At 42.6% G+C, this 72,089-nt stretch overlaps 3 protein-coding genes across 4 annotated transcripts; 2 read left to right on the top strand and 1 right to left on the bottom strand.

The window, feature by feature from the left end:
- The first annotated feature begins 51,063 nt into the window (after window positions 1-51,063).
- Window positions 51,064-52,099, top strand: LOC135572329 (niq CART3-like). Its single transcript, XM_065020042.1, has 3 exons — window positions 51,064-51,210; window positions 51,570-51,659; window positions 51,905-52,099. Exons 1-3 carry the CDS (start codon window positions 51,064-51,066, stop codon window positions 52,010-52,012), a joined length of 345 nt encoding a protein of 114 aa, XP_064876114.1. The 3' UTR covers window positions 52,013-52,099.
- Window positions 52,100-58,279: 6,180 nt separating this feature from the next.
- si:ch211-191i18.4 (uncharacterized protein LOC799350 homolog) lies at window positions 58,280-61,085 on the top strand. Its single transcript, XM_029665464.2, has 3 exons — window positions 58,280-58,748; window positions 58,934-59,059; window positions 59,418-61,085. The coding sequence occupies exons 1-3, from the start codon at window positions 58,554-58,556 to the stop codon at window positions 59,529-59,531; spliced, it is 435 nt and encodes a 144-aa protein (XP_029521324.1). The 5' UTR covers window positions 58,280-58,553; the 3' UTR covers window positions 59,532-61,085.
- Window positions 60,895-64,938, bottom strand: LOC115131556 (protein JTB-like). 2 transcript variants are annotated; one of them, XM_029663358.2, is made up of 6 exons: window positions 64,817-64,938; window positions 63,681-63,868; window positions 63,552-63,592; window positions 63,156-63,241; window positions 62,543-62,619; window positions 60,895-62,223 (listed from the first exon to the last, which is right to left on the bottom strand). In XM_029663358.2, exons 2-6 carry the CDS (start codon window positions 63,776-63,778, stop codon window positions 62,067-62,069), a joined length of 459 nt encoding a protein of 152 aa, XP_029519218.1. In that variant the 5' UTR covers window positions 63,779-63,868; window positions 64,817-64,938; the 3' UTR covers window positions 60,895-62,066. The 2 variants fall into 2 exon arrangements, with proteins under 2 accessions (XP_029519218.1, XP_029519217.1); XM_029663357.2 differs by having other exon boundaries at window positions 62,543-62,622; window positions 64,817-64,937.
- Window positions 64,939-72,089: the final 7,151 nt, after the last annotated feature.

Here is a 72,089-nt window from a genome sequence, read left to right as displayed (position 1 = left end):
TTACCAGTCATATTTTCAGTGATGATGGCGCCGGAGGAGATGGCCGCCGTTTTACGGTCTCCAAACCAATTGTGCTATTGTTTCTGCAACCGTATCTTACGGAAGAAAAGAGCTTCTGGATATCAGGACAGCGATCACTCACCTCGGATTAGACAAAGACTTCTTCAACAACAACAACAAGCAGGACTCACACGATATTCTTCAAACACCCCACAGGGCAGACATCCCAATTATTCGCAAAAGGAAGAGACTCAGAGGACGAAGAGCCAGATGCCTCGTCCGGACCCGGCAGAAGACAACTAGGAAAGCTGCCGTTACCGTCAATTTTTATTTTATTTCACCTTTATTTAACCAGGTAAGCAAGTTGAGAACAAGTTCTCATTTACAATTGCGACCTGGCCAAGATAAAGCAAAGCAGTTCGACACATACAACGACACAGAGTTACACATGGAGTAAAACAAACATACAGTCAATAATACAGTAAAAAAAAAAAAAAAAAAACAAGTCTATGTACAATGTGAGCAAATTAGGTGAGAAGGGAGGTAAAGGCAAAAAAGGCCATGGTGGCAAAGTAAATACAATATAGCAAGTAAAACACTGGAATGGTAGTATTGCAATGGAAGAATGTGCAAAGTAGAAATAAAAATAATGGGGTGCAAAGGAGCAAAATAAATAAATAAATTAAATACAGTTGGGAAAGAGGTAGTTGTTTGGGCTAAATTATAGGTGGGCTATGTACAGGTGCAGTAATCTGTAAGATGCTCTGACAGTTGGTGCTTAAAGCTGGTGAGGGAGATAAGTATTTCCAATTTAAGAGATTTTTGTAGTTCGTTCCAGTCATTGGCAGCAGAGAACTGGAAGGAGAGGCGGCCAAATAAAGAATTGGTTTTGGGGGTGACTAGAGAGATATACCTGCTGGAGCGTGTGCTACAGGTGGGAGATGCTATGGTGACCAGCGAGCTGAGATAAGGGGGGACTTTACCTAGCAGGGTCTTGTAGATGACATGGAGCCAGTGGGTTTGGCGACGAGTATGAAGCGAGGGCCAGCCAACGAGAGCGTACAGGTCGCAATGGTGGGTAGTATATGGGGCTTTGGTGACAAAACGGATAGCACTGTGATAGACTGCATCCAATTTGTTGAGTAGGGTATTGGAGGCTATTTTGTAAATGACATCGCCAAAGTCGAGGATTGGTAGGATGGTCAATTTTACAAGGGTATGTTTGGCAGCATGAGTGAAGGATGCTTTGTTGCGAAATAGGAAGCCAATTCTAGATTTAACTTTGGATTGGAGATGTTTGATATGGGTCTGGAAGGAGAGTTTACAGTCTAACCAGACACCTAAGTATTTGTAGTTGTCCACGTATTCTAAGTCAGAGCCGTCCAGAGTAGTGATGTTGGACAGGCGGGTAGGTGCAGGTAGCGATCGGTTGAAGAGCATGCATTTAGTTTTACTTGTATTTAAGAGCAATTGGAGGCCACGGAAGGAGAGTTGTATGGCATTGAAGCTTGCCTGGAGGGTTGTTAACACAGTGTCCAAAGAAGGGCCGGAAGTATACAGAATGGTGTCGTCTGCGTAGAGGTGGATCAGAGACTCACCAGCAGCAAGAGCGACCTCATTGATGTATACAGAGAAGAGAGTCGGTCCAAGAATTGAACCCTGTGGCACCCCCATAGAGACTGCCAGAGGTCCAGACAGCAGACCCTCCGATTTGACACACTGAACTCTATCAGAGAAGTAGTTGGTGAACCAGGCGAGGCAATCATTTGAGAAACCAAGGCTGTCGAGTCTGCCGATGAGGATGTGGTGGTTGACAGAGTCGAAAGCCTTGGCCAGATCAATGAATACGGCTGCACAGTAATGTTTCTTATCAATATTACTTGCCAACGTGCAATCATTGGGCAATAAACTAGACGAGGTACGATCACGAACATCCTACCAACGGGACATCAAAAACTGTAATCTCATATGCTTCACGGAATCATGGCTGAATGACGACATGGTTATTCAGCTAGCGGGATACACGCTGCACCGACAGGATAGAACGGCACACTCCGGTAAGACGAGGGGGTGCGGTCTGTGCATATTTGTAAACAGCTGGTGCATGAAATCTAAGGAAGTCTCTAGATTTTGCTTGCCTGAAGTAGAGTATATAGTGATAAACTGCAGGCCACACTACTTGCCTAGAGAGTTCTCAGCTATACTTTTCGTGGCTGTTTATTTACCACCACAGACAGATGCTGGCACTAAGACCGCACTCAGTCAGCTGTATAAGGAAATAAGCAAACAGGAATCCACTCACCCAGAGGCGGCGCTCCTAGTGGCCGGAGACTTTAATGCAGGGAAACTAAAATCAGTTCTACCAAATCTCTATCAACATGTTAAATGTGCAACCAGAGGGAAAACAATTCTAGATCACCTGTACTCCACACACAGAGATGCGTACAAAGCTCGCCCTCCATTTGGTAAATCCGACCACAACTCTATCCTCCTGATTAAATATAAGCAGGAAGCACCAGTGACTCGGACTGCTTTGCTATCACAGACTGGAACATGTTCCGGTATTCTTCCGATGACATTGAGGAATACACCACATCAGTCACGGGCTTTATCAATAAGTGAATTGAGGACGTTGTCCCCACAGTGACTGTACGTACATACCCCAACCAGAAGCCATGGATTACAGGCAACATTCGCACTGAGCTAAAGGGTAGAGCTGCTGCTTTCAAGGTGCGGGACTCTAACCCGGAAACTTACAAGAAATCACACTATGCCCTGCGACAAACCATCAAACAGGCAAAGCCGTCAATACAGGGCTAAGATTGAATCATACTACACCGACTCTGAAGCTCATCGGATGTGGCAGGGTTTGCAAACTATTAGACTACAAAGGGAAGCCCAGCCGCGAGCCCAGTGACACGAGCCTACCAGACGAGCTAAATGACTTCTATGTTCACTTCGAGGCAAGCAACACTGAGGCATGCATGAGAGCATCAGCTGTTCCGGGCCGACTGTGTGATCACGCTCTCCGTAGCCGATGTGAGTAAGACCTTTGAACAGGTCAACATACACAAGGCTGCGGAGCCAGGCGGATTACCAAGACGTGTGCTCCGGGCATATGCTGACCAACTGGCAGGTGTCTTCACTGACATTTTCAACATGTCCCTGATTGAGTCTGTAATACCAACATGCTTCAAGCAGAACCACCATAGTCCCTGTGCCCAAGAATTGGCTCACATCAACACCATTATCCCAGAAACCTTAGACTCACTCCAATTTGCATACCGCCCAAACAGATCCACAGATGATGCAATCTCTATTGCACTCCACACTGCCCTTTCCCACCTGGACAAAAGGAACACCTGTGTGGTAATGCTGTTCATTGACTACAGCTCAGCGTTCAACACCATAATACCCTCAAAGCTCGTCACCAAGCTAAGGATCCTGGGACTAAACACCTCCCTCTGCAACTGGATCCTGGACTTCCTGACAGGCCGCACCCAGGTGGTGAGGGTAGGTAGCAACACATCTGCCACGCTGATCTGCAACACTGGAGCTCCGCAGGGGTACGTGCTCAGTCCCCCCCTGTACTCCCTGTTCACCCACGACTGCATGACCAGGCATGACTCCAACACCATCATTAAGTTTGCTGACGACACAACAGTGGTAGGCCTGATCACCGGCAACGACGAGACGGCCTATAGGGAGGAGGTCAGAGACCTGGCCGGGTGGTGCCAGAATAAAAACCTATCCCTCAACGTAACCAAGACTAAGGAGATGATTGTGAACTACAGGAAAAGGAGCACCGAGCACGTCCCCATTCTCATCGACGGGGCTGTAGTGGAGCAGGTTGAGAGCTTCAAATTCCTTGGTGTCCACATCAACAACAAACTAGAATGGTCCAAACACACACAGACAGTTGTGAAGAGGGCACGACAAAGCCTATTCCCCCTTAGGAAACTAAAAAGATTTGGCATGGGTCCTGAGATCCTCAAAAGGTTCTACAGCTGCAACAGAGAGCATCCTGATTGGTTGCATCACTGCCTGGTACGGCAATTGCTCGGCCTCCGACCGCAAGGCACTTCAGAGAGTAGTGCGTACAGCCCAGTACATCACTGGGGCAAAGCTGTCTGCCATCCAGGACCTCTACACCAGGCGGTGTCAGAGGAAGGCCCTAAAAATTGTCAAAGACCCCAGCCACCCCAGTCACAGACTGTTCTCTCTACTACCGCATGGCAAGCGGTACCAGAGTGCCAAGTCTAGGACAAAAAGGCTTCTCAACAGTTATCTCCAAGCCATAAGGCTCCTGAACAGGTGACCAAATGGTTACCTGGACTATTTGCATTGTGTGCCTCCCCCAACCCCTCTTTTACGCTGCTGCTACTCTGTTTATCTTATATGCATAGTCACTTTAACGATACCTACATGTACATACTACCTCAATAAGCCTGACTAACAGGTGTCTGGATACAGATATAGCCTTGTTACTCTTTTTACTGTTTTATTTCTTTTCTTACACACACACACACACACACACCTTTTTTCCACACCATTGGTTAGAGCCTGTAAGTAAGCATTTCAATGTAACCTGTTGTATTCGGCGCACGTGACAAACATTGATTTGATGTAGATGGGCTGAAATGACTGCTGGGCTCTTCCAAGTCCAATCAGCAGTTAGACTGGCCAGGACTATTTCAAGCTTATAAGCATTTTCTAGCCTAAATTAAGAGTTCAGCTTAACTTTTTACATGTTGAACTCTAACACACAACAATGAGTCAACATGACTTTAATTGAATTTGTCTGGATACGGTTCATGATCTGGCAATGGCCATTTACCACCAGTGTACGCGGGCCAAGGGCAACGTGCCAACGACATGCATTCACCATTACACAGATGGCATGCCCCAAAGAGGAAAACATCTTGCCAGCCAAGTGATGCCTTTGTCTATACAGGCACTCTTGCTGTGGGTGAACACTGCCATTCATTATATCATAGATAGAGAGGAAGGGGAGTAATGTCATTCATAAACACAGTCTGCCGTAGGGGCCGTTCGTCAAAATCTTTCTCACATGTCTTTGAACAGACTTATCGCCTCTGTCATATACAGTACATCTACACTATCATTCAAACGTTTGGGGTCACTTAGAAATGTCTTCCTTTTTTTTGTCCATTAAAATAACATCAAATTGATCAGAACTACAGTGTAGACATTGTTAATGTTGTAAATGACTAATATAGCTGGAAACGGCAGATTTTTATTTAAATGGAATATCTAAATGGGGCGTACAGAGGCCCATTATCAGCAACCATCACTCCTGTGTTCCAATGGCACGTTGTGTTATCTAATCCAAGTTTATCATTTTAAAAGGCTAATTGATCATTAGAAAACCCTTTTGCAGTTGTGTTAGCACAGGTGAAAACTGTTCTGATTACAGCAGCAATACAACTGGCCTTCTTTAGACTAGTTGATGATGGAAAAATATGTATAGCACAATATAACTCTACAGCACAATGTATGGGGTAACTTTATTTCATGATGTTTGTGGTGCTGCTTTTTGTGAACAACACATTGCACTCCATGCAACCACTACAGATGTAGGATCTTAATGTGATCACCCTTTTGCAGGAGAACTTTGAGGTTTAATAAGGCATCTGAAGTTTGTAATTTCCACTTAGAAATGTCAGACATTATTTTTTCCCTTCCGAATAATGTATCAACCCCTATAAAAATGTCCATGAATTATAATCAACATAATAATTCACATTTCCTGTAGCTGCACGATTATTTCCTGCTGTAGCAAACTGGCTGCAGTACTTGAAACTCACCTTGGATTATGTGCCTTCTATGTGCCTTCTCCATTTCTGAAACTATTTGGTTTGCTGCTTGATTCCTTCATAACACTGAAATTTAACAGTTGTGACTCTCACTCTTCATTGTTCCCCCTCTTCAGTTTTTTTATGTAATACTTGTATAATCTCCCTAAATTACACCCCATCCACTAGTCCTACAGATAGGGAGGGCAAGAATGTAAGCAGTTTTCATCCCATGATCCTTGTAGTGGTCACCAGAGGGAACAACCAATAATAAATAAATGAGTATGGGCACATGCCTTGTGGGTAATTGGGAATGTTCTTAATATAAGGTAAAATATAGGCTATGATGGGGGATCGCCAACTGTCATGTAGGTCTATGTGCCAATGGTGGGAAATGCATAGTTCGTGGTCCAGTGACTACTGTGTTGCTAACCACCTCCTGAGCTGAGCCGGCAGCTCATTGGAGTGCTGCACTGCTCGCCACAGAGGTCTCATCTGAAGCCCCAGTTCCAATTCCATTGATGTGGGATCAGTATGCCTGTTGGTTCTGAACCATGTCGGGCAGGGGACCCTGCGACTATATTTTGGTGGCTCAATGTCAAGTGCACCTCTGTCGTAAAACCATCTGCCAGTGGTTCACCAGGAAACCCTTCACAGTATCTGCACATTCCCCTCTTCACCGTCCCTATGAATTGATTTGTAATAAGAGCAGCTAATGTATTAATTCATAACAATAAATAGCTTGTTTGAAATCACAATAAGCCCAGAGGGACTATTGAGTCATTTTCACAGCTGGGGGATTTCATAAACATTCTCAACATGTCAGACCAAGGACTTAAAAGTCTCACTCTTAAACTATTGGTAAGACAAACATCTGGTAAATTAGTTTAACACTTCCTTTGGTTTATTGTAATACAGCTGTACACCCATGATTCAAAATTGTCCTCTCGTGTGGAAAAGGACCATTTATTGTAACAGATGCTGCACATTGCAGAATGCAATGTACAAGATACTCCTTTCTTCCTAGAGAAGCCATCAATATCTTTTTGTATTTCCTGCCATTATACTGTATTTTCCAAGTGATTTTCATGACATCCTACTCAGTGTTTGGGGAGTAGTGAACTTCATGTAGGTCAACTAGTAATTGAAATTTTTTGCCATGTAGTGGGGTAGCTAACTATTGGAACGACACACTAATCTTTTGGCAAAAATAAAATATGGGTAAAATAGGCAATAAATTAATGTCATTTTTGTGTTTTAAAGGCTAAATTGCACATTTTGTTAACATATGACCCCAAAGTGATCTGATCTTGGAATTTGTTGTCTTTGACATTTCAGATTGGCATATGGTACAAAGTTTTTTTTTTTTTTTTTTTTTTCACAAAGTAGTTCAAAGTAACTTTAGTTCAGTTAACCATATTTTTTAAAGGGTAGCTTTAGTGTAGCTTCACTTCTTCCAACAGGAAGTGATTGGTAGCTTGGTGAACTATATTTTCAGTGTTGCTTCCCCCACACTCTCCTACTCAATATGCTTTCGTCTCCTGTAATGGCATAATAGGTCTATAACTCGAGGGAGCTTCAGTCAAGCCCATTTATGATTCACTAAATGTTTTCTTTACCATAACAATGTTTACCTTCTTTAAAAATAAAAAAACACGATGTAGCCTACATATCAGAGAATCGATCACAAGTTTAGTGTCTCCTTGTGCTTGAGAGTTTATACTATGCGACACAGGCCTTGCAGGTGTCTGAGTCTGGGCCCCCATCCAACTCCCAGTCCCCCGCTTTTCTTCCACTTCATTGCCTCGGCCCTTTGCCTCCGTGGGCTGCTTTGATTAATAATGGGAACAGACATTTCAGTGCCTAACATACCCACGGGCAAAACCCTCCCATCAAATTCCATTTGAATCAGATTTGTATCTCACCTAGCTCTTCTATTAAAAATACTGTAGCAATTGAGCTTTATCTACAACATTTACATTTACATTTAAGTCATTTAGCAGACGCTCTTATCCAGAGCGACTTACAAATTGGTGCATTCACCTTATGACATCCAGTGGAACAGCCACTTTACAATAGTGCATCTAAATCTTTTAAGGGGGGGGGGGGTGAGAAGGATTACTTTATCCTAGGTATTCCTTAAAGAGGTGGGGTTTCAGGTGTCTCCGGAAGGTGGTGATTGACTCCGCTGTCCTGGCGTCGTGAGGGAGTTTGTTCCACCATTGGGGGGCCAGAGCAGCGAACAGTTTTGACTGGGCTGAGCGGGAACTGTACTTCCTCAGTGGTAGGGAGGCGAGCAGGCCAGAGGTGGATGAACGCAGTGCCCTTGTTTGGGTGTAGGGCCTGATCAGAGCCTGGAGGTACTGAGGTGCCGTTCCCCTCACAGCTCCGTAGGCAAGCACCATGGTCTTGTAGCGGATGCGAGCTTCAACTGGAAGCCAGTGGAGAGAGCGGAGGAGCGGGGTGACGTGAGAGAACTTGGGAAGGTTGAACACCAGACGGGCTGCGGCGTTCTGGATGAGTTGTAGGGGTTTAATGGCACAGGCAGGGAGCCCAGCCAACAGGGAGTTGCAGTAATCCAGACGGGAGATGACAAGTGCCTGGATTAGGACCTGCGCCGCTTCCTGTGTGATGCAGGGTCGTACTCTGCGGATGTTGTAGAGCATGAACCTACAGGAACGGGCCACCGCCTTGATGTTATTTGAGAACGACAGGGTGTTGTCCAGGATCACGCCAAGGTTCTTAGCGCTCTGGGAGGAGGACACAATGGAGTTGTCAACCGTGATGGCGAGATCATGGAACGGGCAGTCCTTCCCGGGAGGAAGAGCAGCTCCGTCTTGCCGAGGTTCAGCTTGAGGTGGTGATCCGTCATCCACACTGATATGTCTGCCAGACATGCAGAGATGCGATTCGCCACCTGGTCGTCAGAAGGGGAAAGGAGAAGATTAATTGTGTGTCGTCTGCATAGCAATGATAGGAGAGACCATGTGAGGTTATGACAGAGCCAAGTGACTTGGTGTATAGCGAGAATAGGAGAGGGCCTAGAACAGAGCCCTGGGGGACACCAGTGGTGAGAGCACGTGGTGAGGAGACAGATTCTCGCCACGCCACCTGGTAGGAGCGACCTGTCAGGTAGGACGCAATCCAAGCGTGGGCCGCGCCGGAGATGCCCAACTCGGAGAGGGTGGAGAGGAGGATCTGATGGTTCACAGTATCGAAGGCAGCCGATAGGTCTAGAAGGATGAGAGCAGAGGCGAGAGAGTTAGCTTTAGCAGTGCGGAGCGCCTCCGTGATACAGAGAAGAGCAGTCTCAGTTGAATGACTAGTCTTGAAACCTGACTGATTTGGATCAAGAAGGTCATTCTGAGAGAGATAGCGGGAGAGCTGGCCAAGGACGGCACGTTCAAGAGTTTTGGAGAGAAAAGAAAGAAGGGATACTGGTCTGTAGTTGTTGACATCGGAGGGATCGAGTGTAGGTTTTTTCAGAAGGGGGTGCAACTCTCGCTCTCTTGAAGACGGAAGGGACGTAGCCAGCGGTCAGGGATGAGTTGATGAGCGAGGTGAGGTAAGGGAGAAGGTCTCCGGAAATGGTCTGGAGAAGAGAGGAGGGGATAGGGTCAAGCGGGCAGGTTGTTGGGCGGCCGGCCGTCACAAGACGCGAGATTTCATCTGGAGAGAGAGGGGAGAAAGAGGTCAGAGCACAGGGTAGGGCAGTGTGAGCAGAACCAGCGGTGTCGTTTGACTTAGCAAACGAGGATCGGATGTCATCGACCTTCTTTTCAAAATGGTTGACGAAGTCATCTGCAGAGAGGGAGGAGGGGGGGGGGGGGAGGATTCAGGAGGGAGGAGAAGGTGGCAAAGAGCTTCCTAGGGTTAGAGGCAGATGCTTGGAATTTAGAGTGGTAGAAAGTGGCTTTAGCAGCAGAGACAGAAGAGGAAAATGTAGAGAGGAGGGAGTGAAAGGATGCCAGGTCCGCAGGGAGGCGAGTTTTCCTCCATTTCCGTTCGGCTGCCCGGAGCCCTGTACAAAAGGATTAGAGATTTGTTGAATTAGACCGCCTGTAAATGTAAGCCTGCCATGGTAATTATTGAAATAGATTGCCTCAATATTTGGAAATCATTTCCAAGTTTTAGCTTCCACCCACATCAGATGTCGGGGTTAGGCTTGGATCGGGATGGCTGAACAATAGTTCTACAGTGAAGGGAAGGAGTTGCATTCCAATCATGCATGTAGTTGTTTAAAGTGAACCCATCTGTATAGATCACAAAATAATCTGAGGGTTCAAGGGAAGGGAAATTCCAGTCTACCTATATTGAATCTTATCATTGTCTTTTTTTTTTTTACGAGACAAGTCCGTTAAGAACAAATTCTTATTTTACAATGACGGCCTACCCCAGCCAAACCCTCCCCTAACCCGGGCGATGCTGGGCCAATTGTGCGCTGCCTTATGGGACTCCCAATCATGGCCGGTTGTGATACAGCCCGGGATCAAACCAGGGTCTGTAGTGACGCCTCTAGCACTGAGACCTTAGACCGCTGCGCCACTCGGGAGTTTTACCTCCTTTGTGTTTATGCTTTGCTGGGTCTCCTAGATCATGAGTCTGATGGCTATTAGCAAGATGGCGCCGACAGATGGTCACCTCGCTTCAAGTCCTTAGGAAACTATGCAGTAATTTGTTTATTATGTATTATTTCTTACATTGTTAGCCCAGAAAATCTTAAGTGTTATTACATACACCCGGGAAGAACTATTGGATGTAAGAGCGACGTCAACTTACCAACATTACGACCAGGAATACAACTTTCCCGAAGCGGATCCTTTGTTTGGACCGCCACACTGGGCATTGGAACTAATCCCACAGGCCGACCCAAAACAAAGTTGTCACCGCAGGAGAGGCAGACGGAGTGGCCTCCTGGTCATACTTAGAAGGCGCGCACACCATCCATCGCTTCCGAGCATATTACTCACCAATGTCCAGTCTCTAGACAACAAGATGGATGATATTAGGGCATGAGTTGCCTTCTAGAGAGACATCAGAGATTGTAACATTCGGGATATGTTGTCAGTCGGTACAGCCACCGGGTTTCTTAATGTGTCGCGCCGACAGAAACAAACATCTCTCTGGTAAGAAGGGAAGGGTGTATGCCTCATGATTTAAGACTCATGGTATAATCATAACAGCATACAGGAACTCAAGTCCTTTTGATCACCTGACCTAGAATTCCTTACAATCAAATGGCGACTGCATTATTTCTCAAGAGAAGTATCTTCGATTATTCTCACAGCCGTGTATATCCCCCCAAGCAGATACCTTGATGGCCCTGAAAGAACCTTACTGGACTCTATGTAAACTGGAAACCATATATCCAGAGGCTGCATTTATTGTAGCTGGGGATTTTAACAAAGCTAATTTGAGAACAAGGCTACCTAAATTCTACCAGCACATTGATTGTAGTACCCGCTCAAGCAAAACACTGGACCACTGCTACTCTAACTTCCACGATGCATACAAGGCCCTCCCCCGCCCTCCCTTCAGCAAATCTGACCATGACTCTATCTTGTTGCTCCCCTCCCTATTTGCAGAAACTAAAACAGGAAGCGCCCGTGCTTAGGTCTATCCAACGCTGGTCTGACCAATTCCACGCTTCAAGATTGCTTCGATCACGTGGACTGGGATATGTTCTGGTAGCCTCAGACAATTACATTGATGTATACACTGACTCGATGAGTGAGTTTATTAGGAAGTGCATTGGAGATATTGTATCCACTGTGACTATTAAAACCTTCCTTAACCAGAAACCGTGGATTGATGGCAGCGTTCGCGCAAAATTGAAAGAGCGAACCACCGTATTTAATCATGGCAAGCCGACTGGAAACATGATCGACTACAGTGTAGTTATTCCCTCCAAGGCAATCAAACAAGCAAAGCGTCAGTATAGAGACAAAGTAGTCGCAATTCAACGGCTCAAACACGAGACCTATGTGGCAGGGTCTTCAGACAATCACAGATTACAAAAAGAAAACCAGCCCTGTCGCGGACATCGACGTCTTGCTTCCAGACAAATTAAACAACTTCTTTGCACGCTTTGAGGACAATACAGTGCCACCGACAGTCCGCTACCAAAGACTGTGGGCTCTCTTTCTCCGTGGCCGACGTGTGTAAAACATTTAAATGTGTTAACGCTCGCAAGGCTGCCGGCCCAGATGGCATCCCTAGCCGCATCCACAGAGCATGTGCAGACCAGCTGGCTGGTGTGTTTACGGACATATTCAATCAATCCCGATCTGCTGTTCCGACATGCTTCAAGATGGCCACCATTGTTCCTGTTCCCAAGAATGCTAAGGTAACTGAACTAAATGACTATCGCCCCGTAGCACTCACTTTTGTCATTATGAAGTGCTTTGAGAGACTAGTCAAGCATCATATCACCTCCACCCTACCTGATACCCTAGACCCACTCCAATTTGCTTACCACCCCAATAGGTCCACAGACGATGCAATCGCCATCACACTACACACTAACCTATCCCATCTGGACAAGAAGAATAGCTGTGTAAGAATGCTGTTCATTGACTACAGCTCAGCATTCAACAACCTATTACCCTCAACTCATCATTAAGCTTGAGACCCTGTGTCTCAACCATGCACTATGCAACTGGGTCCTGGACTTTCTGGCTAGCCGCCCCCTGGTGGTGAAGATAGGAAACAACATCTCCACCCCGCTGATCCTCAACACTGGGGCCCCACAAGGGTGCATTCTCAGCCCTCTCCTGTACTGTAACATAATTGCAAAAGGGTTTTCTAATGATCAATTATCCTTTTAAAATGATAAACTTGGATTAGCTAACACAACGTGCCATTGGAACACAGGAGTGATGGTTGCTGATAATGGGCCTCTGTACGCCTATGTAGATATTCCATTTTTTTTTTACCTGCCGTTTCCAGCTACAATTTTCATTTACAACATTAACAATGTCTACACTGTATTTATGATCAATTTGATGTTATTTAATGGACAAAAAGGTTGCTTTTCTTTCAAGAACTAGGACATTTCTACGTGACCCCAAACTTTTGAACGGTAGTGTATATGCTGTATTTTATACCATCTATTGCATCTTGCCTATGCCGCACGGCCATCGCGCATCCATATATTTATATGGACATATTCTTATTCCATCTCGTTCCATTGTGTGTGTGTGTATAAGGTAGTTGTTGTGAATTTGTTAGATTACTTGTTAGATATTACTGCGCTGTTGGAAATCGACGCAAACATTTCGCTACACTCTAACATCTGCTAACCATGTGTATGTGACCAATAACATTTGATTAGATTTATTCTCATCGCTAGTGAACATCCCCGTCCATCAGCTTTAGTTTTAGAGGACGTCTTGGGGATGGCAAACCGGCCCTATTATCTGTGGCGCATTTGTATTCATGGCTCTAAGAAAAGAGGCAGATATTTGTGACTTCCTCTTTATGGTAGTAGCCATAGTCTGTCTCTAATTGTGAAAAGAATTTGCAAATCTGCACTGTTTAACCCTGCAGTACGGACTTTCTAAATCACATGTTTACTTAGAAATGTAGTGCTCAGTATAGGTTTACTCTCTGATTTCAACCGTTTTAATAGTGTTTACTATGTTCAGTATCAAAAAACCTTGTAGTCTCATTTCAAAGAGCCCTGGCTATTAGTTGGGCCACTGTGGGTATACAGTGCATTCAGAAAGTATTCAGACCCCTTCCCTTTCACACATTTTATTATGTTACGGCCACACATTACCCCACACATTATGTCTACACACAACCCAATAATGACAAAGCGAAAACTGGTTTTTAGAAAACAGAAATACCTTATTTAAATAAGTGTTCAGACCCTTTGCTATGAGATTTTGGAATTGAGCTCAGGTGCATCCTGTTTCCATTGATAATCCAAGAGATGTTTCTCCATAATTCTTAAATGGAAGAAGTTTGGAACCGCCAAGACTCTTCCTAGAGCTGCTTGACTGCCAAACTGAGCAATCGGGGTTGAAGGGCCTTGGTCAGGGAGGTTACCAAGAATCCAATGATCACTCTGACAGAGCTCCAGTGGTCCTCTGTGGAGATGGGAAAACCTTCCAGAAGGACAACCATCTCTGCAGCACTCCACCAATCAGGCCTTTATGGTAGTGGCCAGACTGAAGACACTCCTCAGTAAAAGGCACATGACAGCATGCTTGGAGTTTGTCAAAAGGCACCTAAAGGACTCTGACCATGAGAAAAAAGATTCTCTGGTCTGACGGAAACCAAGACTGAACTCTTTGGCTTGAATGCCAAGCGTCACATCATGAGGAAACCTGGCACCATCCCTACAGTGGAGCATGGGGGTGGCAACATCATGCTGTGAGGATGTTTTTCAGTGGCAGGGACTGGGAGACTAGTCAGGATTGAGGCAAAGATGAACGGAGCAAAGTACAGAGGGATCCTTGATGACAACCTGTTCCAGAGCGGTCAGACTGGGGTGAAGGTTTACCTTCCAACAAGACAATGACCCTAAGCACACAGCCAAGATAACGCAAGAGTGACTTCAGGACAAGTCTCTGAATGTCCTTGAGTGGCCTAGCCAGAGCCTGGACTTGAACCCGATTTGAACATCTCTGGAGAGACCTGAAAATAGCTGTGCAGCGACGCTCCCAATCCAACCTGGCAGAGCTTGAGGATCTGCAGAGAAGAACGGGAGACACTATATACAGGGGTGCCAAGCTTTTAGTGTCATACCCAAAAAGACTAGAGGCTGTAATCGCTGCCAAAGGTGCTTCAACAAAGTACTGAGTAAAGGGTCTGAATACTTATGTAAATGTGATATTCCAGTTTTTGCTTTGTCATTATGGGGTATTTTGCGTAGACTGATGAGGGGGGAAAACAATTTAATCAATTTTAGAATAAGACTAACGTCACAAAATGTGGGAAAAGTCAAGGGGTCTGAATACTTTCCGAATGCACTGTATTATAGGCTCCGTGCTCTTTCATGTAGATAATGAGCGTTGGGATGATTTCTACGAGGAGATGATTGAGAAACCACGATGGATCAGTGGTGCACATACGGAAAACAGTTGCTGGAACCGTGCCCAGATTCCATTCAAATGTCCAATCGTAAACATTCACAAATGTGTTCTCCCCCTGGGTTGGACCCTCTGCAAGCACAACGGATCCAGCACAGCCCCCCACCTTAAGGGGCCCTCTGGAGCCATGAGAATTATCTTCTGGCTGCTCCCACGGACAAATCCTGTATGATTCCCTCGCATCCACACAAGTTTTTCTGTGGGAGAGAACACAGCGTTGAACGCTGACTTGGTCTTCAGGAAGCGCACTGATATTGATAGTTACACAGGGTTTTGATAATGAATGTGTGGATGTTGTGTCTAATTCATTTAAGAGTGCATATGATCCAAGTCTCTAAGAACTTTGATCGTATTGTTGAATGCCCTCTCAAATTCCATTCCTAGAGCAATGCTATGTTTGTTTTCCAGAGTGTCCATAGGACCATCTATCAACACATACAGTAGATAGTGCCGACAAGGAATCCCCAGAAAGGAAATAACATCTCAGACCTGTCTATAACACATGCCTGACCTGCTATCCAAGCACATCATTAAACTACCATTCATTGGCCTGCAGGGGTCCTCTTATCTGCCTTTCATATGTGTACGTTATTGGTGAATAGCACTGCAAACTGGGCTAGGTGACAGTGCAAACTGGGCTAGGTGACAGTGCAAACTGGGCTAGGTGACACTGCAAACTGGGCTAGATTACACTGCAAACTGGACTAGGTTACATCTGCTCAAAATAAGTACACCCTCTTGCATGATACTGACCAGCCATATGGACTAAATGAGATTCCTTGGAATTTGTGTGTCAGCCTGCAAATCTGAGACTGTGACAACCACAAAACAAGACTAAAAACAAGGCCTTGTACAGAGTTTTGTCCACTTCATTGAACACTGCCTGTGCTTGTTGGGCATCCCTGCCAACCCCCTGTCCTGACCATGGCTGTTTTCAAAACCACTCCACCCTCCCCCCACTCCTGTCACATATCTATCCGTCAGGGTGTCGAGCAGTGTGAATTGTGTACATGCCTATACGCGCCCCTTGGTTAATGCTCAGGTCAGGGATGTCACTCTCACTCTCCCCCAGCCGTCCTGAAACTGGAGACTTGGAGAATGGCACATTTTGTGCATGCTCTGTTCATACCATTTTCCCCTGGCAGCGGGCCATTCCATTAAAAGGTGTCTCTCTGTGTAGAGAAATATCAAATGGGACGGGAAAAAAACAGGCCACTTCTGGAAGGCTTTGCCAAGCTGCTGGACTCGCCCTTGACAACTAGGCGGGAAACAGACGAGACACTCAGCGTTTTGGCCGTTCGTTCACAGGAAGAATACAGGTCACAAGCGGTGAGAAAGGAGGGAGAGTTTAAGGAACTGAGAGGCCAAACCAAACTCTGATCAAGAGATGTTCTTTGGAACAGCTCTATGACTCAGTGAGAGTTGGCCTGGTTTCTCTTGTTACTATAAGCACCACCGGCTGTGAACAGGACCGTGGGACCATTTAGGTGACTGGCTTAAATATATCTTACTCCACGACCCCATGCTGACTGGGGAGGATGGGGGCGGTCGAAACCCCCCACCTCTTCTATGTAAAACGCAAAAACATCTGGCGTTTGGAAAAGAGCATTTTCTCCACAACAGATACAATAGGGAAAGAGTAGTTGATTGTGTCTTTACTGGCCGGGTCACAGCGAGATGAGCTGTCCAAACAACAATAGCTTTTTAGAGGCACAATTTGAACATATGCAAAATATGCATGAATATATGCACTGTTATCTAATCATCATGTTCAATTGGAATGTATATGAATTTATTGTGTAATATATAAGAAAGACACTTATTTCTCGCCACCCGGTAACCTTTTCACTAATTGCGAAATGCATTTTCTCATACCAAAGTTTGCGGATCCATTTCAGTGCCTTGAGCACTGTTCATTTAATGGACTCACTGTCTTTACAATTTACCCACCACTCAATGTCCTTTATAACCCAGACTTTTATAACCCAGAATCATCCCAATATAATCCCAAACCCCATCTACAGTTTGTAAAAAGTGGTCACTAGTCACTGACTGAATCAGATGAATCTACTGTAATCCCAACCTCAACCCATCAGTGTTAAAAGGCCATGATGGATCCAGAATCAGTTTACCTCACCTTAAACCAGATCACAGCCACTTTGTGTGCCATTGACATTTTTGGGGTGTGTTTGGTTTATACTCGGCAGATTGAGAAACACATTGAGACAAAGGAGAGTTCCCCTCTTCTGCCACCTCCCTCTTTTCCCTCTTCCCCCACCCCTCTCTCACACACACCACATTCATTCAGAGCCCAGTTTGGAGTCTAATCACTTCCTCACACACTCACGTTATCTCTTTCTGGAGCAACATGCACAGGCTAACCCACTACCGCCTTCTCTTTGTCTGCTTGACTGGAGTGCTGCTGTTGCCTCTCTGCTGCGGTGAGTACTGCAATAGGCAGGGTGTTTATCTGTGGGGAGATTGAGTACCACGAAAAAACGGAATGTAAGAACTGAGAACCTGTGGCATGTGTATCTGTTTTTTTTTATTGACCTCTGATAGAGACAGGCAGGTGTGTTAGTGTGTGTGTGTGAGTATTATTGGGTGATCTAGAACATTGAGGGAGTACTGAGGGGGGCAGGTGTCAGAGCTTTCCCACTGGGCACACACTGGTTGAATCACCGTTGTCTCCATATCATTTCAACTAAATTACATGGAACCAACATGGAATAGACGTTGAATTGACATCTGTGCCAAGTGGGTTGCGTATTTAGGTGAATTTTAAAACTTTCTGCAAGATCATTTTTTTAACACAAAGTGGAAAGTTTTTCCCCTGAACGTTTTGCCAGACTTGCACAAATATTTCACAATTGTAGTTATAGGGTAATGGTGGGATGAGGCATTGCCGACTATCAGATTTACAAATCCAGTTAGTTGGTCTGACTTTCCGTACAAATAACTTTTGATCTAAGTCTACTCAGCTAAAACGCTCCAAAGTGTGGGAAAGTCTGAAAACAACCAAGCCAGTGAACCAAGTCGTACGCAACCATGTTCCTCTCTCAAGCCCTGGGGGCAGAACAATCACCCAGCGACGTAATCCTGCTGCAGGTCCCAGCCAGCCTCCTCCTTCACTCCCTCTAACCCCCCCTGTCCCACCGTGGGCCACATTGGCTTTCAGGCAGTGAGTGGGAAGCTTGATTGTTCTCGGTATATGTTTGCAAAGTGCCTGTCAAAACACTCAGTCCATCAGGTAGCAGTGGTGGACGCGTTCCAATTCTGAGTGAAAGACATGTGCAACTTGTGCATTACATTAACAAACAAAAAAGGGCAATCTAATTAAATAAGGAAACATCTGAATAAATGAATGATCATGACCAGCATTACCAGATGCTACTCTTCTTAATGATGATGAATGACATGATATGTTGCTTGATTTTTTTTCTTTTCTTTACATTTCAAAAGTACACACTGTAGATCGTTTTTTCCCATTTCATTATGGTTGAAGGCTTAACATGGGATGGGCTTTTCAAAAGGGTTGGCAACTTCCACATCTGGGATTGTATCGATAGGGACTTTACATTATTTTTCTATTCGATGAATCATAATTAGAGCAAATGAGGCCACATTTTGTCACGCTAACCCTGTTTGCCTGTCTCAAATTTTGTTGGTGAGAATACTTTGCCCGTGCTTTGCAATGTTGAGGCTGTGTTCAGCCTCCTTAAAATAAATGTACCTTGACTTGGGCCACCTCCCAGATTGAGGAAATGACATTATTTTGCAAACCTTGGTGGTAATGACACATAAGCGGATGAAATATAGACCTAAAAACCAAACAAAGCTGTGATGCTGTATTGGGTGTCCTACTCATTTCACCTCATGTCATTTTCACCTTCCACCTCATTTAACACGTGATTTACACTGAACAAAAATATAAATGCAACAATTTCAAAGATTTTACTGAGTTAGTTTATATAAGGGAATCAGTCAATTGAAAATAAATCATGAGGCCCTGATCTATCGATTTCACATGACTGGGAATACAGATATGTATCTGTTGGTCACAGGTACCTTAAAAGGTAGGGGCCTGGATCAGAAAACCTGTCAGTATCTGGTGTGACCACCATTTGCCTTATGCACATCTCCTTTGCATAGAGTTGATCAGGCTGTTGATTGTGGCCTGTGGAATCTTGTCCCACTCCTCTTCAATGGCTGTGTGAAGTTGCTGGATATTGGCGGGAACTGGAACACGCTGTCATACACGTCGATCCAGAGTGTCCCAAACATGCTGAATGGGTGACACGTGAGTATTTACAGTGCCTTGCGAAAGTATTCTGCCCCCTTGAACTTTGTGACCTTTTGCCACATTTCAGGCTTCAAACATAAAGATAAAACTGTATTTTTTTGTGAAGAATCAACAACAAGTGGGTCACAATCATGAAGTGGAACGACATTTATTGGATATTTCAAACTTTAACAAATCAAAAACTGAAAAATTGGGCGTGCAAAATTATTCAGCCCCCTTAAGTTAATACTTTGTAGCGCCACCTTTTGCTGCGATTACAGCTGTAAGTCGCTTGGGGTATGTCTATCACTTTTGCACATCGAGAGACTGAAATTTTTTCCCATTCCTCCTTGCAAAACAGCTCGAGCTCAGTGAGGTTGGATGGAGAGCATTTGTGAACAGCAGTTTTCAGTTCTTTCCACAGATTCTCGATTGGATTCAGGTCTGGACTTTGACTTGGCCATTCTAACACCTGGATATGTTTATTTTTGAACCATTCCATTGTAGATTTTGCTTTATGTTTTGGATCATTGTCTTGTTGGAAGACAAATCTCCGTCCCAGTCTCAGGTCTTTTGCAGACTCCATCAGGTTTTCTTCCAGAATGGTCCTGTATTTGGCTCCATCCATTTTCCCATCAATTTAAACCATCTTCCCTGTCCCTGCTGAAGAAAAGCAGGCCCAAACCATGATGCTGCCACCACCATGTTTGACAGTGGGGATGAGGTGTTCAGGGTGATGAGCTGTGTTGCTTTTACTCCAAACATAACGTTTTGCATTGTTGCCAAAAAGTTCGATTTTGGTTTCATCTGACCAGAGCACCTTCTTCCACATGTTTGGTGTGTCTCCCAGGTGGCTTGTGGCAAACTTTAAACAACACTTTTTATGGATATCTTTAAGAAATGGCTTTCTTCTTGCCACTCTTCCATAAAGGCCAGATTTGTGCAATATACAACTGATTGTTGTCCTATGGACAGAGTGTCCCACCTCAGCTGTAGATCTCTGCAGTTCATCCAGAGTGATCATGGGCCTCTTGGCTGCATCTCTGATCAGTATTCTCCTTGTATGAGCTGAAAGTTTAGAGGGACGGCCAGGTCTTGGTGGATTTGCAGTGATCTGATACTCCTTCCATTTCAATATTATCGCTTGCACAGTGCTCCTTGGGATGTTTAAAGCTTGGGAAATCTTTTTGTATCCAAATCCGGCTTTAAACTTCTTCACAACCGTATCTCGGACCTGCCTGGTGTGTTCCTTGTTCTTCATGATGCTCTCTGTGCTTTTAACGGACCTCTGAGACTATCACAGTGCAGGTGCATTTATACGGAGACTTGATTACACACAGGTGGATTGTATTTATCATCATTAGTCATTTAGGTCAACATTGGATCATTCAGAGATCCTCACTGAACTTCTGGAGAGAGTTTGCTGCACTGAAAGTAAAGGGGCTGAATAATTTTGCACGCCCAATTTTTCAGTTTTTGATTTGTTAAAAAAGTTTGAAATATCCAATAAATGTTGTTCCACTTCATGATTGTGTCCCACTTGTTGTTGATTCTTCACAAAAAAAATACAGTTTTATATCTATGTTTGAAGCCTGAAATGTGGCAAAAGGTTGCAAAGTTCAAGGGGGCCGAATACTTTCGCAAGGCACTGTAGGCCATGGATGAACTGGGACATTTTCATGAATTGTGTACAGATCCTTACGAGATGGGGCAGTGCACTATCATGCTGAAACATGAGATGATGGTGGCTGAAAGATTAGTGGAATCTGTGTGGGTAGCTGGACAGGTAGGATGACTGACAGTGAAGGTAAACAGGTGGTCAGGTGACAGAGGAATGGATGAGATTGAGGCAGGAATTCCTTTAACCATAAAGTGGCATATTTACTGAGTAGTCTGTGCTGCATCACAAAGGAAACAAATAACATGTATCCAATCAAATTCATAATCAAAGATCATATCATTCATTATTAACATAAGTTAGGGAGTTCAACAGTTCAGTTCATTAAGTCAATAGTAATCATCCGCGAGTCATTTAGGCTCGTAACTATTTATCATGAAAGAATACAAACAGTGAATGGTGATACAATCTATAATCCCCATGATCAAAGTCAATCAGTTAGCAAACAATGACGTTTCTCATTTCACTCTTTCAATTGTCTTCATGTGTACATATAATTAATTTCAATACACATGAACCATTTCGATTGCATAATTAGCCTATGAGGATCCGTAGGGCCGTGATCATTGACAATTCACATTACACAATATGTTTGAAGCTGCGCTCCAAGCTGCGCTCCAAGCCGCGCTCCGCGGTAATAACTATAAACAATAACTGAATGGCCCGATCGCCACAGATTCAGATGAAAGGTAAGAGTCGGTCGATTTACGTGGATTCATGGACGCACAGAACTTCTGGATCAGATGGAGTTAAGGAAGAGAAAGCAGCGAGATCAGGCGATGGCAATTTCCTCCTTTTATGGAGTTGAGATCGGTCTGACATTTCCACCTGACCTAATTAAAGCGCCCCTGTCCCAGCTGAGTAAATGGCAATCAATTAAAGGATTATTCCACCAACTCCATGGGCCTTTTCTACAGTGGTGGATGATTGGCACGACAATGGGCCTTAGGATCTCGTCACGGTATCTCTGTGCATTCAAATTTCCATCAATAAAATGCAATTGTGTTCATTGTCCGTAGCTTATGCCTGCCCATAACATAACCCCGCCGTCACCATGGGGAACTCCGTTCACAACGATGACATCAGCAAACCGCTCGCCAACATAACACCATACACGGTTGGAATCGGGATTCGAAAGTGAGCATTTACCCACTGAAGTTGGTTACGAATCCGAACTTCAGTCAGGTCAAGGCCCTGGTGAGGACGACGAGCATGCAGATGAGCTTCCTTGAGACAGTTTCTGACAGTTTGTGCAGAAATTCTTCTGTTGTGCAAACCCCCAGTTTTATCAGCTATCCAGGTGGCTGGTTTTAGACAATCCCACAGGTGAAGACGCCAAATGTAGAGGTTGTGAGGCCGGTTGGATATACTGCCAAATTCTCTAAAATGACGTTGGAGGCAGCTTATGGTAGAGAAATGAATGTTTAAAAACTTCTTAGGGCTAGGGGTTCCACTAGCGGGACAACTCTCAGGGAAACTGGAGCGCGTGCAATTCAAATAAATAATCTTACATAATATGGATTTTAAACATTTCGTACATTACGTCTTATATCGTCTGAAAGCTTAAATTCTTGTTAATCTAACTGCATTGTCCTATTTACAGTAGCTATTATAGCAAAAACTGGTCCGTTTCATACATTCACAAATAACGATTAAATATTCACTTACTTTTGAAAATCTTCCTCTGAAATGTAATCCAAAGGGTCCCAGCTATAACATGTAGTGTCGTTTTGATAGATAAAATCCTTCTTTATATCCGAAAAAGTCAGTTAAGTTGGCACCATCGATTTGAGTAATCCACTCATTCAACGTGCAGAGAAAGGAATCTGAAAATCTACCCCTAAACTTTGTTTAAACATATACTGCTGACACCCTGTGGGAGCCAGAGGAATTGCATCCAGGGAGCTAATTCTCAATATGACCTTTCTCTTGCATATGTAAGAAGGTGGTCTCTCAAAAAGAAAAACTGGTTGGTTGTTCTTTGGATCTTCTCCTACCACATCTATTGTGTTATATTCTCTTACATTATTTTAACATTTCCACAAACTTAAAAGTGTTTTCTTTCCAATGGTATCAATTATATGCATATCCTGGCTTCAGGGCCTGAGCTAAAGGCAGTTTACTTTGGGCACGTCATTCAGACAGGAAGTGGAGAGAAAAGGGGCCTAGGTCTAAGAAGTTAATGAAATATCTGGCAACAGCTTTAGTAGACATTCCTGCATTCAGCATGCCAATTGCACACTGTGGCATTGTGTTGCGTGACAAACTTCCCTTTTTTTGTGGCCTTTTATTGTCTCCAGCACAAGGTGCACCTGTGTAATGATCATACTATTTAATCAGCTTCTTGATATGCCACACTTGTCAGGTAGATGGATTGTCTTGACAAAGGAGAAATGCTCACTAGTAGGTATGTAAACAAAACAAACTAGTAGGGAAGTTTACAGTTGTGTCTAAAAAGCACTATTTTGCACAAAACATATTTTTTTACCCTATAGTGAGTGTACTGTATTTTACTTTGGATATCACTTTCTAACAGGAAAAGTAAAACAATAACTGGAGAACATCTTTAAGCTGATGCCTTAATTAAAAGCTCAAACACACCACTAGCTCAAACGTTTACCTGTGGACAGTACTTAGCACCTCTGAACAGTGTTGGCAGTCAATCTCTTTCGTGTTCGCACAGCAAAGACCTTGGAAGTCGTCAGCCACTCAGCCTTGTTAAAATACTCCAAACCAGAAGCTGCAGTAGCGTTGTTTGGCAATGGATATCCGTGTGTATTGCGTATGGCGTAGATTCCAAACTATCTACGCTAATGTTGCTATTTTGTAGAAAGCCCTTGTTGATACTAGCCAGATGGCCACAGCTAGATGACAAAGAAACCATTTAATTCACTGTCCATAATCCCATACTCTGAGTGCCAGTCCATAGCCAAATGTTTAGCTAACTAGCTAACGTTAGCATAGTCACTAGCTAGCACAACATAGCTAGCTAGCGACACTACGCTAGCTAAGGACACTGCACTAACTCGGCAGCTAACACAGGCAGCTGTTTCATGGAAACGAACTAATCCGTTGTGATTTAATTATAATTTCAATACTAGCTACAGAGGTTAGCAAGCTTAGAGGAAGTATTTAGTGTTGTGTGGATTGTGTCTGTGCACTTACCTAGCTACCATCCCATAGCCTACATTGCATTTGAAGTTTGACTGGCTCATCTGTGGATGTATGGAAAAAATGCACCAAAAAAATATATATTTTTTTGTTGACTCCCAGTGTTTCATGCCAGGCAACATTTTGACAGTGTTTGGACAAGCTCGACTTCATTATGGTTCCCTGTTGGAGGTAGACAAGAAAGGGCCGCTCCTTTAATAGGGTGTTCCGAAAACAGTCATTCAACACCTACCCCCAGTTTGCTTATATGGCTGGCGTTACTGTCTTTTTGCTAATACCTTTCCCCCTACGGGCTTAGCATGTGATGTGGTCGGTATTCTGAACATGTTTGTTCAGAGCCCACTATGGGAATCAGCTGAATCTTCAGGATGCAAAGCAATGGGATTGAGATTCCCTTCCCACAGTTCCTTCCCTGGAAAGCACATACTGTGACTGTCACGAACCGGCTCAAAGCCCGTAACAAAAGGGAGACAACGTGGAGATAAGGAGTAACAAAATATATATTTATTAAATAAGTAACTAAGTACAATATACAATGGTGTGTGTAATCAGTAGTGTAAGTGAGTGTTTTGCATGCATGAATGTGATAATGCAGGGTGTTGAAAGGTGCCAAAGCAAACAACCAAAAGGCCACCAAGAAACACAACAAAATCTAGAAAGGTGTCTGCATGGAGAGAGTCTCCTCCATGAATGTGGAAGAGGTCTATTTATTCTGGGACACACTGGGCCCAGGTGTTTCCCATGTAGCTGACGACCCTCCCAACTCCGCCCACCGGCATCCTAATAAGGAATCAAGAACAAAGAGAGAATACGGCAGACAGAGTGGGAGGGTCGTCACAGTGACCACAGTGGAACCTTTTCCTCCTAAACTGGTGGGCAGTGTTAAGACAAGCAGCCTGTCTTCTCAGATGAAGAACAGATCCACTTACGCTCACTATAAAAGGTTTGTGTCATTTACTGTTGTGTATGAGAGTGTTTTTTTTTTATACTTTCATAGAGGTAGCATTCATCTTGGTCCTGAGAGGAGACTGTGACACACAAGCATTATGTGGTGATCAAGGACAGGAAGATATAGAGGACAGCAGCACACACATTGCCTCATTGCCTCATTTTTTTCTAAGCTGCCCACAGCTGCCCACACAATGCCGGATACTAGTGAATTGGTGTTTTCTTCCACATAGCACTCCATTGCCAGTCGTGGCGTGTTGACAGAGAATGGGATTGTGTATCTGAAGGCATGATGGCAGACTGCCACAAGCTACAGTTCATCTCTGGGTTCAAAAAAACAATTAAATTAAATGAGAAGCTAGCATCAAAGCCCATCTGAAAGTTCTCTGGTAGTAACATTGACCACCCATGTACCTTATCATTTTGCACTGACCCTTCCCATTAGGCATCGTAATATGTGTAGGCCATCTCTTCCACTTCAAGGCAGCCTTTATGACTCCACCAGAAACAGATGATCATGGAGCGGGGACTGGTACAGGATTTATTGGGCTCCGCTCAAGTAGACCGAACAGGAGCAGGAGGAAGTTTGGGGCAATGGTCGCATGTGAAACTGGAATGAGGAGGGAGATGGGCACAATACAATTATAAACTAGTCCACCCAGATGATCATGATGAGTCTCACTGACTTTGAGGACATTTTAACACATCTTGAAAAAAGCAGGAGGTCCCGGTTGAAATAACAGAGGCAAACACATACAATATGTTGTCCTTGGGAAATGCTCTACACTAATACATCTGTATATTCATTTAATTTATTTTTATTCAACCTTTATTTAACTAGGCAAGTCAGTTAAGAACAAATTTTCATTTACAATGACGGCCTACCCAGGCCAAACCCTAACCTGGACGACGCTGGGCCAATTGTGTGCCGCCCTGTGGGACTCCCAATCACGGCCCGGTTGTGATACATCCTGGAACTATAAATGAATCACATGCAACTGATGGATCCCTATTTATATAGGCCTTTTTGGGATAAGGAAGTGGGCTCTTGGGGGTCAGTTTAGTTCCCATTCTCTGTTCTTCAGAACTTCCGGTCCAAAGTGCAGGGTCCAGAGTTTCTGTGAGTTCTATGGACCAAAAACCCCCAGAGCCCTGTAGTGGGTAGGCAGGTTGACCCCTGTCCTGAGGTCTCCCATATCTCTCTTTTTTTTACCAGCAAATCATGTCCTCTTTTCCTGGACTCTAGCCCTGGTTCGCATGGCCTAAGTGATGTGACTTTCCAAACTATTTGATGACGATGATGTACCGTGGCTGCCATCGTCTCTCCCTGATGTCCACCCATTAGTAAGGTCTCAGGTAACTGAATGGAAGTCCTGCAGCTTGAATGCTGTTATAGAGAGGATTACTGATTCTCTTGAGTAAGTTTAGACTTAAAAGCTGATGGAAGTTAGAGTTTCATTGAAATGACTAACTGATGGATATGCTAACAAAACAAATGTCAATTACTTATATTGGGGTAGTACATAATTTCCTTGAGTGACATCAGTGCTGTCCAAATAAAATCTGACTTTTGCCACCTGTGTCCACCATCATGATTGACTGACAGAACCAGCTTTGCTGTAGCTATTGTTGTCGCTTCTTTATTTATTTACCTGACCCACCTTAATAACCCGAGTTTGTCTCAAATATTGCCTTACCAGATAAGCTGTTCTAAATGAAGTTTGAGCAACAGCTGTCAGAACTAAGTGCTGCGCTGATTTTGATTGGTTTGGAGGAGCTTACCTCTCATTTCCTGGTTTAGTGCTGTGCAACTCTGCCCATTTCAAACAGTCAGCCAAACATCTGCTGACTAACGTACAAGGTGTGTATGGGTGATATATCAGTCTCATATTACCGCTTTACCTCTGATCAAAATCTCCTCACTGTTCGATAATAAAAGGAACATTTGTTGGAAATGAAAAGGGCACTGTAGAACAATGAGGCATATTTGTTTAGGGTTCTCACTTGTTGGGGGAAAAGGGTAGAACATTTGGAAACCACTGCTTTTAACTGTAAATGATGCAGAGATGTTACGTTTTCATTTTAGTAATTTAGCAGATGCTGTTATCCAGAAATACTTACAACTCGTGAGATGGCATTCACTACCCAGTATATTTTGGCCTTATTGCGACTGAGATATATTTTCCTCACAGAAACATCTTTGTTGCAGTTGCGGTGCGTGGGTAAAATCACTGGGGAAGCCCACCCAAGAAAATTGCCATTATTAAATCCTATGTGCTGTGATAATTGCGTTGTTTGCTCTATAACCTGTTAGTTCATATGCCTTGACACTGTGATATACAGACCTACTGTGATATACAAACCTCTGTCTGGTGGAGTCCACATAGCATATTACATGTAACAAACAGTTACATGACCTACAGCATGGTCAAGCAAGTTAATGTTTCTGACATTTTCAGACCACTAAACTATTTATTTTAGAACCGTGGAGAGTTACCCCAAGTCGCAAAGAAAGCAGCCGATGCCTCCACTATTCCAGCACATTTTAACTTCAACATTTCAACATCATCTATTCACCTCTGCTTAGTCTAATACAGTGACAACTAAAAGATACCAAAAACAATTTAGTCCAATCAACATAAGCTACATTCGCTGTGTCTGTCTATGGTACTGGTTTCTGTGTGTGTGTGTGTGTGTGTGTGTGTGTGTGCGCAAGTAGAAAAAAACATGTTGACTCACCCTACTTGTAGAGAAACTCCAATGCCTCTTTCATGTTACCTGAATGGTCTATCACTTTGTCATACAGTACATACATTTGGTTTTTGTTGTCCTAGGCTACCTGGTCAAAATGCTTGCTCGCTAGCTTAACTTCCTTTCATGGGCAATGATGCGCCAGACCAACTTGTTAACATTAGCCAGCCAACTACATCTAACTGCATGTTGAACTTCCATCCAGGGGCACGATGTATGAATTTATGGTTGGATCAGAATCGCGTTATAATCATTGGCCAGTATGGAGATTTAAGTAAAGCCACAAGTCCAAATCCATTTCTCCATCCATTGCTAATTTAGTAAAGGGACGATTTAAGCTAGCTAGCTACCGGAGCACAATGACACAACGAGATGCAACAATTCTAGTTTTCTGTTTAATGTGATGTGATTGGTTTGAAGCCAAATACAAACTGGCTACACTTGATTTTTATTTTTTTGGTGCGCCAGGACCATTCACAGCTGAGCTCACTCAGTTTAGCTGAATGCTGATTTTCGGTTAAAAACAAAATATCAAGGGAGATCAAGCCAAATGCTCGCTGGCTCCCTTGCATTCAACGCTACAGGTGGTAACAATAACATACACCTTTTGACAAGACAGCATAGATGCGCTATTTCGTTTGCTTGGAAGCTCGCTCAGTAAAATACATTCAGCCTCTTGAGGATTGAACAACATTTAAGAAACACAGAGAGACAAAATATACATTTCTCTTTGTACTTTTTGGGGGGTAGCCTAGCTTCCCTTGGCCTCCATGAATACATACAACTGCTTTGTAGGCCAGGCACAATTCATGGACGCCCCCCACACACTCGCGTGCCAAAACTATGCATGATTTCCCTTGAGTAACTCCCTTGAGTTAGCACTGGACTCTACATCCATTAATCATAGTAAATTATTAAAGACTGCCATTAACATTCAACAGCCTCTGCTGGATATTTACAGACCATTAGATTATTCAGAATATAAAAGTTCATCACGTAATTTTAAGGAGTGTTAATGGGCTGTCTGTAAATACTGATAAAAAATACTTTAATAATGCTTGACAATGAAAGAGCTCAGTGAATTTAAAGAGAAGGCGAAATGGATTAACCCATTTTAAAGGTTTACTGAGATTTAGGAGATTTGGCACCATGATCTATTTCTCCTTTTTATTCAATTGTTTTATTTGGTGGGGTGGATTGAACTGTCCATATGGCCTCTTAAGTGATCATTTACTATAAAGTTCATCTTTGCGAGACATGCTCAGACCTCTGAAGTCCCAAGCTATCGGTTGTATACTGTAGATACAGCTATATGCCTCAACTCTAAATTAATATAAGATAGGCCCTGTCTAACTTCTTGATTTTTATTTGGTGTCCATCTTTCCCATTATTTTGGAATTCAGACTCCTCTTGACATTATACCACTTTTTAGGTCTGAAAATATCTGATAAACTATGCATTTTGAGTGTACCATCTCTTTAAGCTATATTGATGCTAGCTGTGTGCCAAACAGCACTTGGGAAATAAAACATTGTAAGTCAGCTTTCCCCTCATCTTTGACCTTGATTTTCGTTTTCGCTTTTTATTTGTTGTTTTTTTGGACCCAAACCCAATCTGCTATTGTCTCACTGCGTTGACATAACCTTCTGTTTCTACTCCATCCCTACAGGCCAAACTGTATATGATGACTACGGTGACACAACACAGACACCGGACTACGACTACAACGCCACCTTTGAATACATCTTTTTCAGTATGTTAAAACACCTTAATTTTGGGGGTTTTGACTGATGTTTTTATCCCCCTGTTTGTACAAAATCATTTAATCTGCTTCATTGTTTGTATTTAATTCTTTGAACTAAGTACTGGAAAGTACCTCACAAATGTGTTGTTCACTAGGCAACGCTAGTACTGAGGACCTGGACATGTTTCTAAGAGCAAGTGAAGAGGAGTTTTATGAGAGAGAAGATATGGTGGAAGAGGAAGACACAACCTTCTCGACCACTATGTCGACCACAGACAGCAGCATAGCGAAGGTATCTGTCACGTTCTGACCTTAGTTCCTTTGTTATGTCTTTGTTTTAGTTGGGTCAGGGCGTGAGTTGGGGTGGGTAGTCTGTTCTTTTTTTCTATGTTGTGTTTATGTGTTTGGCCTGGTATGGTTCTCAATCAGAGGCATGTGTCGTTCGTTGTCTCTGATTGAGAATCATACTTAGGTAGCCTGTATTCCCCATTTTAGTTGTAGGGTGATTGTTTTCTGTTTTGTGTCTGCACCAGACAGAACTGTTTCGGTTCCATTTTTCGTTCTCTTGTTGTTTTTGTATTTATTATATATCATGAACACTTACCACGCTGCGTATTGGTCCGATCTCTCATACTCCTCGTCAGAGGAGGACGAATCCCATTACAGTATCCCAACATGTTGCTGCAGTCGTTTGTGTCTGATAAGGCTCCCTTTCATCTCCCAAACACTGTAACAGTGCCTGTTCTTCTCCAGCGGTCTATTGTGTATAAAGTTCACCTTTGAGGAATATATCTTTTAAGATGGAGGCTTAAACCAAAACCACATACCTCTGCCCTGAGAACACTGTAACGCTGACCTTCTGTTCCAAGCTTGCGGAAGTTTACTTGTGTTTTGCGTGGGTGTGTGGATTACCCAGAGACAAACCAACACTGGAGAGATTTAAGACAGATGGGTTCATTTGGAACAATAAATGTACTAGGAATCAGAGCAATTTTGGAGCCACTTCTCCTGCTGCTACTTCCACTACAGTTGTAAGTGTTTTTAGTTATTTTAAAATAGGCCGCATATCTAAATTCAATTCTTAACTGACAGCAAGAACAAACTGACACTTTTGTTAAGTTAGCCTAGTCGTACTTAAAAATGAGTGGATAGCTTTACCAAAATGGTAACAGTACTTGATTATTACGATACTTTCTCTGGAAAAGACCATTCAATTTAGTAATGACATCTGATACATACTGCTTTGAGAGTGCTTATTTTAAAAGTACAAATTCAGCACATTTCAGTGGCTTAGTCAATATCTCAACAGGTGGATCCTATTATCAATATGGGTCTGTCTGAAAGCCCCATCTGCTTTTTATCTCAAACTCAAGTCCAGGAAACCATCATCAACAAACACTTTGGGATTTGTCCAAAACTTCCCAACCATGAGTCTAAACTCTAGGAGGGTTTAGTCTTCGCCAGTTAAACAAACACTTGTCATTGGAATTCATGTTTAGATAGAAGCTCTCCCTTGTCTGTGTAACAATAGAGTGCTGGATGGCCATGTGGAGTATCGTAGTGGGGGGGCTTCAAACTCACTTGCTCAAGATTCCTTCAGATCCTTTCCAGGGAATGTCAAGGAGTATATATAACACTGAGGTTAAGTAACAATGCTACACCATGTCCTTAGCTGGTATGTATCCAATTATTTGAACATTGCACATTCATATAGAGTTAATGCTGAAGATGCAGAGTATACAAGATACAGAATAGATATAGTATATATAGTAATGTATTATGCATACACACATACAGTACATGCTAACACATTCACATAACTGTCGAAATGTTAGAAGGCAGCTGTAATTATTGCCTTCTAGCCAGACAAAAGCATACAGTATTTATATGACAGACTTGAACCATACATCTCTCCCACAAGAAATTCAATTGAATCTTTCAGTTTAACCATTTTTGGGATGTCCATGGCAGTGGTGGACATTGGTGGCAGTGATCGGGTCTTACTCCGTTCTCATCTGATCACCTTGCCACTCCTCAGTGTATAACTCTGGTTATCTTTTATTTGATCCTGTGGAGGACGGTTGTTATTTTATTTTATTACGGTTGAGAAGGACTTACATTGCTGTGGTGTATTGGTTTGTACAGGGCTCCAGGACAGCTCCTCCATGTTTGCTGCTTGCCCTGGCCTTGACCGTGCACCAGCTGGGCCAACTCCTATGAGAGGTACCATCGACGTTATAGGACGCACACATACACACACTCAGGAGGTGGGTCACACACACGCGTTAAAATACATGTACTGAATACACACTTGAAACACACTAATGCATAATAATGCATACTATAGATTTAAGTGGGATACATTAGAACATATATTAAGCAGAAGATGAATATACTCTTCCAATAATTGTGTACCAGACTTCCAATAATAACACAATGACTTGTGGTATGTAGATGTAGTGATATTTATATACAGTAGATGGCGCTTTGTGCATACTAAATTATGTGGTGAATATGGCTGATTGCTACAGAGGTATTTGCAGCCTGTGTAGATTATGAGATGAACACACCATTAGTATAAAGAATATATACCTCTACATACCCTGAGTATACAAAACATACCTGCCCTTGACATAGACTGACCAGGTGAAAGCTAGGATCACTTATAGATGCCACTTGTTAAATCCACTTCAATCAGTGTAGATGAAGGGGAGGAGACGGGTTAAAGAAGGATTTTTAAGTCTTGAGACGATTGAGACATGTGTATGTGTGCAACTCAATATTAGGAATATGTTCCTAATGTTTGGCATACTCAGTGTATGTGTATTACATTGTGTGCAGTGTTATGAGTTCAATATTATTTGGTTGAGAACATGACTAAAGTTTTTCTCTAACATTTCAGATATCCATGGGTCTAAGCATGAAGGGAAGTGCAAGAAAGAATAGCGGGACAGAGCTCAACACTCACCGGCAGTGACTCTTGGGGGACTCCTGTGAACTCAAACTTTATTATGCAAAGAACCCCTTCAGTCTTTGACTGCTCCCCCTGTAGGACCTGAAGCCCAAACCAGGGACTCAAACCACTGCTCCCATTGGACATGTCACTACAACATCACCCATAGTATTCTATAGCAGTGGAGAGACGAAAACCACTGCACACTGTAGGATAAATCACCACACAATTGTGTTTTTATGCGTTACAACACACACAACCCTGCTTAGGTAGCACACGCCACCACCGCACAATATTCATAGTCATTCCGTGTTGCATCATTCAGGGAGGTAGCTGATCTGTAAGGTTGGTTCAGGCACCATTAGGCTGCTGAAAAGCGATGCCCAGTGGTGATGTATTGAAAGGCAGAAGGTCCTAAATATGAAAGTAAGCCAGGTTAATGAGATGACTTCAATTGTTTGCTCAAAAAGTAGATACAATACCACAGCAACACATGACCTGTTACATGCTTTGTCCATCGGGGTGGTCAATCTTATTCATAGTCTGTTTTGGAACTACGTTGATTCATGTGGATTTTTATTGAGAAAATTCCGGAGAAAAAAAACTGTTTTGAAAATATTGTGAACCTGTCGATGCCAATAGCACAAATATATCTGATGTTCCATTTCACACGTGTTCATTCCCAGCTCCGTTACTTCCGGTGTGTCGCATTTACCCTGGTTCCTCTCTGTGTACATCATACACAAACACCGCACAGCGCCCTTCTAATCTAAGCCATGCTGTTTATTGAGCAAATACACAGGCACTTTCCTTTGGCACTTCTGCATCACCAGTCACCTCATAAGGGCAGGTAACCCTCTGCAGCATACCAGTATTTACCATGCTGTGTTTTATACCATTTTACAAGTGTTTTATGAATATTTTATAGACGGTGTATAAATGAACTCTAGAGGGGATCATACCGACTACTCAAATGCACAGAAGGTTAATCATGTCAACTGATGAATGTTATTGTCAGTGTAGTGTATGCATTTATACATATTGTTTGTTTCATAATAAATAATTGAAATACATTTGTTCTCCTTTTTAATGATTATTAGTCTGATGAACCTTTTCATTTTCATTATATCATGCTTTTCTGTCTCATGAAAAGATTCAACTCAACGAAATTACACAAAGGTATTTGGAAAATGCATTAAGAGGACCCATATTAAAAGGTTATTTGAAATAACTTATAGGAGTTCCCCCACAGTTTCAATTTGTAGAACCCCTAAAGGACACTCCAGGAACCTTTTATTTTTAGAGTGTACATTGAATACTCCACCTGGTTTTATGTATTCAAGTAAAGCATTTGTGTACTTTCTCGTAGTTTGTGTATTTCTCAACTGATACATTCAGCACTCTGTACCTTCAGCACCTTGGCATGCTTGTGCATTCCACTCATGATAACTTAAGTGAAGAAAAGTGGGAAATAGTTGTTTACCTTAATTAACTTGAACATTGTCTTCCTTATGAATATCAGGTTGTGCAAGATTGTACAATCGTGGAACATTTTTGTTCCTTCAGGTCAATGATTGCTTACTTACTCGTCCACCAAACTATTGCACCATAAATGATGTCTGCATGGGAGGGAGACTTGGACAGGCTTTGCGGAGGAGAACGATATCTGAAGAAGAGCACACAGGGCCGATGATCGGCTAAACACAGTCAGTGGCCGAGCAATTGTCTGCCAAAAGTACTTTAATATTGACATGAATAAAAAGTCAGACTGCAGTTTAAAATATAAGGTTCCTGGAGTATCCTTTAGGGGTTCTTCAAATTGAAACTGTGAGGGAACCCCTATAAGTTCTTTGAAGAACCTTTAAAAATGGTTAGTCAAAGAACCCCTTTTAATGGATCCTCAGATAACCTTTCGGATAACCTTTTGGATAAGCGTGTGGGGTTCATTTTTGAACTACCTCCCCCGCACCTATTATTATTATTAATAATAATACGCATAACAATAAAACTATATTTGAGTTGTCTGTGTTTATTATGATTTTAGTGGCAAAGAAAAAATAAAATGTCGAAATATGAGGCAAACTCCCAGCAGAGCCCCAAGCCCAATGGATATATCATCTGGCGTGTTTACATTTACATTTACATTTAAGTCATTTAGCAGACGCTCTTATCCAGAGCGACTTACAAATTGGTGCATTCACCTTATGACCTCAGTGGAACAGCCACTTTACAATAGTGCATCTAAATCTTTTAAGGGGGGGGGGGGTGAGAAGGATTACTTTATCCTATCCTAGGTATTCCTTAAAGAGGTGGGGTTTCAGGTGTCTCCGGAAGGTGGTGATTGACTCCGCTGTCCTCTAATCTACTTTGAAACACACACACACACGTTAAATGTCCCCTTCTATTATTTGGCATTAACTCAATAAACAAATGCTATGTACAAGTCTTCTCCAAATGGTCATTGCTTATCGTATTCTGCAACATGTTTCCTAATCTACTACAAGCCTAAGGGTTTCTCCCCTCCCTGGGTGGGGAGACCTCCTTCCTGTTATTAGTTTCACAGTTGTCATACTACATTGAGTGGTTGTTTTAACTTTTAGCCCTTAACTTATATAACTTCTAAATCACTTTGAAAGTCCTCAGAGTGTTCTGTAACAAATCTAATGAGTGGAAAAATGCTAGTCAGCGTTATCACTATTAATCATCGGCATTACTAGCACCACCTGCTGTGCAAGAGTAGTCTATACAATGCAAAATATTTAAACTAGAATGTTTATCAGTTATTCTCACAGTCTAATGATACATCTAAAAACTATTTGTAATAGAGGAAAATATTTTTTGGTAGAAATGTGAGTTTGCAAATCAAACTACAAATTGATGTTATGGTATTGTAACGGGAACAGGTGGGTGCGTGTTCATCACTATCTGGCCAAGTTGCAAAGTCAGAAGCCCCGCCACCTCGGCTTCCTGAGAACCCTGCTTACCTCCTCCAAAATGCTTCGTTGGAGGGTCAGGAACCTGTCGGGCGTTTCTCTCCCAGTGCTCCCTCATCTTCGAGATGCAGCCCTCGTCCTTCCCCTCGGACCGCTCGAAGATAGCATATCTCATAGTGCTAACGTCCAGGAGGGTTCTCGCCTGGGCTATGGCAGTGTGGGAACAACAATCTGCCGTGTGTTTCAGCCTGGAGGAGTTTGTGACTGAGGTAAAAAAAGGTTTCGGTGGCTGACGGGAGTGCCTGGAACTCGGAATCCCTGTTTGACACATTCCTTCATGGATTATCGGAGGTGGTTAAGGACGGGAGCTGCCTACCGATCTCGACTACGGGAACATAAGAGGGAGAGGAGGTCTATTCTGGTCCCAATCGGGGGTATTGGGGTTTTCTTGGCTCCAGCGCCACAATCCCCTTATCAACTGGACTGCTGGTACTATCATGGGCTGGAGCCCGTTCTGCCATGGCCATTGCCTGAAGTCAGCGCAGCCTGCCCCGGGACGTCTTCCTGTGGGGCTCGGAAGAAGCCTTCGAGCTCTCTGCCATTACCACGGAATACCAGGACCTCGGGGAGGTTTGCAGCGCAGGCACAGGCCACTTCACTCCCTCCCCATCGACCGTATGACCGTGGGATCGACCTTCTCCCGGGCACTACACCACCCCGGGGAGGGCTGTATTCACTGTTGGGTCTGGAGACCAAGGCTATGTAGACATCGAGGACTCCTTGGCTGCAGTGGGTATACGTCCTTCTGCCTCCCCCGCCAGCGCAGTGTTCTTCTTTGTGGAGAAGGACAAAACCCTGCACACGTGCATCGACTACCGGGGCCTTAATGACATTGAGGCACCCGTGCACCTACTACCACTCATCGCCTCGGCTCTTCGAGACGCTCCAGGGGGCCACTATCTTCTCGAAGTTGGACCTGCGAAACGCCTATCACCTGGTATGTATACGGGAAAGTGACGAGTGGAAGACAGCCTTCAACACTACTAGCGGACACTATGAATACCTGGTGATGCCATTTGGTCTGACCAATGCTCCTGCTGTGTCCAGGCCCTGGTTAATGACGTTCTCCGGAACATGTTAAACCGGCTCGTGCTTGTCTACCTTGACGACATCCTCGTCTTTCCCCGCTCGGCTCAAGAACATGTGCTCCACGTCCGACAGGTCCACCAGCGTCTCCTGGAGAACCAGCTTTTTGTCAAAGCCGAAAAATGTGAATTCCATCGCTCCACCATCTCCTTCCTTGGATACATCATTGCTGTTGGGTATATGGAGATGGATCCCGGAAAGGTGAGAGCAGTGGTGGATTGGCCCCAGCCCATGTCCAGAGTGCAGCTGCAACGCTACCTAGGATTTGCCAATTTCTATCACCGTTTTATCCGAGGTTACAGCACCCTGGATTCCCCCTGTCAGCACTCACCTCTCCCAAGGTCCCGTTCGCGTGGCCCCCAGCTGCTGACCGGACTTTCCTGGACCTTAAGCACTGCTCCACCACAGCTTCCATATTGATCCATCTGGACCTGTTCCGTCAGTTTGTGGTGGAGGTAGATGCGTCGGATGTCGGAGTGGGGGCTGTCCTGTCCCAGCATTCTGCCCTGGACCTTATTAAGCTGCATCCCTGTGCCTTCTTCTTGGATTGTCTTAACGCCACTGAGAGAAATTATGAATTTCACATGACTGAGCAGGGGTGCAGTAATGAATGGACCCAGACAGTAAAAATCCTCAGTTTCATCAGCTGTCTGGGTGGCTGGTCTCAGATGATCCCGCAGGTGAAGAAGCCGGATGTGGATGTCCTGGGCTGGTGTGGTTACATGAGATCTACGGTTGTGAGGCCGGTTGGACTTATTGAAAAATACTCTAAAATGACGTTGGAGGCGGTAAAGAAATTAATATAAAATGATCTGGCAACAGCTCTGGTGGACATTCCTGCAGTCAGCATGCTAATTGCATGCTCCTTCAACTTGAGACATCTGTGTTGTGTGACAACTGCACATTTTAGAGTGGCCTTTTATTTTCCCCAGCACAAGGTGCCCATGTGTGATGATAATGCTGTTTAATCAGCTTCTTGATATGCTACACCTGTCAGGTGGACGGAATATCTTGACAAATGAGAAATGCTCACTAACAGGGAGGTAACATATTTGTGCACACATTTCAAGATAAATAATTTATAGAAATGTAATTTATAATACACATTTCTGGGATCTTTTATTTCAGCTCATGAAACATGGGACCAACACTTTACATGCGTTTATATTTTTGTTCAGCATCGTTACTACACAATACTAACCTAATTGACAAGAGTTAAAAGAAGGAAGCTTGTAAAGAATAACAAGTATTCCAAAACATGCATACTGTTTGCAATAAGACACTAAACTAAAACTGCAAAAATTTGACAAAGAAATTCACTTTATGTCCTGAATACAAAGCATTATGTTTTGGACATACACAACACATCACTGAGTACCACTCTCATATTTTCAAGCATGGTGGTGGCTGCATCATGTTTTGGGTGTGCTTCTCATCGGCAAGGACTAGGAAGTTTTTTTAGGATAAAAAGAAATGGCATAGATAGAGCTAAGCACAGGCAAAATCATTGAGGAAAACCTGGTTGTCTGCTTTCCAACAGACCATTTGACCTTTCAACAGGACAATAACCTAAAACACAAGGCCAAATATACACTGGAGTTGCTTATCAAGATGACATTGAATATTCCTGAGTGGCCTAGTTACAGCTTTGACTTAAATAGGCTTGAAAATCTATGGCAAGACTTGAAAATGGCTGTGTTGATGTTAATGTGTTGATGTTCTCTGTATCCATAGCCAGAATGATTTTGCAGTGCGTGGTGATTGTCAATTGATACCCATTGAATTGTGTCTATTTTCTGCTTTACAAATATTTGCACAAATATGAAAAGATAGATGGTATCATCCTAAAACAACATCAATTTAGATCATAGAAGGGACAAACATTACCTTAAATGAAGGAGATCTTTACATTTTTCAGTTAAGTGCCTGCACCTGCTGCTCTTTTAAATTCAAATCCAAATGTTTCAGTTGGGCAGTTAGGTTCCTGCAAGAACCCCCACCAACCAAGGAGGTTCCTCGAAGAACCCCACCTTCTATGGGGTTCTTGGACAAACCTTTTGGGGGCAATTTTCAGTGCCAAGAACCATAAGGTTCTTCAAAGAACTTTTAGGATCTTAGAAGAACCCTTGTTGAACCTCTAATTTTTAGAGCGTCGAGAGACAAGAGCTGAAATAACAGACATTGGCGGCTTAGAAAGTTTCCTCGATTCAGGCAACAAAGATCAATTCTAATAATTTCCTTAGCTTGGCATTTGAATCTTAACTTTGCTTGCCGCATGTTGTCGGACCTGAGCTTTCAAGCCATGGGAACACACTGTGCTACTGTGCTGTGAGGAAATGACTAATCTCATGAATGTGTAGCAGTCTCACACTGACACAAGGTTCTGCCCATATTATTCATTGCGGAATGAAGTTGCCATCTAACTATGCCTCAACTGAATTATATTATACACTAAAAGCCACCTCAAGGGCACACATTGACAATTCAGTATTCAGGAACACGCTATTTATGGGGCAGTATTTCCAAGACAAACACCTAAATGTGGTTGCATCTCATGTTTTCAGGGCATGTTCGACAAGAAGTCTACAAATCTGGCCAGTCAACGTGACCTAATTAGTCAAACTGAAGAAGCTGTTGAAATGATCTCTTTACCTGGTGGTAGGTTGTACATGTAAACAACCACTTAAAACCCCCTGGTCAAAACACTATGGCGCACCAACATGCTGCCAGAACAACGCCTCCCTTCCTGTACATGTATCCAGTTGCTGCCACTTCAGTACGATCACATAATTAACAAACAACACAAAAGTGGATTGAAAATGTCACGCTGCTTCGGGATCCTGCGCCTGCCACTTTAATCATTTGTGAGTCAGTAAGATAACTATGATGCGCGCACGGGCTGGAGAAGCGGCGTCCGTGTCAATAGGTCTGCACGGAGAGAGAAAATAGGTGTCAGAAGGCATTGAAAAAGAAACACATGGTAAGGTCAGTAGAGATGTACCTGGCCGGCTCGTTGATGAGGAGGAGAGATAAGGCGAGTCTGAACCGGTTATTAATCTGCTCTTTTCAGCTGGATTTCTCTGCAATCTGAACAGTGTGATAAAGCATCTCTGTGCATTGTATAAATAACTCATATAAACTCTATTGGGCCATTCATAAGGTTGCTACAGCACGTCCCCGGTAAGAAGGAAACCAAGCAAGACCTCTGGGTTTACAGATACATTTATTTCAGGGATGCCAACCCAAACTGAATTGTTGGGCAGAACACTGGACCCCGAAGGAAGTGGTGGTTTTCACTGTTTCCCATTACATTGTGCCACACTTTATCTCAAGTCTCTAACACTAAATATTTGGTTATCTCATCTGCGGTCTCCAATCCCACTTCTGACACCAATGTAACAAGGGGCTAGTCTTGAAACTAGCATTCTCATGAATTTCCTATTTGAGAAACAATAGTGTAACATCTTCTTTTGGTCATTTTAGTTGCCCTAAATTAATTAATGTATTCCCTAGAACATTTGAGCATGTAATAAAAAATGTATTTAAAATAACTGGCACAGAGCTGGGTGTTCTTTGGCTGTTTTCGCTTATGATAGAGAGGCTAGACCACAACAACAATCCATCCAACAATCCATTTTATTTTCACACATTCCAAAAATGCTATAATCAATCTAATTTCAGTAGATGACCTCCCAAGAGATACAAAAACATTTTTTCCACCATGTTCTGTATCTTCAGCTTTCTCACACACAAACATTGGAAAAGGTAACATGGCATGGCAGGGCATAAATTAACATTTGTGGAATACAAATGCCATGGCATTCAAACTGCCATACTGGGCCAGATAATGTCATGTCCTGTATATTCCTACATTTCCATGACATTTATAGAACGTATCTATACTCAGAACACAATTACTTAAGTTACTATCATTAGCTACTGGGTGAAAATGTGAGTACTCTCAGCTAAAACAAGGAAGGGACAGTTGTACAAGCGAGTGAACCAACAGAGAGATGGAGATAACCCTCCGATATCCCTTTGACTCTATTCACTGCTCCCAGACCAAAATCATTCCTCAGGCAAGTTTGGGCCAGACAAAACAATACCTAGGGTTTACAATAACAGGAGGACTGTGGACAAGGTTAGTAGAATTATCAATGCTGTCCGCTTCACTCTTCTAAAAGCAGATACTGAACTACTGTCATTAGAGTACGCAATAGTATAGTCTGCATAATGAGTACAATGGTTGTTTTGAACTATTTCCCAATGTTGTCTATTAGTCATAATCAAGGACCTATAATTGATCCCTGTGGCACACCTGAGTGACTGGCGTAAAATGTTTGACTCATGGCCACTTGCTGCTACACACTGATTTCAATCAATGTTGTTAGATGATAATGTGTTGTTAAATGTGTTGTTAAATGGTAATAAATGCCACCTACCAAGCACCAAGAACACATACATATAGGCCTGGTTATAACCTCAGGAGGCTAAAGAAATTTGGCTTAACACCTAAAACCCTCACAAACGTTTACAGATGCACAATTGAGAGCATCCTGTCAGGCTGTATCACCGCCTGGTACGGCAACTGCACCGCTCACAACCGCAAAGCTCTCCAGAGGGTGGTGCGGTCTGCCCAACGTATCACCAGGGTCAAACTTCCTGCCCTCCTGAACACCTACAGCACCCGATGCCACAGGAAGGCCAAAAAGACAATCAAGGACATCAACCACCCGAGCCACTGCCTGTTCACCCCGCTATCATCCAGAAGGTGAGGTCAGTACAGGTGCATCAAAGCTGGGACCGAGAGACTGAAAAACAGCTTCTATCTCAAGGCCATCAGACTTCTAAACAGCCATCACTAGCACATCAGAGGTGGCTGCCTATAGACATAGATTAGGAATCACTGGTCACTTTTAGAAATGGATCACTAGCCACTTTAATAATGTTCCGTATCTAGCATTACACATCTCATATGTGTAAACTGTACTCTATACTATTCTTCGGTATCTTAGTCACTTTAATTGTGTGTAAATATTGCATCATCCATCTCATATGTATAAACTGTACTCTATACTATGCCACTGTATCTTAGTCCAATGCCGCTCTGACATATATGTATATATAATCCATTCCTTACTTAGATGTACGTGTATTTTTGGTATATGTTGTGAAACTGTTAGATATTACTTGTTAGATATTACTGCACTGTTGGAGCTAGAAGAACAAGCATTTCGCTACACCCGCAATAACATCTGCTAAACACGTGTGTGACCAATACAATTTGATTTGATTTGATTTGGCAATAGACAGTCCTAAGATTGAGAGGAGTGATACCATCACATGCCCTTGAATTCCACACCCCAAATGGACATGTACAGTGTCTTGCGAAAGTATTCACTCCCCTTGGAATTTTTCTTATTTTGTTGCCTTACAACCTGGAATTAAAATAGATTTGGGGGGTTGTATAATTTGATTTACACAACATGTCTACCACTTTGAAGATGCAAAATATGTTTTATTGTGAAACAAACAAGAAATAAGACACAAAAAAACGGAAAACTTGAGCATGCATAACTATTCACCCTCTCAAAATCAATACTTTGTAGAGCCACCTTTTGCAGTAATTACAGCTGCAAGTCTCTTGGGGTATGTCTCCATAAGCTTGGCACATCTAACCACTGGGATTTTTGCCCATTCTTCAATGCAAAACTGCTCCAGCTCCTTCAAGTTGGATGTGTTCCGCTGGTGTACAGCAATCTTTAAATCATACCACAGATTCTCAATTGGAATGAGGTCTGGGCTTTGACTAGGCCATTCCAAGACATTTTAATGTTTCCTCTTAAACCACTCGAGTGTTGCTTTAGCAGTATGTTTAGGGTCATAGTCCTGCTGGAAGGTGAACCTCCGTCCCAGTCTCAAATCTCTGGAAGAATGAAACAGGTATCCCTCAAGAATTTCCCTGTATTTAGCGCCATCCATCATTCCTTAAATTCTGACCAGTTTCTCAGTCCCTGCTGATGAAAAACATCCCCACAGCATGATGCTGCCACCACCATTCTTCACTGTGGGGATGGTGTTCTCGGGGTGATGAGAGGTGTTGGGTTTGCGCCAGAAATATAGTATTCCTTAATGGCCAAAAAGCTAAATTTTAGTCTCATCTGACCAGAGTACCTTCTTTCATATGTTTGGGGAGTCTCCCACATGCCTTTTGGTGAACTCCAAACGTGTTTGCTTATTTTTTCTTTAAGCAAAGCCACTCTTCCGTAAAGCCCAGCTCTGTGGAGTGTACGGCTTAAAGTGGTCCTATGGACAGATACTCCAATCTTCACTGTGGAGCTTTGCAGCCCCTTCAGGGTTATCATTGGTCTCTTTGTTGCCTCTCTAATTAATGCCCTCCTTGCCTGGTCTGTGAGTTTTGGTGGACGGACCTCTCTTGGCAGGTTTGTTGTGGTACCATATTCTTTCCATTTTTTAATAACGGCTTTAATGGTGCTCCGTGGGATGTTCAAAGTTTCTGATATTTTTTATAACCCAATCTTTTCTTCTCCACAACTTTTTCTCTGATCTGTTTGGAGAGCTCCTTGGTCTTCAAGGTGTCGCTTGTTTGGTGGTACCCCTTGCTTAGTGGTGTTGCAGACTCTGGGGCCTTTCAGAACAAGTGTATATATACTAAGATCATGTGACTCTTAGATTGCACACAGGTGGACTTTATTTAACTAATTATGTCACTTCTGAAGGTAATTGGTTGCACCAGAAGTTATTTTTTTCATTTCACTTCACCAATTTGGACTATTTTGTGTATGTCCATTACATAAAATAAAAATAAAAATCCATTTAAATTAAAGGTTGTAATGCAGCAAAATAGGAAAAACACCAAGGGGGATGAATACTTTTGCAAGGCACTGTAGATGTGGCTTATCAGATCAAACAGTTCTCCTTTGAAATCACACATTTTCTTTGATAACAAATACCACTTGATACACATTTCATTAGCTACTGCTAGATTGGAGTACTGTATGCATGGAGGTCTGAAGTAAGGATACATATATTGAGACACGATTGTGCCAGCTTTCAGCAGTTTGGGAATATTTCAACTTGAATCCCCACCGGCTACAAGTTAAATTGTGGTGATGTGCAAACTAACTGGCTAGGGTAATTCTGAAGTCATGTGTAGTAAATCTCATTAATAGTCCTTGGTGAACTATTGCAGACCTGTTGAGTCAGTGAGTCCTTCATAAAGCCCGCTCTAGAGTGCAACTCCCTCCTACATGAGAGGTCCTTGGGGAGGCCTCGCACGATGCCGGTGACGCACTACCTATACATATTTCAGAGTGTTTATTCCCCTGGGAGTGTGTTTCACAAGGTTATTGGGATAATCAGGTGCAGGGTTGAAAAATGACCTAACATCTTGTAGACGGGGGACATGGCAGACCCCACACCTCTGAATAATGCAGGGCTGTCTGTCAAAGGCTCCCACTCACAACTGCACACACAGACATGTAAACAATCAAAACCGACCAATATATGTTGTCAAGTTTTTATTTATATTATGGCCTTGGTGTACCATCTAGTGTCTGTTCTTCGTGTAAATTGTTCTCTCAGTGATCTTTGCATGCAAGACATTTAGCTAATATCTTCCAAATACTTCAGTCAATTGCTTTGTGGTATGTTTTTTTCCAGTATCACATTTTGACAGGACTGCAACACTGAAACTGAGTAGTTAATTTGTAACACGGACACAACAGTTTTTGGTCACTCCAATAAAGAGAGAGAGTGAGTCATCTAGGTGTGTTGGTTCATTGACAATTCCAAGGCATACAATAATCAAGAAAGGGTGGAGGAGTGATCCTTCTCTATTCCCTGTTTGAGAGGAGGCACTGCAGGGTAAAGACCAACTGTCCATTCCTATAGCGCTAGTAAGAATGGACAAATCATTTACCTGGGAATCAGATGTGAAGTATTAGAAACTGGTCTGAACTGGCCAGCAAGGCCCTGTGCATTCCATATTCAAGGGAGGGAGAGATGGAGAGGGTATTTGTGATTGAGTGAGGTCAGGATGAACTCACATTCTCTGTCTCCTCCATAATCGCCAAGGTGTAAATGACATGTCAAGGAACATTTTCTTACCCCAGTTCTGTATTACTGATGCCCTGAATTCTTCCGCAGTGAGAGACTAATCCTAGTGACAGTGAGAGTTGTCTGTATCACAACCAAACACACAGGTAATCATTCTATGCAACATCATTGCCATTGTAAATCAGAACAGCGGTTGTCCATCATGGAGAATGGATGAAAAGAAGGGATTTAACTGCTTTCTTTGCATTGATGGCTCATTAACACTATCACCACTCACTTCCACACCACTTGTCTGCTGAAATTAAAGAGATAAATTGGGGATGGAGCCTAACCACAGCATTATATCTCTACATCAGAGACTAGGTACACACTGGTTGAATCAACCTTGTTTCAACGTAATTTGTCAACGTATTGTGACGTGGAATCAACGTGGAAAAGACATTGGATTTGAAAAAAGTAATCAACCAGTACTGTTTATATCTCATTTCAAACAGCGTTGTAAACATTGAAATTAAGGTAAAACAAACTTAACTGAATTGGCTTAGCCTGACTAACAGGTTGTTACATCAATCTAATTTCCATATAACCATAAGAACTATGTAGAGTGTGGAGAACAAGTATTTCATACACTGCCGATTTTGCAGGTTTTCCTACTTAGCATGTAGAGGTCTGTCATTTTTATCATAGGTACACTTCAACTGTGAGAGACGGAATTTAAAACAAAAATCCAATGCAAATTGGAATGCAAAAAAAAAAAAAAAAAAGCAAAATAATTACTTAAAAATCATACAATGTGATTTTCTGGATTTTTCTTTTAGATTCCGTCTCTCACAGTTGACGTGTACCCATGATAAAAATGACAGACCTCTACATGCTTTGTAAGTAGGAAACACTGCCGATTTTGCAGGTTATCAAATACTTGTTCTCCCCACTGTATGTGTAGAAATTGCATAGACAATTCCACATAGAAACCTTAAAAAAAATAATAATCCTATAATCAATTGGGTTGTTGAATTTTAGATTTGATTAGACATCAATGTCATTGTTTCAAAGTCATGCTATAAGCCTCAGCTACAATAATTTGAATAATTCAATGGATGTTTTGTGGCTGTCTATGGGCCAGGCGTCAGTTAAACTGCAGTACAGAAGCAAAACCTTAGGAGCAGTCAAAACCATGCTTCTAGACCGGAACCCTGGAACCTTGGTCCACACCCTGCCTCAAGCCTAACCCTAATTTTGGCATAACCCTAACCCATTTGATGAACCCTGGCTCAACCCTTATCTAAACCTCTCGTAGGGCTCCCCCACATCCAAATTGCCAATTTAACCCCGAATTACCACATCAATCCAAGAACCACTGTGATGAGACCAATCAGTTCACTCTGGAATCACTGAATCATTTCATTACTTACACCTTTACTTGACCTGTCAATTAGTCAATAATGGATAGCTGCAGCCTTAAGGTGGCCAAATGTGAAAGTCCACGTCACTTGCACAATAGCGTGTGCCTTTCTATTATAATTGCATATCACCTGTAGCCACTTTCCCAATGGACGTCCATCATGGCTCAACACTGCAGTCCAGTTTCCACCTTCACACATCTGTGGCTGGGGAGTGTCAGGAAAGTATGAACGTAATTACCCCCTGGTAATGGAGAGGGATCCTTGAGCTAGACCTTCTGCAGTGGATTATAATGAGACCACAGTGATGACAGCTGTCGAACATGTATCTATCAACTGTGATGTTCCGAAAACGTTTGATTCTGTATTTGAACAGTGAGGACAAGTCTGTAGACGTGTTTACAATTTATAGGTCTAATATAAGATGGACCCACGTGATGCGCGCGGGAGAAGCCTGAAGCCTCCTTGTACTTTGAGTTCCACAAAGTGCAAGCTGCATTCTAACTCATCAAAGCCATAATGCGAAGAGAGGCCAGTGCATGCATGGTCCCATTTAACGCTCCTCGGGGGTCTAATCCCAAAGCGCCTTACTAAATCTGAGAAACGCACAGCTTGCCCTCATTCTCTGAAACAAGCTGTGCACCTGACACCGGCGCTCTTCCTTCGAGATTTGCTTTGAGGAAACTTTTTCTTTTTTTAATTGATTGTAGGCATGTTGTTTACGGACCAGAAATTGCTCAGATATTGTCTAGGCCTAGAATATATCTGTCGGACACCATATATTGAGCAATTTGACATTTATGGTGGACCTATTCTCTAGGTAGCCTTGATTGCCCATAAACACTAGCAGATAATTATTGGATTCAATCACACTAGAATAACATTAAAGAAAGAGAGAAAATTCCACAGAGAGGCAATAATTCAAGCCTTAACGCCTAGAGTGATGTCCTCATCTAGCGAGGGAGCCATGCATGAAGTATCCCAGCAAATTACATATGGGAGAGTGTCACTTGCTTTTGTGCATTAGGCACTGTAGGCAGAGTCAGTCACACAACATTGAGAAACATCCATAAACCCCTCATGTGCATTTAGGCCTAAATATTGAAAAATAATATGGCATTTAATTGAATCATGTCAGTTAAGCCTATTTTAAAGATTGCTATTGGTCACAGGTGTAGGTCACTTTTTACTGACAATGAGCTGATCAGTAATCTCATATTAGACTATATTACACAATCTCGTCCTATTCGTGATGGCATTAGAAGGCAATTTATTTCCAAGTGTGCACAAGTTAATTAACATAATTCATCTAACCTGTTGCAAATTAATATGCGTTTATACTAGCCATATTGCAGGTTCCTTCATTCAGACTGATGCCTATTGAAGAAATGAGAACACCATAAATCATAAAGCATTATTCAGAATGTTGACTTCTCTTATCTGATGTAGCACCATAGCAATATGACAACTTTCAACCTGGACTCAGGGGTAGGCGTAACATAGTAAATGTAAATCGCTCTCCCTACATTTAGTATTAAGTTTTGTATGGTATGAATTAATTTGTGCATGTACATCGGCTAGCTAACATGCTAAATAGCTAAAAAGTAGTAAGTAGTTTCAAAGTTGCTAATGAGCTAAAATTATCTGTGATGTGATTTGAACACGCAACCTTTGGGTTACTAGATGTTTGTTTTATACGCCTGTCCATCTTTCCAGACAAACCTCCCTCTTTGTTATGTAATCATAACAAAGTAAAATATACTGGATTTTAGTGGCAGAGATTTACATGTACTATGTTACATTTAGTCTTTGAGGCCAGGCTGCAACTTTGGAGGCACGATATAAACCTGGTGGTCATAGTAGGGTAGTGCTGCAGCACCCCCTGAAACTCGTAATAAAAATATATATAAACTACCGTTCAAAAGTTTGGGGTCACTTAGAAATGTCCTTGTTTTTGAAAGAAAAGCACATTTCTTGTGCATTAAAATAACATCAAATTGATCCAAAATACAGTGTAGACATTGTTCATGTTGTAAATGAGCGGCAGGGTAGCCTAATGGTTAGAGTAGTAACCGGAAGGTTACTAGTCTAAAGTTTCAAATCCCAGAGCTGACAAGGTACAAATCTGTCGTTCTGCCCCTGAACAGGCAGTTAACCCACTGTTCCTAGGCCGTCATTGAAAATAAGAATTTGTTCTTAACTGACTTGCATAGTTAAATAAAGATAAAATAAAAAATGTTGTAAACGACTATTGTAGCTGGAAATACCAGATTTTTTATTGAAAATCTACATAGGCGAACAGAGGCTCATTATCAGCAGCCATCAATCCTTTGTTCCAATGGCACCTTGTGTTAGCTATTTCAAGTTGATCATTTTAAAAGGCTAATTGATCTTTAGAAAACCCTTTTGCAATTATGTTAGCACAGCTGAAAGCTGTTGTTCTGATTAAAGAAGCAATAAAACCTGTCCTTCTTTAGACAAGTTGAGTATCTGGAGCATCAGCATTTGTGGGTTTGATTACAGGCTCAAAATAACCAGAAACAAATCACTTTCTTCTGAAACTCGTCAGTCTATTCTTGTTCTGAGAAATTAAGGCTAATCCATGCGGGAAATTGCCAAGAAACTGAAGATCTCGTACAACGCTGTGTACTACTCCCTTCACAGTACAGCGCAATTTGGCCCTAACCAGAATAGAAAGAGGAGTGGGAGGCCCCGGTGCACAACTGAGCAAGAGGGCAAGTACATTAGAGTGTCTAGTTTGAGAAACAGACACTTCACAAGTCCTCAACTGGCAGCTTCATTAAATAGTACCAGCAAAAACACCAGTCTCAACATTAACAGTGAAGACTCTGGGATGATTGCCTTCTAGGCAGAGATCCTCTGTCCAGTGTCTGTGTTCTTTTGCCAATCTTAATCTTTTCTTTTTATTGGCCAGTCTGAGATATGGCTTTTCTTTGTAGCTCTGCTTAGAAGGCCAGCATCCTGGAGTCGCCTCTTCACTGTTGATGTTGAGACTGGTGTTTTGCGGGTACTATTTAATGAAGCTACCAGCTCTGGATAAGAACGTCTACTAAAATGGAAAATAAAATAATAGACCATTTTAGTTTTCACATACAAATAAGTTGCATTGGCAAAGTATTTTTTTTAAACTGGAAAACATACAGTACCAGTCAAAAGTTTTCACACCTACTCATTCAAGGGTTTTTCTATATTTTTACTATTTTCTACATTGTAGAATAATAGTGAAGACATCAAAACTAAGAAATAACACATATGGAATCATGTAGAAACGAAAACACTGTTAAACATATCAAAATATATGTTATATTTTAGATTATTCAAAGTAGACACCCTTTGCCTTGATGACAGCTTTGTACACTCTTGGCATTCTCTCAACCAGCTTTACCTGGAATAGTTTTCCAACTGTCTTGATGGAGTTCCCAAATATGTTGAGCACTTGTTGGCTGCTTTTCCTTCACTCTGCAGTCCAACTCATCCCAAACCATCTACATTGGGTTGAGGTTGGGTGATTGTGGAGTCCAAGTCATCTGATGCATCACTCCATCACTCTCCTTCTTGGTCAAATAGCCCTTACACAGCCTGAAGGTGTTGGTCATTGTCCTGTTGAAAAACAAATGAAAGTGCAAACCAGATGGGATGGTGTATCGCTGCAGAATGCTTGTGGTAGCCATCATGATTAAGTGTGCCTTGAATTCTTAATAAATCACCAACAGTGTCACCAGCAAAGCACCCCCACACCATCACACCTCCTCCTCCATGCTTCACGGTGGGAACAACACATGCAGAGATCATCCGTTCAACTACTTTGCATCTCACAAAGACACAGTGGTTGGAACCAAAAATCTGAAATTTGGACTCCAGACCAAAGGACAGATTTCAACCAGTCTAATGCCTGTCAATTGCGACCTGGCCAAGATAAAGCAAAGCAGTTCAACACATACAACAACACAGAGTTACACATGGAGTAAAACAAACATACAGTCAATAATAAAGTAGAAAAATAAGTATATACAGTATATGATGTGAGCAAATGAGGTGACATAAGGGAGGTAAAGGCAAAAAAAAGGCCATGGTGGCGAAGTAAATAAAATATAGCAAGTAAAACTCTGGAATGATAGATTTGCAGTGGAAGAATGTGCGAAGTAGAAATAGAAATAATGGGGTGCAAAGGAGCAAAATAAATTAATAAATACAGTAGGGGAAGAGGTAGTTGTTTGGGCTAAATTATAGATGGTTAAAATTATAGGTGCTGAAAGTTAGTGAGGGAGATAAGTGTTACCAGTTTCAGAGATTTTTGTAGTTCGTTCCAGTCATTGGCAGCAGAGAACTGGAAGGAGAGGCGGCCAAAGGAAGAATTGGTTTTGGCGGTGACCAGAGAGATATACCTGCTGGAGGACGTGCTATAGGTGGGTGCTGCTATGGTGACTAGCGAGCTGAGATAAGGGGGGGCTTTACCTAGCAGGGTCTTGTAGATGACCTGGAGCCAGTGGGTTTGGCAATGAGTATGAAGCGAGGGCCAGCCAACGAGAGTGTACAGGTGGTATGCTGGTAAATGCTGGTAAACACTCAAATACATTAAGTTAAACAATCATGAAAAGTAGTCCAATGTGCCTGCTGTTCTTACCTGCATCCCTACCACCCAACCTGAAAAATCGCAGCACCCCCAAACTACATCCCACTACTATAGATCGGCTCCTAAAGTTTCACCCTGGTGGTTGAATTCCTTGGAGTGGTGGGAATGTTTAATATCATTGACCGAGATACCCATCTCACCCAATCCGTGCAAAACACGGTCTGAGGAGACCAAGGTGATGACGTTCGAGCGAAATGGGAGCAGCACCGGGCTGGTTCTATATAAATAGAGAAAGTTTCCAAGCAACAACAGAAGCAAGTGCAGCACTCATGAGCAGACGAGTGAGGACCTGAACTGCAAAATAGAGAGGGAGAGAATAATACCAAAGTCACGGATAGTTGCCAGGAGAACTTTGCTGAAGTACGACTTGTTTCTCATCCTCTCAGTTCAAGCGGAAGATTTTCAGCACCATGGACAGCATCAGGGTCCCCGCAGTCTTCTACCTGGGCGTCTGTCTGTCTGTCTTCAGTGTTGATTGCCAGGAGCAGATGTCACCCGATAACATACTCTCTTCACAAGAGGAACAATTTCCACTGGGATATGTCACCAGAAATTTGGTGTGTGAAATTTACTCATTTACTTATTTTTCTGTCCTTTTTGAGGATTTTAGGAAAAAACAGTTTGTTTCGACTCAAACCAATCCAGAACTTATTTATTTATGTTGTACCATCAACTGATGTGTAACTATTCTGTGATGGAGATTGAGGACAGTCTACTTTTACCTTATGTGTTCAAATTAGCTATGTAAGATATCTATTATGTACATTATGCATTTGCGCCCATTCTTGCCCAATGTCAAGTAGCCGATTATATCGTTCCGCCTTCAAGCTAATGTCGAGAAATAGATGCCATGCAATATTTATTTGGGTTGATAGTGAAGATGGTTCTAAATATCTTTATTGGCGACTTTTTTCAGGCTGATGTGCTCGAGGGGCTTCTAGAAGGCGGGCAGCAAGACAACATGATAGGTCTATCAGTGGAGAAGAAAGCAAGTCTCATTCCACGGGTAAGTCAAGAATAATCTAAGTTCTTTTACATCTACCTTACATATCTCAGTTCCAAAACGCACCTAACGCAAAACTGAATGAGCGCAAAAGGTCGTCCGAGAGTCATATATTTGGAGTGCCAGCAGAGCCTACTGTGCTGTCGGAAGTTGTCTGTTACATTGAATGTGCTTTTATTTGGGAACAGAAATGTGCAAGAAGGACCTAACGAATTTTGCTAACACTCTCTCTCCTCTCATATTTACAGTGTGATGTTGGAGAGCGGTGCGCTATGAAGCACGGGCCGCGCATCGGAAGGCTTTGTGACTGTCTGCGAGGCACCGCGTGCAACACATTCTTCCTGCGTTGTTACTGACCCCGGTCACAGACCTTTCCCCTCAGGCGCACAACATTTCCGAGACCCAGGCTTGTGATACGCCCATGCACCTGTACCGTTACCAATGTAAATGTCAGTCTGCATGTATGACTGTCTTGAATTCCTTTGTCTTCTGGAAGTATAAACAAATGTATTTATTTTCGTTTAATAAAACATCTCCATAAAGCTCCACGCATCCTCTTGCATTGTAGACGGGCCCTTTTTGATGTGTCATTAAATCAAAAGTTCACTTCTTATTTTCCTATTGCATTTGTAGCCCTACAGCTGCAATTAAATCCGTTTATTTAGGTTAATCTCCAAATGTGTTGCTTATAATGACATTGAAAGTCTAAAAATTAGATGAAGTTGCACACATCAGAAATGCTATCTAAAAAGACGTTTTCATTCAAACGCGTTGTCTGAAAATGTCTCACATTTTAGTTCGTTGATAAAAGACCAAGGTGATAAACTTTACGTTTGGAAGTAATTTTACATTAATGCAATAGGCCTTAATCTTGCCGAGTGATCCAGTCAATGCTGTCTTGCTGCAGATGTCTTCACTCCATAATGACTATGCATATGACTAATTGTGCAGCCATCATTAAGACTTTCCAACCAAATATTAATCAATCTCTCAAGGTTTGAGTTGACCTGGATGGACAAGTGGTGATCTTTAATACCAGACGGATTTGGAGCCTGACTCCGTAAATGGTTAAGGAGGCGGGTGTACATAAAACAACATCTATGACGCACTTTTCTATCACATCTTAGATCACCCTGTCTGACCTTTTCGCTGAGATCATACGAATAATGCGTGCGATATGAAGATGAGATATGGCTTTTTTTAAATACAGATTTCAGATATTAAAGGACCAGGGCAGTCAAAAGCGTGATTGACCTGTATTTTATATATATTTCCATACTACAAGGTTGGAATAATACTGTGACATTTTTATGATGATGATAATGCCCTTTTAGTCTAAGAGCTGTTTGAAAATACCACCTGTTTTGGGTTCACCAGGTGGTAAATCAGTGGACAGTCCTAAACCTCTCTGCCAATGACAGCTAGTTTCCCCCGTCCCCACTCAGACCACTCCCACACAGTCCTAGCGAAATTCTTGCTCTTTGCTAAGCTTTTTTTGTTTCTTTTCGGCCATTGTAATTGAAAACAATCACAGAAACCAGGTTTCCATCCAACCTTTTTATGCGAGTAAAGTACTGTGCCTTCAGAAAGTATTCATCCCCTTTGACTTATTCAACGTGTTGTTTTACAGCCTTCAAAATGGATTCAATTGATTGATTTCCTCAACCATCTACACACAATACGCCACAATGACAACATTAACACGTGTTTTTAGGCATTGTTGCAAATGTATTGAAAATTAAATACAGAAACACCTCATTTACATCAAGTACCAGTAAAAAGTTTGCACACACCTACTCAGTCAAGGATTTTTCTTTATTTTGACTGTTTTCTACATCGTAGAATAATAGTGAAGACATCAAAGCTATGAAATAACACACATAGAATCATGTAGTAAACAAAAAAAAGTGTTCAACAAGCCTAAATATATTTTATATTTGAGATTCTTCAAAGTAGCCACCCTTTGTCTTGAGGACAGCCCTTTGCTATGACACTCCAAATTAGAGCTCAGGTGCATCCAATTCCCTTTGATCATCCTTGAGACGTCACTACAACTTTATTAGAGTTCTCCTGTGGCCAATTCAATTGTTTGGACATGATTTAGAAAGAAACACACTGGTCTATATAAGGTCCCACAGTTGACAGTGTACAGTATGTCAGAGCAGAAACTATACCCTGAAGTCCCAAGGAACTGTCCATAGAGCTACGTTTGTGATGAGGCATACTGTATATCTGGGGAAGGGTATAAAAGTAATATGATCACATTTTTTTGGTATTTCATTTTCAAGAAATCTGCAAAACTTTCTAAAAACATGTTTTCACTTTGTCTTTATGGAGTATTGTGTGTAGGTTGGTGAGAAAAACATTTTTCATTCAGGCTGAAACACAACAAAATGTGGAATAAGTTAAGGGGTATGACTACTTTCTGAAGGCTTGTCTGATAATTTGTTTTACGACAGGTCTGACAGAAAAAGCTAATTTGTCTGTAAACTGTCCAACTGTAGACAAAACAAAATATGCTAGACAAGGTAAGATCTTTTTGTGTTAGTAAAATGTAGAGAAATAGCAGTGGAAACACCTTTATGCGCAAATATTGATATAATAAATCAAAAAAATTGTATTAGTCACATACACATAGTTAGCAGATGTTAATGCGAGTGTAGCGAAATGCTTGTGCTTCTAGTTCCGACAGTGTAGTAATTTCTAACAAGTGATCTATCTAACAATTCCCCAACATCTACCTAATACACACAAATCTAAAGGGCTAAAATGAGAATATGTACATGTAAGTATATGGATGAGCAATGGCCGAGCGGCATAGGCAAGGTACAATAGATGGTATAAAATACAGTATATACTGTACATGTGATATGAGTAATGTAAGATATGTAAACTTTATTAAAGTGGCATTATTTCAAGTATCATTGTATTAAGTGACTAGTGATCAATTTATTAAAGTGGCCAGTGATTGGGTCTCAATGTAGGCAGCAGCCTCTCTGAGTTAGGGATTGCTGTTTAGCAGTCTGATGACCTTGAGATAGAAGCTGTTTTTCAGTCTCTCGGTCCAAGCTTTGATGCTTTGATGCACCTGTACTGACCTCCTCTTCTGGATGGTAGCTGTGTGAATAGGCAGTGGCTCGGGTGTTTGATGTCCTTGATCTTTTTTGCCTTCCTGTGACAATGGGTGTTGTAGGTGTCATGGGGGGCAGGTAGTTTGCCCCCGGTGATGTGTTGTGCAGACAGCATCACCCATTGGAGAGCCTTGCGATTGAGGGCGGTGCCGTTGCCGTACCCGGCAGTATGCTCTCGATTGTGCATCTGTAAAAGTCTGTCAGGGTTTTTGGTGACAAGCCAAATTTCTTCAGCCTCCTGATGTTGAAGAGGTGCTGCTGCTCCTTCTCAGCTCCTTCTCAGGTGGGTGGACCATTTCAGTTTCTCCGTGATGTGTATGCTGAGGAACTTAAAACTTTCCACCTTCTCCACTGCTGTCCCTTCGATGTGGATAGGGGGCTGCTCCCTCTGCTGTTTTCTGAAGTCCACGACCATCTCCTTTATTTTGTTGACGTTGAGTGAGGGGTTGTTTTCCTGACACCACACTCCGAGTGCCCTCACCTCCTCCCTGTAGGCTGTCTTGTCGTTGTTGGTAATCAAGCCCACTATTGTTGTGTCGTCTCCAAACTTGATGATTGAGTTGGAGGCGTGCATGGCCACACAGTCATGGGTGAACAGGGAGTACAGGAGGGGGCTGAGCACGCACCCTTGTGAGGCCCCAGTGTTGAGGGTCAGCGAGGTGGAGATGTTGTTTCCTACCTTCACCACCTGGGGGCGGCCCTTCAGAAAGTAAGGACCCAGTTGAACAGGGCAGGGTTGAGACCCAGGGTCTCCAGCTTGATGATGAGCTTGGAGGGTACTATGGTGTTGAATGCTGAGCTGTCATCAATTAACAGCATTCTTACATAGGTATTCCTCTTGTCCATATGGGATAGGGCAGTGTGATGGCGATAGCGTCGTCTGTAAACCTGTTTGGGCGGTATGCAATCTGAAGTGGGTCTAAGGTGGCCGGTAAGGTGGAGGTGATATGATCCTTGACTAGTCTCTCAAAGCACTTCATGATGACAGATGTGAGTGCAACAGGGCGGTAGTCATTTAGTTCAGTTATCTTTGCCTTCATGGGTACAGGAACAATGGTAGCCATATTGAAGCATGTGGGGACAACAGACTGAGATAGGGAATGATTGAATATGTTTGTAAACACACCAGCCAGCTGGTCTGAGCATGTGCTGAGGACGCGGCTAGGGAAGCCGTCTGGGCCAGCAGCCTTGCGGGGGTTAACACGTTTAAATGTTTTACTCACGTCAGCCACGGAGAAGGAGGGGGGGAGCACAGTCCTTGTTTGCAGGCCGCGATGGTGGCACTGTATTATCCTCAAAACGGGCAAAGAAGTTGTTTAGTTTGTCTGGAAGCGTGATGTCGGTGTCCGTTACGTGGCTGGATTTATTTTTGTAGTCCGTGATTTCCCGTAAACGCTGCCACATACGTCTCGTGTCTGAGCCGTTGAAATGCGACTCCACCTTGTCCCTGTACTGGCCTTTTGCTTGTTTGATTGCCTTGTGGAGGGAATAACTACACTGTTTATATTCAGACATATTCCCAGACCTCTTTCCATGGTTAAATGCGGTGGATCGAGCTTTCAGTTTTGCGCAAATGCCGCCATCCACCCACGGTGTCTGGTTAGGGTAGGTTTTAATAGTCACAGTGGGTACAACATCTCCAATTAAATTCTTTATAAACGCACTCACCGAGTCAGCACATTGGTCGATGTTGTTCTCAGAGGCTGACCGGAACATATTCCAGTCCGTGTGATCAAAACAATCTTGAAGCGTGGCTTCCGATTGGTCGGACCAGAGTTGAATGGTTCTAGTCACTGGCACATTCTGTTTGAGTTTCTTTCTATAAGACGGAAGGAGCAAGATGGCATCGTGGTCAGATTTGCGGAAGGGAGGGCGGGGGAGGTCCTTGCATGCATCAGGGAAGTTAGAGTAGAAGTGGTCGAGGGTATTGCGCATGCGCATAGTGCAATCAATATGCTGGTCGAATTTACGTAGCCTTATTCTCAAATTTGCTTTGTTAAAATCTCCAGTTACAATAAATGCAGCCTCAGGAAGTATGGTTTCCAGTTTGCAAATAGTCTAGTGAAGTTCCTTGATGGCCATCTTGGTGTCTGCTTGAGGGGGAATGTACCCAGCTGTGACTATAACTGACGAGAATTCTCTTGGTAGGTAAAATGGCCAGCATTTGATTGTAAGGAATTCTAGATCAGGTGAGCAGAAGGATTTGAGTTCCTGTATGTTGTTATGATTACACAATGAGTCATTAATCTTAAAGCATACACCCCCGCCCTTCCTCTTCCCAGAGAGATGTTTATGTCTGTCGGCGCGATGCATGGAGAAGCCCGGTGGCTGGACCGATTCCGACAACATATCCCGAGAGCCATGTTTCCGTGAAAGAGAGAATGTTAAAATCTCTGATGTCTCTCTGGAAGGCAACCCTTGCTCGAATTTCGTCTACCTTGTCAAGAGACTGGACATTGGCTAGTAGTATACTCGGAGCGGTGGGCGATGTGCAGGTCTACGGAGCCTGGCCAGGTGGCCGCTTCGTCTGCCCCTTCTGCAGCGTCGTTGTTTTGGGTCGACTACTGGAATTAGATCCATTGTCCTGGGTGGTGGTCCGAACAGAGGATCCGCTTTGGGAAAGTCGTATTCCTGGTTGTAATGTTGGTAAATTGTCATTGTTCTTATATCAAATAGTTATTCCTGGTTGTATATAATAAGACTTAAGATTTCCTGGGGTAACAATGTTAGAAATAATACATAAAAAAACAAAATACTGCATAGTTTCCTAATATTCCGAAGTGAGGCGACCATCTCTGTCAGCGCCATCTAACTGTAAATATCGAAGTAAACTTGGAGGAGTCTCGATGATATGGTGTGTGGTCCCTCCCACTATGACTCAGAAAAGACTCAGAAAAGCATGTAGTTTTTTAGGCTACAAATTAAATAAATGATAATGAACTTCCGAGTTTGATGAAAGTGCATGGTGATGAGCTTGATGCTCCTTCTTCTGGTCACATAATGATCGATGCTTGGCTACCATTTGACAAATTATAAAACCCCCGATATTCAATCTCATTATGTAACAGGTTATACCCGCATTGTATCTGCAATCTGTTGGCTAGAGCGCACATGCCAAGACCAGAGTGGGCACATTCACTATATAATGCCACATTTTTTTGGTGCCAAAACCATCAGTAGAGTTGACAATGCAATGGGAATTTAACTGCAACGTATCTTCATGTACACTATGTCATAAAGCTTATATCCGCAACAAGTCAATTTAATGGAAACACTTGGGAAAATCACATATTGTTTTATGCAGATGTTTTAAACATTCGCAAGAATATTGAATCGTGGCCAATTGGAGGGAAACCTGGCTAATAAGGTTGTTACCCAGAAATGATTTGGTTTTGAGATAAAAACGGCTGTATTGGACCTTTAAGAAAACGATCAGACAAGTACATGAAGGCGCTGTAGATTAACTAAAGGAAATTGTGTGATAGGCTAATAGGCCATGTTTGCTCTGTCTTGTGGATATAGTCTACACCGTGGTTGGTTCATTTGAGCTAAACGCCAAGGCCTACAGCTTGTGTCAACCTGTCAAAGTGTAATTTGCAACGGACGTCATGTGATCATTAAACCCGTTTAGAAAAGGAAAGATTACCGTGCATCTAGGAGAGTGTTTGCGCACACTGGGCAGTGTGCTTGTTAAAGAGGCTCGGCAATAACGCTCAGCACCTTGGAGAGCTCTCGCGCGTAGTGAATCACTCGGCCACTCATTCTGATGCGAACAGATCAGCAGTGCCACTGTCAATTTAGTGGAAATCAATTTAGTGGAAATCACGCTATGACGAATTTCACTGTGCTGTTTCTGCTGATGTGTTGTGTTCTATGTGTGCACTTTCTGTCTGTCGGAGTAGAGGCAAGATTACCGGACGTTCCGTCGTTGGAAACACGAGACTCACGCAAGCATAAACAGGTGAGTTTGGTTAGATATCCTGGCTATGATTTAAACAGCATAGTCATTTAATATGAGGCTAACTTTATTATATGAATCAATTCCGTCTAGTGAACATAAGTGTTTAATGGTACTATGGAATATGATGATTAGGCCTTTGGTCTCGGCCCCAATATAGCAAAGTCATTTTCACTCTTCTATTCTAGTTGGGTGTCCCTGTCCATGATAGGGGACAGCTTCATAGGGAAATATCTTCCTCAGTTTTGAGAAACAAGTTCAACCGCCTTCCGGGAGTATGTCAACGTCTACGCAGAAGGAGAATCACAATTCTGGTACATTATTGGCTGTAACTAACCACCATTTTTTAATGCTTCCTAGATCTGCTTTTCTGTTGAGCTAATTTGTCAAAAATGCAGTTGGACAACTTATTTTTAGTAGTTGGCCCTTTTTCTAATTTTAGTATTTTAAAAACCACGGGCCCAATCAAAACCCAGTTAGGACTACCAGCTTTGATTGAGTAGGGCCCAAAGTTGCTCTTGTTAGCCTTCAGTTTGATTGTGGTACCAGTGCGACATCTAGTGGTTCATTGGAAACCCCCAGCAACTACACAGTGCCCTTGTTTGGCATCGGTGCAATCTAGCACACACAAATCAACAATGGAATCATTTTTGTCATGTACTTTTCTTTCAGTGCAATTCCAACGTGGGCAAGTACTGTTCGGTCAAAGATGGAGCTCAACATGGCCATATTTGCCGCTGTCCAAGAGCATCAAAGTGTAAATACTTCTTTCTGAGGAGTCTGTAGAGTTCAATCTAGATTGTCTTTGTCTGTTGTGCTGTTTGTCTCCCGTCAAACTGTTTTGACAACTAAATAAATGCACATTTTCAAGAGAAAAATATAAGGAACACTTTCCCAGTACATCACAAATACAAGTCCAAGTTGACTCTGGGAATCTTCTTTTTCATATTTTATGTTCAACTTGTATGTTACATCCCTGAAAAGTTTTCTTATTTAAGGTAACACTTACCACGCATCATTACACATCATAACCATGCCATAACAGCCTGTCATAAAAATGTCATGAGACCTTTTTGGTCCTGTTGTGACATATTGCATTACTTTATGGCTGGTTATGACACCTACACAAGTTTCAAAACCCACAAAACATACCATTACACCATAGCCTACTTGTCAACAGTATGTTTAGAACATTTTCTGAAATTGACCATATTAAATAATCATTGTAATTGCGCACACATTGATGTCAGACATGCACCTACCCCAATGCTCTGTTGCTGATGCTGGGATGAATGCAGGAGCAGGACAAGACACTTTTTTTTGGACTGATGATTGACATAAGGGAATGTACGTGAGAGGCCCATCTGGCTTACAGCGGTGTTAAGAACTTTAAAGTATTTTTTACTTAAGTATCACGTAAGCTGTTTTTTGTGTGTGTGTGTGTGTGGGGGGGGGGGTCTGTAAATTACTAGTTTTACTTTCACTCCACTACTTTCCTAAAGAAAATATGTACTTTTTACTCCCATACATTTTACCTGACACCAAAAAGTAGTCATTACATTTTGAATGCTCAGGCAGGAGACTTATGATCCAATTCACACACACCTATCAATATAACACATACCTACAGCCTCTGATCTGGCGGATTCACGAAACACAAAAACTACATTCGTAAATGGGTGCTGAAATGTGCCTGTCTGTCCGTAAAGGTGGAAAAAAAGGGAGGGATTGTGCCATTAGCGTAATATGAGGAATCTGATGTATAGCTTTTACTTTATACTTTTAGTCAAGTATTTTCTTAGTCCAAGTAGTCACACAGGATGGTCATAATGCTTCAAGACAGTGTCATAAAGTGTATTATCTGCAAGTGATTTCAAATGGAGAACAAAAACACGACTAAAGAATTCATTACAACGAAAACAAAGGACATAAGAAACAAACTAAAGAAATTCTTGGTGGGGAAAGAAAAACATTTGAATAAATGTGGGTTGACACGTGTCATAACCAGCCATGCAATATGTCACAACAGGCGTAAATGTATGTGTCAGGACAGTGTTATGACCATATAACAGATTATATCAACTGTTATGACCGTGTCATGTCGCTGGGTGTGAAGTGTTACCCTATTTAATTACAACAAAAACACAGATTAACTGTTGTCCGATTTTCCATTTATTCTTGCAGAATTCTCAACTCTTTGTGAGCTGCTGAGGCTGGAAAACACATGTCACATAATTCCTAAAAATACATTATTTACAGTTGAAATGTAAAACCATGATAAAATCATGAAAATACTGGCAATCACTGAGCTCAGAGACCAATGTTACTAGGAGCCTACCAGGGGAGTCGAAAAAAGTGAATCTCCATCAGTGGAAATGCAACTAAGTTTTTAAATGAATGAAAACAGAAAGAAATATGTGCAGTGTGTTTGTGTGTATTGGATAATGCTATACTCTAATGAAAAAGTAGTCAAATGTCAGTGTTTGTGTTTAGAACCATGCCTGGAATCTCCAAACACACAAGATTTCACCTTTCACAACCTAGTGATTATAGACTTTTGGCAGAACACCAATACTGAATCTTGGAAATATGAATCCCATGGAGGTGAAAAACAGCACTGCAGCATGAAACTCATACAACAGTAACACTGCAACACTCATCCCCCTATAAGACAGATTCTAGATCCACTTGAGTCACAGACCTAGTTATTAGGCCATGTTTCCAAGTCAGACAGGGCATTTGACACTAGATGAGATTATTGGTTCTCTCAGAGAACAGAAACATGTGCCAGAAACGTCTCTGGCAATTGTCAGACAATTCTGTATATTCACAGGTTTCAGTCCACTTTATAACCCCCCCCCCAAAAAAAAGATGTAAAAGAAATGTATGTGGCTTGAACTAATCCATCAGTTGTCTGCTACTTAGAATGCAGTCAGTTCCCATTCATCACTTTGTCCAGATCAATGTACTGCAAGTTGCCTGCTCAGAAGAGCCATTCCCTTTAGGGTTATTCATTCCATTGACAAAACGCCAGACACTGTTCACCATTTGTGCTTTGGCGGGTTAAAATTAGAGCTGGAGTTTCACTGTCAATCTTGATTTTATAAGCTTGTTACTGTCAGGCCTTATTTCTTCAACAACCCCCCCCCCCCCCAAAAAAAAGTGAAACCGTTTTCTAGTAAGTCTGGCCCATTGAACATTACGTTCTCCAGACCCCCATGCTGTTGAAATGGAGCGGCTGTGGTAATTCTTAACAGTTTGAAATGTTGAGATGAGCCACCATGGTGAGTTCTACTAGTCTCTTCACTCTGGTGTACTGCGCTAGATAGACTCGATCTGCCTGCGGACTTTCTCGGAGGCAAGCCGGTCCAGCGAACGTTGCCTAGCGACCACTATGAGCGCAAACAGTATGGTGAGGCCCAACGTGGCTCCTTCAAACTTCCAGAAAAGGTGTTCCTCCATCAGGGTAGAGCGGCAGCTACGAGCAGAAGGGAAACAAGCGTATACATGATGGAAAGCTTGACAGAATCGTTATTATCATGTGTAAAAGCAAATCACAAAAATCTTTATTCAACCTTAAAAATCAGTCTGTGCAGTAGTCTAACATTTGAGTTTGTCTCCTGTAATCTGTTATGAAAAAGCACTTCATAGTGTTTTCTTAAGATAAGTTATCTAAAGTCTGGTTAATGACATCCAATTCACACAAGATCTAGGTTCAACCTGTGAAATCAAGAGACAGCTCGGCATCACAAGATCACAACGAAATGGCAATAGAAGTTGTAGGGGTGGGGACTCACCTCTTGTACTCATCTTTATTAGACTTGGTGCAGTTGATCCTCTCCACGTATCCCGTCTGAATACATGCTGCCCACGACTTCTAGAGGGAGGACAGGATGGTTAAGGGCGTCTAGTCTACAAACTGTCGAAAATGATGTATCAGACACAGAAAACAATGTTTTCATGACAGTAACATGTTGGTGGAAGGTGCAAGGGAATTCGATGGGTCTACACTGGATATACAAGCCCAACAGAAAAGTTGGAGAGAGGGTTTGTGTTTAGCTTGGAAGTGTCCTAAACCAGGTTATAATAACAGACTGTGTTTTTCTCTTTCACTGGGCTAGCTTAAACCTGCCTACTTTAAAATCAGATAAGAGTATCGCAGTATTCTCTATAGCTTACAGTTAAAAGGGCTTGTTGCAGCTTGAAGTCCACTGTCATAAGCAACCACAGACTGAGGTAGCATAAAACACGACTACATTAATAGCATACATTGAATATACTGCATTCATGTTTAGAGAGATATTCACATCTCCCAATAATAAACTGTCTATTAACCAGATAACTATTGGCGGAAGAAAGGAAATGTAAGGAGAAGTGTGGGGAGGGAGATGACAAAGAGAGAGATCTCACCGACTGGAAAGTGTTGCACCGGGAGCATTCCACTGCAACCACAAACTCCTCCATCTGCCAACAGGGGGTGGTTACCGGCCTGGCCACTAAAACACAGGCGAAACACAATGCCTCGAATCAGTGTCTGAAAAGGACTGGGAATAGTTTTGACAGAAATTATGCTGAATGACATGACCAGTGACACACTTTTGTTTATACCCCTGACACGAGTGAAGTAAACTGGAGCTTCTATCAGCCCCACACACAAACATGTGCTTCTCTGTGAACTGTGTTGCTAACTTGCTATACAAACGATGTATGAGCAGTCACTGGCATTTATGTTTGCAGCACCACATCAATCCTGTACTCATGTTCTCCAACTCATTCTTATCAAATACTGATAAAAAAGTATAGCACCTGTGGTCTTCTCCTCACTCAGCAGAGCTGCACCAAACACTCTGAAAGAGACAGTAATGAGGGTTAAGGTCTGAAGCAATGTCGAGCATAAAGGCTTATCAGCTAGAAGGATGACACCAGCACACTCACCTGAGAGACACCAAAACCCAGAAGAGTGCATGCAAGGCCAGGATTCTGGGCCTCAAGCACGACATGGGGATCCTGCAATCGCTCTCCATCCTCCCCATGCAGGTGCGTGTGGTGTGTGCCACAATTACAACCAAGGCCTGAAGCTTGTCATCGTGGAATTATTCTCTATGGTCCAAAATGGCTGAAACCTGTTACACAATCAAACCACTACCATAATAAGAGACTGAAACATTGGGCAACGGGGAATGCCCATGTTCAACAACCAAACATCCATTTAGCCCATTTATAATTAGCAACCACTAAGACACTAAGACTAACAAAGAAGCTTATCTAGATGCCACTGTTAATCGCATTAACGTTACATGTTCAATGGAAGCATGATGGGTCAAGTTCAAATGTGTTTTCCTCCCTAGCCTAGCGCTGGACCTCATACGCTGTCTTCCAGTCATTTAAACTACTCCCCCCAACAGATACACCGTAGGTTGACTGTGGACACCTACCTATGTGGGCAGGGTCTGCTGAACAAAGCATTACGCTAACTAGCTAAACATCTGTAACTGACTTCATGATGAAAAAACGTATCCAGCCATTTCTCTCTGTTCACCCAGCAGTGAATGAGACAATGCAGCAAATCTTCCGCCAGTCGACTGGACTTCAACCTTCATCTCATCTTTCCATTAGTAATATTAGGTAATTGCTGCATAAACATATTAACAAAGCAGACAATGCGGGTCGCTTTTAGGGAGTGTTGTTGCTAACTAGCTAGCGAACAGCTGGCAACAGTTCTAAAATCAAGTTATGGATCTTAACTAGCTAACTGTTACCTAGTTAAAAGGTAACTTACATAATAGGTTAGTTTGATATCGTGCCACTAATCATTTGATTATAGCTAGTAACGTAGTAGTATCATAACTAAAGTATCATACAAAGCAACATGATTAACAGCCGGCTATTTTGTTCCCAGTAGAGTCGCTAGTCTCGTTAGCCTGGCGGGGGTTTAGGTTTACTAGCTAACATAGCGAGAAGACGGCTAACGTTAGTAGCATAACTTAGTCACCGGAACCCCTTCTGATTAGCATGCTGAAAGAATTGACCATACAAATATAATGTTAGATATTATTCGTTGAAAAGCAAACCTTAACAGATGTCTCACAAAGACTTCGTGTGATTTTGTTGTTTTCGTTCAGTCCCTGAATAGCCGTTTAGTGGAGAAGTGCACCGCCATTTTGAGTCATGTTGGAAACGCTAATGAATACGTAAGGGTACGTCATCAAATGCGTTATCCTGGTTGACCCGGTGTCATTAGCGACAGCTCCCTCTAGCGCTTGTCTAGAACGCAAACTGGCGAACTTGTAAACAATCCTATGTGTTAAACCTATCTGTTCAGGGAAAATAACGTGTGTCTAGGTCTGCTGATAGTCAAAGAACTGAAAACCTATTTAAATGCCAGAGTCTGGATAACTGAAATGACCAGGGGCCGGTCCGCCCAGGTCCACCATGCCCTATTTTGTCTATATTCTACCTGGCTCAGAATAGTGCATTGAACTGCTCACAATATACAGAGAATATGCAGCACTCCACCCCCTCCAATGAAAATCCTTATAATTCAACAAAATCGTAGCTCACTGGCCCCAGGTCCTCCCTATTGCCACATTTGTTGTCTCATATCATGTTGACCTACTACTTTATTTCACTTTTGTTCAAATGTATATTTTGGGCTTATGTGTAATATGGTTCTATAGTATCTAACCTGATATTTGTTCATGTCAGATCAAATCTATGGCTACTTAATTTCCAGTTGACTGTAGCCAATGCATGTCCCCAATACCTGATATATAGGTGGGTACAGGAGGGTATTGGGGATACAGGTACACTGTGTCCCCAATACTGTTATTACAGTATAGATACTGGTAGACCATGGCTGTGTCTATTCATAAACAATGGTAGATACACACTTCTATCGTACATTATGATCAACACCATCATCCCGGCAACACTAGACCCACTCCAATTCGCATAGATCCATTCCAACAGATCCAAAGATGACGCAATCGCACTCCACACTACCCTTTCCCAACTGGACAAAATGAACACCTACAGTGGCAAGAAAAAGTATGTGAACCCTTTGGAATTACCTGTATTTCTGCATAAATTTGTCATACAATTATATCTGATCTACATCTAGGTCACAACTATAGATAAACACAGTCTGCTTAAACTAATAACACATAAACAATTACACGTGTTCATGTCTTTATTGAACACACCGTGTAAACATTCACAGTGCAGGGTGGGAGAAGTATGTGAACCCTTGTATTTAATAACTGGTTGACCCTCCTTTGGCAGCAATAACCTCAACCAAACATTTTCTGTAGTTGCGGATCAGACCTGCACAACAGTCAGGAGGAATTTTGGACCATTCCTCTTTACAAAACTGTTTCAGTTCAGCAATATTCTTGAGATGTCTGGTGTGAACTGCTCTCTTGAGGTCATGCCACAGCATCTCAATCGGGTTGAGGTCAGGACTCTGACTGGGCCACTCCACAAGGTGTATTTTCTTCTGTTGAAGCCATTCTGTTGTTGATTTACTTCTGTGTTTTGGGTCCTTGTCCTGTTACATCACCCAACTTCTGTTGAGCTTCAATTTGCAGACAGATAGCCTAACATTGTCATGCAAAATGTCTTGATAAACTTGGGAATTCATTTTTCAGTCGATGATAGCAAGCTGACCAGGCAATGAGGCAGCCCCAAACCATGATGCTCCCTCCACCATACTTTACAGTTGGGATGAGGTTTTGATGTTGGTGTGCTGTGCCTTTTTTTTCCACACAGTGTTGTGTGTTCCTTCTAAACCAGGGGTCCCCAAACTTTTTCCTGTGAGGGCCACATAACTTTTCCCTTCTCTGATGGGGGGCCGGTGTCAGTTTGTAACAGAAAAAGTGTGACGATCGTAGGGGAGCTTAAAAAATGTATTGTTTTCCAGAAAGCCACACATAACCAAATAACCCTTTCCAGGTTCTTTACAGAAAAAAAGTCAGGAAACAAATAATAACACTATTAATGAAATAAATAATAACTAAATAACCCTCTGAGTTCTTCACAGAAAAAACAGGAAATAAATAATAACTAAATAACTCTCTCTGGGTTCTTCATAGAAAAAAAAGCCATGGAACATTAACTTTCTGTCGTGCCATGCACAATCTTAACAGATAAAAGTTCAGCTCAGTTGTCAGAGCAGAATCTCTCTGACACATATGAGCAGTCTCTTAAAGTTCTTGTGTTCCTTCCTTATAATCCTTTTGTAGGTTCCAGTAGGCTTGTAGACACCGCTGTTTGCAGCTCTCTCTCATCAACTTCCCTGTGAAAACCACAAAAGAAGCAGGTTGAGAAACTGAACTAAGTGATACAGCACCTACACAGCACAATACATTTCACTACCAGTATGGTTGTAAAGATGGATTTTATCCCAGTAGATGTTATTATGATTATATTTGTTTATGCTCAGAATGACTCATTCAAGTCAGAAAAGTGAGCTTACCTATGTATGTTCATCAGTGTGAACTGTGGCTGGTGAGAAGTTGAATATCAGGTTCCATTCTAGTTACAGCCAGTTTCAAGCACTGATGCAAATGTTCATCTGTCAATCTTGATCTCATCGGGGTTTTCAGCAGTTTCATGCGAGAAAAGGTTTTCTCGCAGATATACGTGCTGCCAAAAACTGTGGACATTTTCATTGCGTGTTTTTTGATGTTTGGATATGTGTCGTTTGGGAGGGCGGCATAGAAGTCAATGAGACTGTTGGGCTTGAATGCGTCTTTCAGAACATCACAGTTCTGTAACTCAGCCAACTCAAACTGATATGAAGGCTGGGAATAAAAATGAGCAGTTGCGCTGTGTCTTGCACGTCCGTGCTCTCATCCAGTGCTAATGAAAAAAAGTCAAATTCTTTCGTCTTCTGCTGCAGCTGGGCATATACATTACTCCCGATTTCTTCAACGCGTCTGGTGATTGTACTCGCCGACAGATTTACGGCATTAAATGCATCTTTCTTCTCGGGACACACCTCCTCCGCGACAGCATCCATACATTTCTTAACAAACTCTCCGTCAGTGAAAGGCTTACCGCTTCTTGCTATCAGTTTAGCAACCCGAAAGCTGGCCCGAACGGATGCCTGGTTCAGCTGAGCTTGGCGTACAAATGTATTCTGCTGAGATAGTAGTCCACTTTTTAGCTTTGAGAGTTTGTCTGCTCGTATTTGGCCTTGCAAGCTATCGTACTTGTCTTTGTGACGGGATTCATAGTGTCGGCGAAGATTGTATTCTTTGAATACCGCCACCGTCTCTTGACAGATGAGACAAACAGCCTTTTCTTTGCATTGAACAAAAAAAAAATCGTTTGTCCACTGCAGGTTAAATACCCTGCATTCTGAATCAATTTTTCTCTTACCTAACCTTTTCGCCATTATTCCGTTCTCTCTTTGACAGGGCCGGGCCTAGGATTTTTTTTTCTGGAGGCCAAATAGGAAAAAAATTCGATAGCGTCTCTGGTATTGTTCAGAGGGCCGGGCCAAATGTGCTGACGGGCCGTATCCGGCCCGCGGGCCGTAGTTTGGTGACCACTGTTCTAAACAATCCAATTGTAGTTTCATCTGTCGACAGAATATTTTGTCAGTAGCGCTGTGGAACATCCAGGTGCACTTTTGCAAACTTCAGACGTGCAGCAATGTTTTTTTTGGACAGCAGTGGCTTCTTCCGTGGTGTCCTCCCATGAACACCATTATTGTTTAGTGTTTTGCGTATCGTAGACTTGTCAACAGAGATGTTAGCATGTTCCAGAGATTTCTGGCCTTTCTAGGGAGTTTTTCCTAGCCACCGTGCTTTTACACCTGCATTGCTTGCTGTTTGGGGTTTTAGGCTGGGTTTCTGTACAGCACTTTGAGATATTAGCTGATGTACGAAGGGCTATATAAATACATTTGATTTGATTTGATTTCTGTACGTTTTTATCTGACACTGTAGGATTCTTCTTAACCTCATTGAGCATTCTGCGCTGTGCTCTTTCGGTCATCTTTGCAGGACGGCCACTCCTAGGGAGAGTAACAACAGTGCTGAACTTTCTCCATTTATAGACCATTTGTCTTACCATGGACTAATGAACATCAAGGCTTTTAGAGATACTTTTGTAACCCTTTCCAGCTTTATGCAAGTCAACAATTCTTCATCTTAATTCTTGTGAGATCTCTTTTGTTCAAAGCATGGTTCACATCAGGCAATGCTTCTTGTGAATAGCAAGCTCAAATTTTGTGAGTATTTCTTATAGGGCAAGGCAGTTTTAACCAACATCTCCAATCTCATCTCATAGATGGGACTCCAGGTTAGCTGACTCCTGACTCCAATTAGCTTTTGAGAAGTCATTAGCCTAGGGGCTCACATACTTTTTCCAACCTACACTGTGAAAGTTTAAATGATTTATTCAATATAAGGTGTGTTCAAAGGTGTTTATTAAAATAATAATCCAAAAGAAAATAATAGGTCTCCCCCAAGAGACCCTCTCCGGGATACTGTCTTCTGGGCACCGGGTCTTGCTGTATCCTGTGTGGATCAAAAACTGAACTCTCTCTTGTTACCTCTGGTACTGTCTCCAACTATACAGGAGTCCTTTCCTCCCCCAGTCTCTCCCCTTAGTTTATGTAGTAAATCATTTCTTGACTCTATTTTCTTAAAACTGAATTGTTGGTTAATAAGGGCTTGTAAGTGAGCATTTCACGGTAAGGTCTACCTGTTGTACTCGGCGCATGTGGCAAATACAATTAGATTTTATTTTATTTGTTCTATGGTGAGGTTTATACAGTACCAGTCAAAAGTTTGGACACGCCTACTCATTGGGTTTTCTTTATTTTTACTATTTTCTACATTGTTGAATAAAAGTGAAGACTACAAAACTATGAAATAACACATATGGAACCATATAGTAACCAAAAAAGTGTTAAACATATCAAAATTGATTTTTGATTTTTCAAAGTAGCCACGCTTTGCCTTGATGACAGCTTTGCACACTCTTGGCATTCTCTCAATGAGCTTCACCTGGAATGCTTTTCCAACAGTCTTGAAGGAGTTCCCACATATGCTGAGCACTTGTTGGCTGCTTTTCCATCACTCTGCGGTCCAATTCATCACAAACCATCTCAATTGGGTTGAGGACAGGTGATTGTGGAGGCCAGGTCATCTGATGCAGCACTCCATCACTCTCCTTCTTGGTCAAATAGCCCTTACACAGCCTGGAGGTGTGTTGGGTCATTTTATTATTGAAAAACAAATGAGAGTACCACTAAGCGCAAACCAGATGGGATGGCGTATTGCTGCAGAATGCTTGTGGTAGCCATCATGATTAAGTGTGCCTTGAATTCTAAATAAATCACCAACAGTGTAACCAGCAAAGCACCCCCACACCATCACACCTCCTCCTCCATGCTTCATGGTGGGAACCACACATACAGAGATCATCCGTTCAACTACTTTGCGTTTCACAAAGACACAGTGGCTGGAACCAAAAATCAGAAATTTGGACTCCAGACCAAAGGACAGATTTCAACCAGTCTAATGCCCATTGCTCGTGTTTCTTGACCCAAGCTTGTCTCTTTGTATTTTTTGTGTCCTTCAGTATTGATTTCTTTACAGCAATTTGACCATGAAGGCCTGATTCACATAGTTTTCTCTGAACAGTTGATGTTGAGATGTGTCTGTTACTTGAACTCTGTGAAGCATTTATTTGATCTGCAATCTGAGGCTGGTAACTCTAATGAATTTATCCTCTGCAGAAGAGCTAACTGGGTATTACTTTTCTGTGGCGGTCTTCATGAGAGCCAGTTTCATCATAGCACTTGATGGTTTTTGCAACTGCACTCGAAGAAACTTTCAAGTTCTTGACATTTTCCAGATTGACTGACCTTCATATCTTAAAGTAATGATGGACTGTCATTTCTTTTTGCTTATTTGAGCTGTTCTTGCCATAATATGGACTTGGTCTTTTACCAAATACGGCTATCTTCTGTATACCACCCTACCTTTTTACAACACAACTGATTGTCTCAAATGCATTAAAGAAGGAAAGATTCCACAAATTAACTTTTAACAAGGCACACCTGTTAATATAAATGCATTCCAGGTGATTACCTCATGAAGCTGGTTGAGATAATGGCAAGAGTGTGCAAAGCTGTCATCAAGGCAAAGGGTGGCTACTTTGAAGAATCTAAATCTAAAATATACACTGCTCAAAAAAATAAAGGGAACACTTAAACAACACAATGTAACTCCAAGTCAATCACACTTCTGTGAAATCAAACTGTCCACTTACGGAGCAACACTGATTGACAATAAATTTCACATGCTGTTGTGCAAATGGAATAGACAACAGGTGGAAATTATAGGCAATTAGCAAGACATCCCCAATAAAGGAGTGGTTCTGCAGGTGGTGACCACAGACCTATTCTCAGTTCCTATGCTTCCTGGCTGATGTTTTGGTCACTTTTGAATGCTGGCGGTGCTTTCACTCTAGTGGTAGCATGAGACGGAGTCTACAACCCACACAAGTGGCTCAGGTAGCTCATCCAGGATGGCACATCAATGTGAGCTGTGGCAAGAAGGTTTTCTGTTTCTGTCAGCGTAGTGTTCAGAGCATGGAGGCGCTACCAGGAGACAGGAAACGTGGAGGAGGCCGTAGGAGGGCAACAACCCAGCAGCAGGACCGCTACCTCCGCCTTTGTGCAAGGAGGAGCAGGATGAGCAATGCCAGAGCCCTGCAAAATGACCTCCATCAGGCCACAAATGTGCATGTGTCTGCTCAAACGGTCAGAAACAGACTCCATGAGGGTGGTAATGAGGGCCTGACATCCACAGGTTGGGGTTGTGCTTACAGCCAAACACCGTGCAGGACGTTTGGCATTTGCCAGAGAATACCAAGATTGGCACATTCGCCACTGGCGCCCTGTGCTCTTCACAGATGAAAGCAGGTTCACACTGAACACATGTGACAGACGTGACAGAGTCTGGAGACGCTGTGGAGAACATTCTGCTGCCTGCAACATCCTCCAGCATGACGGGTTTGGTGGTGGGTCAGTCATGGTGTGGGGTGGCATTTCTTTGGGGGGCTGCACAGCCCTCCATGTGCTCGCCAGAGGTAGCCTGACTGCCATTAGGTACCGAGATGAGATCCTCAGACCCCTTGTGAGACCATATGCTGGTGCGGTTGGCCCTGGGTTCCTCCTAATGCAAGACAATGCTAGACCTCATGTGGCTGGAGTGTGTCAGCAGTTCCTGCAAGAGGGAGGCATTGATGCTATGGACTGGCCCGCCCGTTCCCCAGACCTGAATCCAATTGAGCACATCTGGGACATCATGTCTCACTCCATCC

The sequence above is a fragment of the Oncorhynchus nerka genome, linkage group LG7, assembly GCF_034236695.1.
Source record: "Oncorhynchus nerka isolate Pitt River linkage group LG7, Oner_Uvic_2.0, whole genome shotgun sequence".
Classification (NCBI taxonomy): Eukaryota; Metazoa; Chordata; class Actinopteri; order Salmoniformes; family Salmonidae; genus Oncorhynchus; species Oncorhynchus nerka.
This window is presented reverse-complemented; position numbering and strand designations above follow the sequence as displayed.

What these genes read in the sequence shown, in the direction of transcription:
- LOC135572329 (XM_065020042.1), top strand. Translation starts at nt 51,064, where the DNA reads ATGGACAGCATCAGGGTCCCCGCAGTCTTCTACCTGGGCGTCTGTCTG. An exon ending in GATATGTCACCAGAAATTTG is followed by an intron (nt 51,211 to 51,569) that starts GTGTGTGAAATT and finishes GACTTTTTTCAG; the next exon opens with GCTGATGTGCTCGAGGGGCT. An exon ending in AAGCAAGTCTCATTCCACGG is followed by an intron (nt 51,660 to 51,904) that starts GTAAGTCAAGAA and finishes TCATATTTACAG; the next exon opens with TGTGATGTTGGAGAGCGGTG.
- si:ch211-191i18.4 (XM_029665464.2), top strand. Translation starts at nt 58,554, where the DNA reads ATGCGAACAGATCAGCAGTGCCACTGTCAATTTAGTGGAAATCAATTT. An exon ending in ACTCACGCAAGCATAAACAG is followed by an intron (nt 58,749 to 58,933) that starts GTGAGTTTGGTT and finishes CTTCTATTCTAG; the next exon opens with TTGGGTGTCCCTGTCCATGA. An exon ending in GAAGGAGAATCACAATTCTG is followed by an intron (nt 59,060 to 59,417) that starts GTACATTATTGG and finishes CTTTTCTTTCAG; the next exon opens with TGCAATTCCAACGTGGGCAA.
- LOC115131556 (XM_029663357.2), bottom strand. Translation starts at nt 63,778, where the DNA reads ATGGGGAGGATGGAGAGCGATTGCAGGATCCCCATGTCGTGCTTGAGG. An exon ending in GAGTGAGGAGAAGACCACAG is followed by an intron (nt 63,242 to 63,551) that starts GTGCTATACTTT and finishes CCTGTGTTTTAG; the next exon opens with TGGCCAGGCCGGTAACCACC. An exon ending in GGTGCAACACTTTCCAGTCG is followed by an intron (nt 62,623 to 63,155) that starts GTGAGATCTCTC and finishes TCCTCCCTCTAG; the next exon opens with AAGTCGTGGGCAGCATGTAT.